The following is a 72,089-nucleotide window of genomic DNA, read 5'->3' on the forward strand; positions in this document are numbered from 1 at the left end:
AATGTACCACACACACACACACACACACACATATATATATATATATATATATATTTGTAATTAGTTATAATTAATTTTGAAAAAATAAAAAATGTTGAACATTTCTTAATGTAACTAACTATATAGAAATTTGACTAGTAAATTGTGTAAGCCAAGTCCATTACATTGCTTGGGCTTGTGTTGCCCTCATACTATTTGTGGATAACTTTTTGTAGGCCCATCCTTAAGGCTGGGCCAGTTCAGAGAAATTAGAAGAGACGAATTTTATCATCAAAATGTTTCATAAGATAACGCGAAGTTCCATAACAAACACCCCCAACATATTATAATTTCTTTTATCAAAATGATTTGTAATATTTATCATCACACCATTCATAATATATAACCACTATTGTTTATAATTTTCACTTGAAGTTGTACACTATAGATCTGTTAATTCATAACATTTATCACAAAAATTGACATGATTAAAACCACAAAATGACATAATATTTTTTACGGTGTGTCACACACACCATAGATTTTTTCCGTATAAAATTTAATTAGAATCATTTTCTACATTGGTTAATATGCAGCACTAAAACATCAGCTTTGTTGAAAAAGCATGATTAATATATCATAAATTATGCGTCCCAAGACATAATATATAATATTAATTAGCAATCAATAGTGAGATTTGGACCGTATTATTATTATTATTATTATATATTAAGTTCCATAAAAAGAGATTCGTGGGTAACAGAAGAACCACTTTGATTGATGAAAACTAGATTGTGTCCACGTAATGGGGCCGACATTGCTTCATGTAGCCTGCCTGCCTGCCTGCCTTGACACCACTTGGTTAGATTCAATGGAAAGTATATATTATTCCAACCAGAATATGTATATTAGAAAGCAAAGCTTGTTTTTTTTTGGGTGGGTAAAAAGCAAAGCTTGTTTGTGATTTTATTGGTGAAAAAACACATGAAATGTGAACCGCATTGGTGTTTGGTGGTGGTGTGCTTGTTTGGTGGTGAGGGGTTGTAGGTGGAGGAGGTGCGACGTGGTAGTGGTGGAGGAGGTGCATCACGGTGGTGGTTGTAACAAATTAAGATTTTTGAGATAAAATTACTTTTTCAAAATGAAATATTTTAGTTGTCAAAAATATCAGTATTCTATTTTTAGCGATGAACTTAACGTTTAATAATGAATTATTATCCTTTTGAGATAAAAAATTATCTAAAAAAGTAAATTTTTTGGCATCAATTTTTTTTTTTATTAGCGATATTTTTAAAAATTTATTCCTAAAAATCATTTTTGGACTTTTCAAAAAAACCTTATAACGACTAATCTCGTGATGACATGATTTGATTCTTAAATATTTGTTACAACAAAATTTTCACTTTTGAGTCAAACAAGAAAATTTAATATCTAAAATTCTTATATGTTATACTGTGATGATAGTGGTATGGGTGGCGGTGGAGGAGGTGCATGGTGGTGTGGTTGGCCTATGTTACATACAGTGGGGAAGGAGATGGAATGAAGGATAGAGGAATGCAATATCCACTTTATCCCTAAAAACTAGTCACGTCTGACACGAGGCTAATTTTTGTCAAAATTTATATTATCGATTAGATTCAAAATGAGATAAAATTAAAAATTAAAATTGAATAAATCAAAAGTTAGGAACTAAATTAATATAAGTGACACACAAAATTATTGGTGTAATTTGCCTTATATTTTATATTTCATGTATGTTTTGACATTATTCTTTTATGAATTCCAAAATAAGCATTACACAAATGTAAAATCATTTCTAGCTAGCTAGGAAGATCATCACTGTTTGAAGTGCTTGAAATGGAAAACCCTAGTCTGTGTTTTGAGTAATAAAACCGGATAAGATTAAACTGGAAAAAAAGAAGAAGAAAAAAAGATACTATATATTCAAGAGCTTTAAGAAAATATTTTGTTAATCTTATTGATTGATGAAGATTATTAGCTAGAAAATGAATCAACACATCTTTAGTGTGCAACAAACATCCTCCAAGATCTCATCAATTTCTTCAACTCTCCCTCTTTCTCTATCCTTCCTCTACTTCCCCAACAACAAAAACAAAAATACAAAAAAGCTTCAAAAACCAAAAACAAAACAAAACTCGATAAGTATTAGCCATGAAGAAGGCCACAAGATAGTGCCATTAGCAGGATCGCGGCTTCTTCTTCATCCTTAGGAAATGCTCTTCGAAAAGCTGAATTCTTACTCAAACTCATCGCAAAATCCTCAAAAGAAATCTTCTCTTTGCCTTGTGGACTTACATGGTGCTTGAATGCTTTTTTCTTATACTGTCCCGTGTAGCTCGTGCATCGCGATTTCTTTTCCTTGTTTTGCACTTTGATCCTTGTTGAATCGGCTGTAGCCCTAGCAAGGGCCATCCCATTTGCAGCTGCTAGCATGGCCCGTCTTGCTTTCCTCTGTCGAATTCCACATGCGTTGCATAGCGACTACTCAAAAAAAAATTGTACCATAAAAGTTAACCCTTTTTCTTCTCAAAATGAAAGCAAAAGAACAAAAACAAAAGGTTAGAAGTACTTTCTAGAGCAATATGGTCATATGGAGGAAACTTACTTTGGGACCTTGAGGACCACTCCTCCAAAGAGGGGTTTTGGTTGTGTTACAGTCGGAACATATTCTAATGACGTTGTTGTTACTATTATTGTCAATTGTTGGTTGAGCTGAAGAAGACGATGGTATTGCTTGATGATCGCTTGATCCACCGTACAAAATGTACTTGTCAGCCTGATGAGAGCAAGCAAGAGATTGAGAGATTGATCGGATTAGAGAATATAAAGTTAAAACATAATAGCGATCATGCAAAATTATGGATGTCCTACTAGTACACTACCAAAGATACAAGATCATGATACATATCAGTATTGAGATAAGTATAGAAATTGATGATATAATCATATATCAGTCAATACCCACATCGTATCACAACATAATTTGACGGGAACTTCATGTGGCATGCTATGTATTCTAAGATCAGGTAACAGATCAAGCTATCAGATGAGGATAAAAAAAAAAAGAAAAAAGGATTGAAAGGACAGAAGAAAAGCAAGAAGATTACTATTATTTAATCAAATTAAGCTATCTAGCTAGGTAGGAGTTTCTTGCCTCGCGTTGATTCTTTTGGGGCTCTCTAGGGTGATCTTGATCAGTTATGTTGAAGAAAATAGGGGATGAGATAGAAGATGAAGAAGCTTGATGTGGTGGAGTACTCAAGTATTGAAGTTGTTGATGATCTTCTTTTAGCTCTATCAAAGGAAAAGGTGAAGGTGACAAGTTCAGATGGGCAGGAGTACTCATGGAGAGAAAGTGTGTTATACTGTAGCTTTGTCCAGGAAAGAAGGACAGTGTGGGGATGAATAACAAGGGCTAAAAGGGGGAGTAATAAATAGAGGGTATAAAGGGTTTTATAAAGAAAAACTGAGATGTGAGAACCGGAGCAGCTTGGGCTTGAGGTGTACTTCTTTTATGGTGTTAGATTGAAAATCTCGAGTTTAAATAATTTCTCATGAGTAGTTCATATGGAATTTTGTCACAATTTTAATTAAACTCTTATTAATGAATAGTAAAATTGATCTTTCAATTAAGCAGTCCATTAATCTGGATACTGAGTTTTTTTTTTTTAAAAAAAAAAAAAAAAAAAAGAGTAAGGCAAAGGGAGGGAGAGGCACCAAAAGGCTTCACGTGACTTCATTTCACCCAAGCATATTTACATACCAAAGCTATAAAAGACAAACTTAAAGGAGGTGTAGAATGCTACTATTCAGACCTTACTTAGTATATGACAGAATTCTATCTGCAAATATTACACCTCTCATACATACCCTCCTCAGATATATTCAATATAAATATATAAACAAAATAAAGTCTCTTTAAATCTTTTTACAGCTTCCTCTCTCAGGTTGTGTGACTAAAAGTGCATTACAACGGAGACCCATGCTAAATATATCCACTAACGATGTGTTTGGTTGGAGAATTTGGGAAGGAATTTAAAAAGAGAAAAGGAAAATATATGTGAAATTATGTGAAATATAGGTATGTTTTATTTACATTTCACCTACCTTTTCTATTTTTCTTTCCAAATCTCTCCTCAAATCTCCCAACTAAACAGTATAAGAGTTGGGGTTGATGGCCAAGAATTTTTTGTTATCCAGTGCTAATAATATGCTCTTTTGTTATAAGATCATGTGAAAATTTCGCTACACAATAATCTTTTGACATGATCAAATAATAAAAATGCATTGAGCCAGAGTGAGAGCAAAAATTTAGAAATATAAAATTCTACATCGAGTTGATATACCATACCCTACACATCACATGCTTTCCCATTAGCCTCTCCAATCATTGATCAAGAATCATGAATATATATTTGGCATTGCCATTTTTTGAGGACCATGGGATTGGTCTAAAATATGTGGACTACCCAACCCTTCCAAAAATACCTTGAATACCTACCAATAAAAGTTGTCTTCTTCCTAGGTTGATAAGTAGTTGGAGGATGACTTGTGGTGGTGATGTTGAAAATGTGCATAGACTGAGTGAGGATCATAAAAATCAACGGTGTAGATTAATTGAGTATTGTAGTTATATGTATACCTATATAGCATCGTATGTGCGCGATACGATTTGAATGGTTTGAGAGAAAAATTACAAATCGAATGACGGGTTAACGGATTAGCGGATTGACAAATTATGGTTTAGACAGTTTTTGGCAGATTAGTGGATTAAAGAATATTCTAACTAATAATCATACATTTGCATAATATATAACACTAATTTGTATAATATTTTTTAGATATATAACACAAAGTAATTTTACATAATATGTTCTATATATATAACCACTAATTTGTAATAAATTTCATATATTAAATCTTTTTTACACTCATTTTTATATTGATATTTCATTGGAAGTTAAAAAATATATATGTATTAACTATAGCGCAGCGGAGCAGTTCGGTTGACGGATTATAAATTTTAAAGTTTAAACCGCGATTAGAGCGGTGCGAATTAATACAGATCGATACTGTTTTAACGGATTGGACTGTATTTTGCATAACCCTACCTAAGATGGTGTTTGGATTGGAGTATAATATGATGAGGAATTTTTGGGTACTGTGCAGAGAGATTAGGAGACAAGTTGTGTAGAGCGTGTAGGACTGTAGCGAGAGAGAGAGAGTTGTATGGGAGCATTGTCTCTATCTCCTCTCCTTAGTGTTGCCAAAATGCATCAAATGCTGGTGCAGGGTAGGGACAATGACATCTCTGTTAGTCCCCCACACCTTTCTTTTTTGTGTTCTGACCCTTTATTTTTATTTTATTTTTTTTACTACCCTTTCGTTAACCAAACAGACGTCTCACACAGTTGATGCTGGTTTGTTTCACTGAAATAAATGTTCTTCCAGAGCTTATTTATATCCTAGCTGGGTTAATTTTTTTGATTATGATATATGTGGATGAATTTCCAAAACAAGCTAATAGAATATCTTAAAACACCATTTTTTGGAATTATTTTTATTTTATTTTATTTTATTTCGGGGTAAGGGTTGTGGAGTGTGATAAGGCTAGAATAAGTTTTGGATTGGGTTGGCCTTCTGGTTATTGTAAGTCACGATTTGATAATTATATTAGTTTATTTTGTATAATCTTATGTAAAGATCATTAATAAAAAAAATTAAGTTGATTAAATAATAATATGCTTTCATTTTATTACATTTATCTTCAAAACATTGGATGATTTATTTTAAAAATATATATTTAAAATTAAGGGAGAAATTTTTATGATATTAGTAAATTTCACATGAAAGCGAAATGATTACTTAACCTGCAAGGTGAAAAAACTCTTGTATTTGTACACTCTTGTACTGTTCTTTGCTGGTATTTATCTTCCAGCTAAGGCAGTTTTTATTTTTACTTTTGAAGAGTAAACTTTCCAAACATACCAATAATTTGTCAGAGATAGAGTGTGTGTGTGTGTGTGTGAAATCAATCCTTTGTATGTATATAAGCTGTAATAGAAGGAAATATCTACAACCTTTGCACATCAAATTTGACGACTGCATTAGGTAAAAATATTTGATGGTCCCTCCAGTCTGAAATGGTAAGTATCACTATTTTATAAAATATCACCTTTAATTTCAACACAGGGTTTGGGATTGATTTTTTAATTTCAACAAAATTTCAACTCATTCTATCCCTTAACTCAGTAATTAATTACAAATTCCAACTCAGTCAACTTTTCTTTTTAGGTGAAAATTTCAACTTTAGAAGAAGAAATTAGTGTTCGAAATTCAATTAATAATAATAATATTATCCACAGACCAAAACTCTCATTGGATAGCTAGATTCACATATCTTATGCGATTTTTTTTTCCCCCCTCTATGCATTTTCTATGTGCCTAACATAGTTATTGTCAATTGATAAAAAATAATTTACTATAATATTATGAAAATTTAACAGAATATTTACCAATGTAAAAAATTTGACAACACATAGTTATAAGATATATTAAATGAAACAATCATGATAAATATAATGTTATCAAAATTTAAGAGAATTGATTCAAGATCTCGATAATTGAAATGATAATTAATACTGCCAATCATATATTACCGGATCAATAAAAAACAATATTGTGAGATGTTAAAACAACTTGGTTATAAGCCTTGGGATGAGCTTATAAAACATTTGATCATGCATACATTACTATTTATTAAGGTATAGTAACAAACAATATTGTGACCCACATGTTTGATGAGAAACCTATAAGCTATGAATGAATCACAAAACTCCTTGATTGTGCACCACCCAATAGATTTATAACATGTCATGTCATCACATATTGATAATATGGGTTGACAACACTATTTTTTTAATATAAATTTTTTTATGGGAGGTGATATATATAGTGAAATACAAGATAGTGAGGCATGCTACGTATACAATTTTTGAGTCACTGATATACTCTTTTGCATGAGGTTGGAACAAGGTTTGTGTCATGATGGGGACATCATGATAACATGTAACCCAGATTTATCCCAAGCCCAAGTGGACTTTTCATGAGTTGCTTTGATTAATATGGGAGGGCCATAGTCTTGCCCCAAAATGACACTACTGTCCTTGATGGGTAAAAGTAGTTTTTTAATCTAAAAGGAGGTTCATTTTTTTATTAACACTCACTCTAATTTGTTTAGGATTGGCCTTTTCAGTGTCTTTTGTTTTTAATAAAATTTTAAAAAATTATAACTTTAAAAGTTTTAGATTTTTAAAATCTACTCAACTAGACGATTCAAAAAGTAAAAATTGAAACAATTCCAATAAATAAATTTTAAAAAAAAGTATAAAATAGTTGAATTTTTTGATTTTTGAATTTTGTCTTTTAGTGATTTTTTTTTTATACTTTTTATACAAAATTCAAAAAAATTCAAAAAAAAATATGACTTTTGTAGTTGGATGCCAACTGAGTATGAATTTTATTTTATTTTATTATTATATATATATATTTTTCCAGTAAGTATCAATTCTTATGAGTAAACTAAACTTTAGTGGCCGACAAATGAAAACTCTACTAATCCAAATTAGGCTGGGACCTTTTACTAATGTAAATGCCCTCTGTGGGTTTAAAATCAACGGCCCAATAATTCCAAAAGAAAAATGTTGAGGTTTTAAAATTTTTATCAAATCTTTTATGTGAGAGGTGGATCTCATACTTATGTTGGACTCATTTAATGTGAGACATTTATGTGGGACTCACTCTATGTGAGATATTTAGTAAAAATTTTGATATTCTTAATATTATTCGTTTCAAATTTATACATGGGCAAATTACTTGGAAGCCCTATTTAAAAAACGATAAGTCTATTTAGTCTCACAATCTTTTGAATGCTCTCAAAAGTCCATTATGTATTTTTCTTCTTCATTCTGTTCTGTATTCGTTTTTCTCTACCTCTTTCTCTTCTTAATTTTTGGTAACCGGTGACCATGCCTTGTTTCTTCTTTTTTTCTTTCTAATATATAGTCATTGGTGACTGACGACTATCATTGCTTGGGGTTCACCGGCAACCACCGACCATCAACTTCTTACTTCACCCTTACCTACGGTGAAAGAGATGAGTTTCCGACAAATAAGATTAATAGATCTACTCAGATCTGAGTATATTTACATCAGATCTGAGTAAATCTACATGAGATTTGACTAGATTTAAACAAAAAATAGTTGGAATAGTACAATATTCTCTCTATATCTGTTTCTTTCCTTCGATTTCTCAATTTTTCTACCTCTTCTTTGCTACACACTTCTATTTTCCTATTTTAATTGAGAAAATTTTCAAACTCTGAACAAATTGTTTTTAAGTATTAGTTACATGCAGTGGAAACTATAAAATTTTATAGTTTCAGTTTTTTTAGTACTGAAATGAATCATGCTTTTAAAACTGTAAAATTTTACAGTTTCATAGATTTCTTTAAAATTGTAAAATTTTGCAGTTTCATAACATGTTTTTCAGTTTGATTAATAAGGATAAATGTTTAATAGAATCATATTTTGAAACTATAATATTTTACAGTTTCAAAACTTATTTTTCAATTTGATCAATATTGGAGATTATTTGTTTAAACCCTACAAAAATTGAAAAATAATATATACTTTTTACCATCATTGTTGTTGTTGTTGTTTTTTTTTTTTTTTTTCCTTTTCAATTTATCAATATTTAGCACATTTTGTTATATTTTTTCACTATAATTTTTTCATTTTTTTTGGGTAATATTCTGGACGTTCCGATGAGTCTCTCATGATGTTCTTGACATTCAACGAATATTCTGGATATTCCGATAACTTCCAGTAATGTTCAAAACGCTACGACGATACTCCGACAAACTTCCGGCGATACTTCGATGACTTCCCGATGATGTTAAATATTTCGGCAAGTCTCCAATGATCATTTGATAGAAGTCTGGCGGTGGTGGGATGTAGCTGCGTTTTTAAAGTTATTAAAAAAAAATTGATAAAAATTAAAAGTAGGATAAATTACAAATACACCCTATGAGATTTGATTAAAATACGAATTGCCCCTTGTGGTTATAGAAATTACATTTCACCTCCTGAGATTTCTAATTTCATAAAAAATTATCCATTTTATTAATAAATCATCAAGTCAATTAACAGTTTTTAATAATGTTAGAAATATGTTTCAATCAATAATTTAGGTAATTTTATTATTATATAGGAGAATAATTATGAATTTTATTTTTTTAGTTAATTCTGTTAAATAAATTTTTTTAATAAGAGAGTATTTATAATTTTTCAAAATACAGAGGATAATCTATACTTTAAGCAAATTTCAGGAGGTATATTTGTAATTTACCCTTAAAAATATATAGTAGTAATTGGTACAAATATTTTATTTTGAGATTAGGTGAATTTCAAATTTTATGTATGAGACTTATTGATAAGTGTCTCTTTATATATCACGACACGGCCCAACAATGCCACAGTTGGTTTTGGTGTTTCTATGGGCTTTCCAAGTATGAGAATATTCTACAATCCACTAATTATGGGCTACACAATGATGCGCCCATAATCTTCTTGGCCATATCCTCTGCAACCTAAGATAATGATTAGGATAAAAATTAAATTAAATGATCATTCAATTAGAATATTTTGATTTTTTTTATATATGTTTGGTTCATTAAAAAACGGATTAAAAATAAAGAAATTTAAAACGAAAATAAATAAATAAATTGCAAAGAAAAAAAAGTACTATAGTGATCAATTTAAGCTGTGAGTGGGCTTCACATGGGACAACAGTGGACTGCAGTGGTTAAGACTCTAATTAGAGAGAGTGCCTCAAATGGAAGTAGAGTGTCACCTATAACTAAGACCAAGCAGCTAATGAGCCCTCAAGTGTAATTTAATTATTTTTTTCTTTCTCAATTTTTAGGTGACTAAAAATTACACCCAGTTAAGTCCCTATTTGATGCACGTCTGGGAGGAGTAGATTGAATACATACTTCTAAAATTTATCATTATTTACATAAAATGGCAATCTTGAAGTTCGAAACTGCAATCTCAAAGAAATTATCTTCAATTGGTAGAAGAGAAATAAGAAGTGAAGCAACATTGCACAATGGTGAGACTCTAATCTGGGCATCGTCCTGATGAAGAAACACCTCATCCATCACATGCCAATCTCTCTCTTTTTTTCCTTTTTTGATTCAACAATGGATATACAGATAGGCTACTTTAACCTATCTGCCAGGGAGTATTGTCCCTTAGCACTTACAACATATCTGTAGGGAACTCCACTGCACCTATGTCGAGACCGAAACTTAGGCTCCCGTGTGGTCAAGGCACTAAAGAGTATGTTTAACCCCAATATAAGGAGTTATGGAGACTCGAACCAAGTCTTGATCGAAGAATTCAAAGGTCTTATCGACTGAATCAACCCCTGTTGGTATGACAATTTCTTAGTCTTTAGGTAGTCTATATAATGAGATAAAAAGTGCAAATATTCTCAAAAAAAAAAAAAAAAAGGAAAATTTCAGCATTGGTCTGATGATTTTCAAGGCAACTAAAACTACATGTCGTGTGAAATGGAGACCATTTCAAATTGGACCAGTAGAGGTTTGGCATCATTGGGGCCAAATGAGGCACATAATAGTAGGTGATTATATTGGCTGTAACACACTTGAGGACTCCTTGTTTAGGAAACCCTAAACCTGTATATGATGATGAGCATTGAGTATGGTCCTCAAAAATAAAGGCAAAAAATAGATATGGGCAATGGGACCCATTACTATCCAATAAAAGCAATATATTAATATTGCAATGACAAATGGCCATCCTTTTACCATTTTGGGGTACAAGGAGGGACAATTACTTTTGTGGTTTTGGCTGTCATGTTCTTTTCATGATTCCTGACTCTGGCATTAATTCAGCACCACCACTTAGCTATAGCTACAACATTGACTTTAGGCCCCGTTTGTTTGGGGTTATGGGAAGGGGATTGAGTTTGATAGTGAGGAGGGGATTGAGAATGGAGTGTTTGTTTTGAGAGATAGGGAGGGGACTAGTAATCCCTTGGTATTAGTAAGGAGGAGGAAGGGGGATTGGTAAGGAGGATGTGGAGATGGTATTAGAAAAATAGTGAGAGGATTAGAAATTTTTTTATTTTTTATATATTGGGAATTTTTTTTAAATATAATGTTTATTTGTTTATATTTTTTTATTTGTTTTATTATTTTATATAAAAATAATTTAACAATTCGTCACTATCAATCCCCTCACTATCAATCCCCTTACTAACAATCGCCTCACTATTAATCTCCTTACTATTAATCCCATCTATTTTATCTCTCAAAACAAACGGGGCCTTAGATGCTTCTAGTATCATAGAGCAATAGCTAGCTACCTTGGTTTATTAAGGTAGCGTTTGGTAGAATTTTGTAAATGTGATTTGAGAGTATGAGTTGTATTTTGAGTTTGTGTGTTGTGGAATTATGATTTGAGTGTAGAAAATTTGTTTGGTAAAGAGTTTTGAAAATAGTTTTGAAAAGAGTTCTAATTTGAGTAGGGAATTGTTGATGTGACATTTGATATGTGATACAAAAATTTACAACTCATAACTAAACATACAACTCAAAATTATTTTAAAGTACATAAAAAAATTTTAAAATTTCAGAAAATATTTTTTTCGATTATATAAATCAATTGCAAAAAAAAAAAAAAATCACTATTCCGGTCAATCGATCGGACGTCCCGTTAGGCAAAATTTTCAAAAAAAAGAAAAGAAAAACGCGTCTGTCAAAACAGAAAACCGCAGGTGTTCTGTGCAGAGTTTTGGAATCATCGTTTGAGAACACTAACCAAACACTATACTTGAATTAAGGTGTGGAATCATGATTTGAATTCACAACCAAACAGAGTCTAAGTGTTTCTTGTGTTTTTTGATGAGTAATTCTTCACTAGTTATAGGATTTGATACTTTTAAATCAATAGCAACAGTAATTACAAAATTGAATTGATCGAACTTACTTTTTTCCTTTCTTTTGTTTCTGTTTGTGTGATCTCTTTGGTAGCAAGTATTACACACACAGGTTGTAATGTGTCACGACTCTAGTCTCTATCTAGAAACCTCTTCAACAAGGGTTATTTTGGACCTAATCCTGCAAAATAAACTTTGAATAGGTACAATTATTCACCAGTCATGTGAATAAAGTAAGTTTGAGTGCATCATCAGGAATGAGTACTTAGAACGAATTTATGATTCATCTCAAAAACCTTTGATAATAGAATTATTTAGGTGACTTAAGAACGCATCTCAAATGCATTATTTTTTTCTTGTGCAAAAGAATGCATGGAAAAATTGAGACAACAAAAATTGATTTGCTCAAGAGCTAAACCCCAAGGTGTTGTTTTATGAAATGTAGAGAATATCACACTAATAAGGAAAAAAAAAAAAATACATTTGTATTGTTTCACTATTTTCTCTATGGTTAAGTAATTGCTAATTTTCGTACAATTCCTATTCAATTTTTGAAAGAAAAAAAATTTCAAAAATAAACACATAATAAAACCTACATGCCCTTGAAATTGGAATAAATTATATTACTTTGCTTGTTTTTGGTTTTCCAAAAACACTTTTCAAAAAATTCTACCTTTTTGTTTTTCGTATTTTTTCATTTTTAATTTTTTTTAATATTTTAAATAAAATTTTTAATTTTTAGACACACCTAACATAAATACACATAAAAAATATAATTTTTGTGAAAAAATCTTTTAAAAATTCACCAAATACCAAAAATATAAAATAAAAAAAAAACGAGAATTTAATATATTTTTCATATTTTTATGTATTTATTAATTTTTTAAAATATTTTTTCACAAATTTTTTACTTTTCAGATAGATCTAAGTAAAGTACATCTAAAAAAGTAAAAAAAAAATGCTTAAAATTTTAAAAATATTCACTTAAAAAAATACAAAAAATAAAAAACTCAATTTTTAAAAAATTTAATTCAAAAAACTCAAACCAAGCACACGCAATAGTATTGCTCAAATAGAAGTGCAAGAAGAACCATAAGTTCTTGAAATGGCTAAATAAATTTGTGCCTTTTATGTGAGATCCATTGGTCAAAACATGAAAGTCACAAGGAATGAAACCATCAAAGGGTATCAACAATTGTATGGTGCAATGTTGTTCTCTATGGCCCAAATTTATGAAAGATAGCCTCTGCACCAAAGAAAAGTAATCAATTTCTCATTCACCGCACATGATTAGTTTCCAATGTTTACCTTTAAAATTCCTTAAGGACGCCTACTTTATGATATAATAATAGAAAAATGATTCAAAAAATTATTTTTATGCGGAATATTTTTTAGTTTTAGAATGATGTGGCATCAGTTTTTTTTTTTTTAAAATAAAACTTTCAAATTTTTTACAAATTGATGTGTAGGCTAGATTACATTTATCACATCAATTTGTGTTTTATAAGACCATCTCTAATAATTTATCAATTCTATTATTAAATTTAAATTTAATAAAAAAACACTTTGTTTTTGCTTTAATGATTTTATTAAATAAGTATCAAATTGAAAATATCAAAAAATCGTTCACCAAATTGAGGACGCTAAGAGCTTTAATCGAATTATTGTTCATAGCCGTTGAATTTTCATCACCGAAAGTCTCTTAGGATGTCCTCGGATGACCACCTCTACGCAAAAAATTGTGAAAAAAATACACTACTTGGTCGATCGGTCAGACATCCGCCCGGTCGACCGTCGTTTTGATAAAACTCAAAATCCTTTATTGGAACACTTGATATCAAATAAAAAATTTTACTTAAATTTAATTTTTTTAAAAAAATGCACCATTAAAAATGCTCTAAAAAAATTTATTTATGTTTATTTGCAATCGAACTATACTCTTTTTAATCCGCCTGGTCATCCTTATTTATTTTGAATGGAAAAAGAAAAGATCACAAAAAACACATTTGAGAATCTGTTAAAAACTCTATTCATATAACATTACTCTATCACAAGTTAGTCAAAGGCATTTTCTAGAGACACATCTGAATGAATCATACTCTAAAATCATATCACGACAAGGTATGATTTGAAGTGCGTCCATAGCATTGTTACTTAAAAATATTTCTCCAATCAACAACAATATTGATGTCACTGTAAACATGGAGGATGGATGGGCCAGATTGATCCACACTTCAGATAGGTCTGTTGGGCTTATAGTTCGTAGAATACACCTGCAGAAACGGTCCAATGAGGAGAAGCAGACACTACAATCAAGTTAGTTCAAGGAAAGGAGGTTTTTCTAAAGAGATAATGTGCGAGAGGAGTGAGAGAAAACTTAACCTATGTCGTTCTTTTGAAATCTTTTATCTTTTTCATTCATCATTTCCTTGTCTCTTCCCAGCTGTGTCGTCGGCCATAAGTCTAAGGTTTAGCTAACCTTGTTCAGGGTGAGCCTGTTTTCTCCGACATGAAGGGACTACCGCATTTAATGCTACCAGGGTCTCATTAATGGCTAATGTATGGGTATAATAATTTTGCAGATCTTTGTCTATTTACGTTGCTGGTTCTTTACTTGACAAGTGTTTAGATGCTATTGGTCATTGGTTTAACATTGGGTTCTCAAGGATGGTGGGCTTTAGTACTTGGACAATGAATTAGGTTCTAATTCGTGGGTCAAAACCTTTTGTAGACCCACCGATGTCAAATATGAAAATGCTTCTCTCTTTATAAAGTGTATTAACACGAAAACTCACCAGATTTGTGCCTTCCAAAAAAGTATGATGCATTATTATTATAGTCTCTCTCCTTGAACAGGCTTTTAAGTCGAAGTTTTGGCTTCTATTATTATTTAAAAAAAAAATTGGAACTTGTATTTGTTTTTTTGTTGGTGTTATTTACATTTTTCTCAATTACCATTCATTTTTATATAAAAATAAATAAATAAAAACTTCTTTTAAGAACTTTTAGGGTGAATGAAAGACTTTTTTTTTTTTTGTTTTTTTGGGTCCGTTTGGGATATATATTGGCTTTTTGATTATTTTAACCTGAGTTAAAAAGTCTCATTTGGAATGAGTTTTTTGACTTTTATGACTTTTGTGAGAGAAAAAAAGAAATAATTATGGTTTGAATGTGACATTTTATCTTGTTGATTTTTTTAGTTTATTTTGTCATTTTGTGACCATTTTAACCCAAGATTGAAATGCCAAACGAAGGCTTTAAATCCGCCAAACGAAGGCTTTAAATCCGTGAAACTTGAAAATTAAAAGCTAATTGAAAAAATTGAAAAGGATGTTTCAAATGATTTATTTATCAAGAGTTTTATTTTATTATATATATATATTTGGTTTCCAAAATGCAAAAAAAAATTAGAATCCCAAAAATGTCAGTTTTTAATACTTTTTCGAAGGCATGTAATTTTAATACTTTTCAATTTTTCAAAAATGCACCAAAGTCACAATAAAATAAAATAAAAAACAGATAATTCCAAGCATCTGTTTACGCATACCAAACGCATAAAACAAATGATAAAAATTAGTTAAGAGTTCAAAAAAAAAAAAAAATGATAAAATAGTTACTTTTCACTACGAAACTTCAAACAGTGGCTTTTTACCAAAAATAAATAAATATATATATATATATATATATACACTTAAACCAACAACTAAGCACATGGATTTCAAAGCATCGTTGTATATATCACAACATAGAAAGGTGTAGGTGTTGAATTTTCACCTTATAATTAAATTGAATTTTGTTTGTCGAGATGTTGAGAATTAAAACGTAAAATACATGTAGTAATAAAGAAGTCCAATACCTGAACGTAGAAAAATAACAAAATTGGTGGCTCGTCCAGCCAAGATATTTCAACGATCAAATTAGTCAAATAATTTCACAAAGATTTTGGCTCAAAAACAAATAATTCTCAATTAAAAACATACTTTAGACTCACGAGTTGTCATCATCTAAGATTTTAGTCTCTCATTCAAACATCTCAGATTCAGATATGGTCTAACTACACATTAGCCAATCAGAATCACTCACGGGACATCTCGGTTGACCATCTAGGCCATGTGGACAACTCAAAATTATGTTCTCACAAAAGGTATTTTTAACTTTAGTCTAAGTCGTTGATTTGAGTCGTTTATTGTAAAGATAAACTGCACTAAATCCAAACCATAATGGATAAAGTAAAGTTTACCCTAAATTATATTTGTTTTAAAAAAAAAAAAATTTAAAAATAGAATTTTTTTAAATAAATAAATGTGAACCTATAATGTTGTTAGGATTGTCCAATAAATTGAATCTATTTAAAAAAATCTGATCAACGGTTGAAATAATTAAAGCCGAATAGCACCCTCCGGTTGGATGTCCAATTAGAAAGAAACTCTTACCCCATTTATTAATGTGAATTGTACTAACTAATAAAAAAAATTATTTATGTATGAGGTGATGAACCCTTAAGACCTTGAATATAAAATGTGAGATTTTTAGATTCCCTCCCCTGTTCCACACATACCCATTTAAAAAATATATATATATATATATACAAAATAAAATAAAATAAAAACTTGAGTTTGAAGATTGTCATCTAACCAATGAAAATCTACAACATTCAACATCTATAATTCTTCATTACAATCACAGATTGAGAGAGAACAAACTAAAATTGAACAAACCAAAAAAAGGCTCAGAAATAAAAATGTTCTTGTATCCTGTTTGGCTGTTCATTTCAAAGAAAGGAAGAAGAAGCAATAAAAACCACGAAGACACAAACACCTCTCTAAACCATCTACCCTCTTAGATTAGAACCCCTCTGATTCTGAACAAGTAATAAACCTTCTTCAAACCCTCAAAACCATCACAATCAAATCCACTCATCAAGTTCTTCTGGTCCCCAACTCAGGACTCTGGTCAGCCACTCATCATCAACCTCCTTTCCATCATAACCGTCCTTTTTACCACCCCCTCTTTTCTCCTCCTCCTCCACCACCACCACCCACTTCCCTTTTCCGGCCACAGTCGCCGGAAAACCCACGTGCCTGCCGGAAACCTCCATTGTGGGTCCCACCGACGAAGATGACCCTCCTCCGCATCCGCCGACCTCAATGCCGGCCATCACCGTCGACGCCGAGTCAGAAAATGAGGGCCCACAGCTCTCTTTGTTGACTCCGGCGGCGGCGAATGGGAGCGGCGAACTCTCCGGCGACGATGGTGGTGATGACTTGTTTCGATCACAGCCGTTAATCTCCTTCCAAAGCTGCTGCATTACCTCCTCTACCAACTCTTCCTTTATGGGAACATCGGGAAAGAACTCACCGGCAACTTCGTCGTCAGATAGAGCCAGAAATGCACGGAGTTCACCGGAAATGTAGTCAGATTCCGGCGACTTTCCAAAATCTTCCATGATTTCAGTGCTGAAGTTTAGAGAGAGACAGAGAGAGAGAGAGAGAGAGAGGAGAGAGGGAGGTCAGAAGGGAGGGGAGGTAAATATGTATATATATATAGGGAGGTGGGAAGGAGAGTGCCAGCATGGCATGCTGCATGCATGGATGCCACGTAGAGTTGAGATCCTCTACTTGCTTTTCTTCTTATCCCCCTTGTTACAACGATAGAGATAAATTTTAAGTTGATTTAACCATTCAGATTTAACTATTTAAAAATAAAATAATAATAAAACAAATTTAAATTTATTTTTTCCATCTAAATTTGGATCGTTAGATCAACTCAAAATATATCTCCACAATTACAAATAAAGAGAAGAAAAGTGTTGGTAGTAATTTTAGACTTTGATGACGTGGCGGGTCAAATACAGCCAAAACTTTTGTCAATAAAAACTACCATATAAATATTGTGCTAGAAGCGGTTAATAATGTTTTTTTTTATTCAATGATTTTATAATATTATGTAAAATTATTTATACAGTGTTCCCAATTAATAATGTATGGAAAAAGAATTAAAGATTAAATAATTTATTAGACAGTTGAGATATAATAAATAATTCATTACAGTCTGTTTTGTGATTTTTTATTTATCAAGAATACTATGTAGACAATATTTCATTGTAATAAATATTTTTGTGTTTCTAAAAATTTCTTGATAAGAAATTAAAGACTTGGCTAAGTCTATATTTGATTGAAAGATTTAGAGAGAAATTTCAAAAAAAATATGTGTAAAATTAAGTAAAATATAAATATATTTTATTTACATTTTATTTTATTTTTTCGTTTCTTTTTTCTTTTAAAAAAAATTATTCTTAAATATCTCAACTAAACACACTATAAGAATACCTAGAAATGACACAAAACATTGAGAGGGGAATGGATCACCTCGTGAGTTTTGTCATATATATGTGTCATAGAGTCCTTATGTCTTTGTTGCTGCTAACAAAATTCTTGGTTAGATAGAATGTAAAATTATATGGTGTCATTTGGGAAGAAAAGAAAAAAGTTGCGTTTCATAGCTTGGGCCAAAAAAGTTAAAATGATTTTTTTTTGCCATCAAATCATTTGAGAAGGTAACTAAGACCAAATTTGGTATAACCTAAATAATATAAAAAGTTAAAAAATCATTATCATATTTAAGTTATATCATCTTATTTAAATTATGTTATTTAAATTACATCACATTTCTAATACATCACATCAAATCTAACTCAAACCTAATCCATATAAGTCAATAAATCAAAAAATATACTTTTTTAGAATATCCCAAACCAACTCTAAAAGTTACCTACAGTCATACTTTTCATGTTGTTTAAATAAGCCACATGAGTGAAAGTGATTATTTTCTAAAATGAATGGATATATTTTGATCATTTGATTATAATGTAACAGCATAAACAAATATTGAGTAAAAAAGTCAAAAAATAATTTTTTACCAATTTCCCAAATGAAAAAAAATCAAAAAACTTAGTTAAAAACTAAAAGCCTACTTTTAATTATCTTTTCAAAACAACCCTATATATATCTCTATAGATTCAAATTCAAAAAAATTCACTTTAACGCTCCAAAATCCTCACTTGAATTACTTATCATCAAGTCACTTAGAGCCAATACCTAAATTCTACAGTCTCTTTAGTGCGAAAGTGTAAATTTTAACCACTGTGCGTACCGGATTCCGCACTAGATGAAAGTGGATCGGGGCTCCGCACTCAGTTGGACTATTCGGGGACCGGGACTCCTGCCACAAGAAGCACCGTTAGAACTACCTGGCCGGGGTTGGTTGGATAACCCCTCCGGCGTGGGAATCAGTGATCGGAGAAGGAATGTATGTTAAGTGTGATTAGGACAGTTCTCCTTAGTTCAGTTCAATTCAGTTACCTTCAATGTGAAGTTTATGAAATATATATAGAATTCCTTACTTGCTTCTCAGAGTGGTTTCATGGAATGTGGATGCTGCCAGTTGTCTTTTCAGCATTGCTCCAGGTGGGGGACCACCTGGTAGTTGTCATTGATTGCATATACTCATTGTAGGCATGCTGATAACAAATCACATTCCTTTGGTTCAACAACTTCCGTGATTCTAGGTATGGGGGACCAACTGAGGTGACAACCTACACATGCTTGTACTCACAGCTCCCACGTTTCCTTGTGAGGTTTCTCCAGCTCGGTACTCAAGTACTTCAGTTCGGTACTGATGTGCCTCGGCTCGGTCTTTTTCAGGATCATTCATGGAGATGGGCTGGCCCATTATCTGTTCAGCCCACAGATTCCGTTTTGCAGCTCGGTCCAGACCAGCACTACGGCTGGGCTAGCCTTTCCACTGTGGGTTGGGCCCAAGTGCTTGAGGACCTGGGTGGACTGTTGATCATGAAGTTAGGCTCAACTGGTTTGTCTATATACTCATCTGACCCACTTGGGTTCGGACTTTGTTGGATTGGGCCGGCCCAAGGCTTAGACCTGACCCATTTCACATTTAGCCTCTTCATTTGCCCCTGTAACAACCCTCATACTGTTTACTGATTAATGACTGATCGATTACCGATAATCACCGATTACTGTTAAACGAAACGGATAATGACTGATAACTGACTGATAATCGAAACTGAATTGACTGAGTATACGTTAGTTAATTGCATTCTATCTGTTTGATTGTCTGATTATCTGTTCATGTTCATATGTTTAAACTGCTAATTGAAGGCCTTATCGGCGGCCGAATTAGAAACCGATTGATGTTCCGTGACCCTCATAATTAATGTGATTTTATGGTATATTTATCTGAAAACTGATTAGGTATGATTAAATTAGATTAAAAATAAGCCAATTAAAGAGTTAAGCTTAATTACCATATTGCCACCCTTAGTGGCCCACTCAACATATATGTTTGAGCCTCATTACACCTTGTATCAAAACACATTTTGATCAGCCATTTTCCTTGCTTTAGCCGACCTTGAGAGGGAGAGAGTGAGTTTCATCTTGCATTGCTTGGAACTTGGTAGAATTGCTTGAAGATTGAAGTGTGGATTGTTAATTTGAACCTCTAGACTTGCATTCAAGGAACCTAGGTATGAATTTCATCCTTTTGACCTGTGTTTAAGTTGATTCATGCATGGTTCATGTCCAATTGTCATGAATTGGTTCATTAATGGTGAATTGAAGCCCAATCTTTGCATGCATGGTAGTATCGTTGGATTTTGAGTTGTTTTCATGGCAAAATGTTACATGCATGCTCATATTGTTGTTATAGACCATGTTTCCAACTGGTTTGAAAAGAAATGAGCTCATTTGATCAAGCTTTGGAGCTTTAATTTGGTTTAAAACTCATGCATGACATGTTTGAATGTTGTTCTTGAAAATGGGTTTGATTGTGGTTTTAATTGACTCACCTTTGGGGCTTGAATTCATAAATTGAGCTTTGAAACTTGTTATACATTGAATTTAATGATGTTTTCCAGAATTTGGGCCCAAGAGGTCGAGTTTGGAATGGTTGAATGCTTGGTTTGAGCTTGGGAGGCAGATCTGGAAATTCCAGATTTGGCTTCCTCGCTCGAGCGAAGGATTCCCCGCTCGAGCGAGCACCTTTGTCCAGGGCTCCGCTCGAGCGACCATCGAGCGACGATCGCGCGTAAAATTTCAGCATCCAGTACTTTTACTGTTTTGCAGACCGCTCGAGCGAAGGATTACTCGCTCGAGCGAAGCCTTTGATTTTGGACTTACGCTCGAGCGGAGAAAGCCTCGCTCGAGCGAAGCCCCTATTTTCAGCAAACTATGCAAAATGTTTTCTAAGTATATTTTTTTGCATCCTCATCCCATCCTAGGCATTCTTAGGCCTAGTTTAAGGCATCTTGATGAGGATATCATTGTAGAACACACCAAGGCAAATTAGGGATTAAGTTATGAGATTTCCCAACTGTGTAGCTTAGTGTGTTCAACCTGTGAACTGTGTAGGGTTGGCAACTGGGGAGACACGCTCTAGCATACTGTAGCCCAGAACTCTGTGAGTAACAATTGTGTAAAGATATGTTCAACTGATATTTTTTGAATACTGAACTGAACTGTTTACTAAACTGGTATTACTGAATGAATGTATGTCCTTTATTTCTGAACTGTACTGTGGCATCCTTAGTATCTACGGTTTACTGTTACTGTTACTGTTACAGAGATCTCTGTCGGTTCCCTCGTGGAGCCACTACTGTTTACTGACTGATGGCCATCATTACTGTTCGGTCTTTCAAGACCTACTGTTACTGTTATGCTAATGGATGTACCACATATGACTGTTTACTGTACTGAACGACTGAAATACTGATTGAATTGAACTGTTTTCATTACTGAAGGGATATTCATCCTAAACCTCTTTACGCTTTATGTTATTCACTGGGCTTTAGCTCACTGCTCATATATATATGTAGGTGTACAGGCACCAGACCGGAGCTAGGAGCGCGGGTTAGACTCCAGTTTTGTCAAGCTAGCCTTTGTGCCTCACTGCGAGGTTCCGAGTTGCCATGCTATGGCTTGGGGGGGGGGTGTTTTGTTTGTTTTCCCCCTTCTGTACTGTCTAACCGTTCTGTATAGACTAACTGTTTACTGTACTGTTATACAGGGATTAGGTCCCTGTACTGTGTGACTGTAAATTTTGTACAGACGGAATGTTTTCTGTACTGTTATGTAGGGTTGAGTCCCTAGTTTGAATGGATGTCAATATTGTACATACTGTTCTGTACTGCTTGTGTGTAAATGTATGAAAAGCCTTTTTGCATACAGACTGTCACAGCTCAATGGACATTATTTATTTACTGTATTGGCTTCCGCCAGGCCCTGTACTCTGTTTTACTGTATTTCTGTTAAGCAGGCCTTCGGTAATCTCGGATTACTGGCCGGTTACGGTGCTAAACCCATAGGGCCGGGTTTGGGTCGTGACAGCCCCCTAGCTCACGCTAAGGTTCCCCTTGGGGGGAGCTATTGTTTGGCTTTCCAAGTGTCGCGTCGTTTTGGTTCTCCCCTAGTTCGGCCTTGGTGGCGGTTCAATCCTGACACACAATTCCTACATGCGTCCTTTCATGTAACACGTGGCGACGTGTGATAGGTGTACAGAGATAATGCGTCGACTCCATACCGAAGGTCGTGATTCGTGTGCCTGCTCGCCGACTGGTGTAATAAATGCTCAGGCTATCAATTCAAATCCCTTGATTTACTTTTCTCATTCCTCTAGTGAGTTCCAAAGAGAGAGAAAGAGCTTCTTCCCATTCCTCTGGACCGATCTCGTTGGTGCTCCGCTTGGGCTTCTTCGCTGCTGATCCTGCTTCGCTACCACTGTTCTGATCTCCGTAAGTTGTCTCATGACTCTTCTTCTCTTTTTCTTTTCTATTTTAATCATCTTGTTTGGCCCACTTGCTATCCGTGTCCCATACTCTGTTATCTAAATCCTATTTCTGTCCCATTAGGTTGGTCGAATGGGGAAGTTTCGTTCCTTGGTTGATACCCCGGAGGCCATGGCTATGTTCCGTCTGGATTACAATATTCCCCATGACGTTACCTTTTCACTAGTGAAAGTAGACGCCAAACGTATGGGTACGAGGAACACCGTTGCCTTTCCCATCGCGGCAATAGTCAAGGGAGGGGTTCGGTTTCCTCTTGACCCGTTAGTGCGCCGTTTTCTGCATCAAGTCCAGTTAACCCCAATGCAAGTATCTGTGAACCTTTTCCGTGTTGTTTGCGGCGTATCTGCCCTCAATAGACGACTGGGCCTGAACCTTGACATATGGGATATCTTGGGATGTTACACCCTTTCTCATAACAAAGACCATAGTACATATTACCTGGGTGTTCGCTCGGCTGATTGTCACTTAGTTACTGGACTACCTGATTCGGATAAACATAATGACGATTTCCTACAAGTTGGTGGAAATTGGGAGTTCCCCGCCGGAACTGAGTTTCAGTCTGAACGGATGCCACAGAAAGACGGCAACCCAGGTCCGGGCCTCTCCTTCTAATGCCTTTGGTGTTTCTTACTCTATTTTGAATATTGCTCTGATGGGTTGCTTTCTTTTTGCAGAGTCCTCCCATTTCCAATGAAGGCCAAACCGAGAGAATGTTGAAGCCATCAAAGATGCCTTGAGGTATAAAAAGAGATCTGCACCTGAGTTATTGGACTACCAGTCAACTTACCGTTCCATTATTCCAAAGAAGGCAAGGCTCACTGTTGCCCTTCTGGACTCTGATACCGAGACTGACACGTCTCTCACCCCTCTAGTCTCGAGCCGTCGCAGCAGTCAAGATGCATTTTCTGAGAGAGCGCCCTCCCCTGCCCCCAGTTTCGCAGGGAGCGGGTTTGTGGCGAAGAGAAGGGTGTTGGTGGATTTAAAGGCCGAGGCCTTCGGAGCCTTCGGTGCTTTGCAAACCCCTCTGGAGAAGACCGAGGTGAAGAGCCTCATTGAGGTAAAGATGGAAGTTGGAGCTTCTGGGACCCTTGTGACTACTGCCGAGCCCTCAACTTCAGTCGCTGCACGAGCAAAAAAGAGAAGAAGGAAGGTTGGCAAAGCAGTGGTGGGGGAAGCTTCTCAGGATCCTGCTGAAGATGATGCTTTTGAGAAATAGAAGCCGCCAATATCGCATGAGGGCAGACTCATTTCCACCTCTGATTCAGTTGTCGCTTCACAAGATTTTGCCTTTGATTTGACCAAGTTTTTGTCGTTGCCAGTTGATATGGCCGACCATAATGGGCCTCGTGACATTCTTATCTTGAAGGGGACCCTTCAAATGATGACTGCTGTAAGTGTTTTCTTTGCTTTACTTAACTTCGCTGTTGGTGGCTGTTCAATCCTGACACACAATTCCTGCATGCGTCCTTTCATGTAACACGTGGCGACGTGTGATAGGTGTGCAGAGATAATGCGTCGACTCCATACCGAAGGTCGGGATTCGTGTGCCTGCTCGCCGACTGGTGTAATAAATGCTCAGGCTATCAATTCAAATCCCTTGATTTACTTTTCTCATTCCTCTAGTGAGTTCCAAAGAGAGAGAAAGAGCTTCTTCCCATTCCTCTGGACCGATCTCGTTAGTGCTCCGCTTGGGCTTCTTCGCTGCTGATCCTGCTTCGCTACCACTGTTCTGATCTCCGTAAGTTGTCTCATGACTCTTCTTCTCTTTTCCTTTTCTATTTTAATCATCTTGTTTGGCCCACTTGCTATCCGTGTCCCATACTCTGTTATCTGAATCCTACTTCTGTCCCATTAGGTTGGTCGAATAGGGAAGTTTCGTTCCTTGGTTGATACCCCGGAGGCCATGGCTATGTTCCGTTTGGATTACAATATTCCCCATGACGTTACCTTTTCACTAGTGAAAGTAGACACCAAACGTATGGGTACGAGGAACACCGTTGCCTTTCCCATCGCGGCAATAGTCGAGGGAGGGGTTCGGTTTCCTCTTGACCCGTTAGTGCGCCGTTTTCTGCATCAAGTCCAGTTAACCCCAATGCAAGTATCTGTGAACCTTTTCCGTGTTGTTTGCGGCGTATCTGCCCTCAATAGGCGACTGGGCCTGAACCTTGACATATGGGATATCTTGGGATGTTACACCCTTTCTCATAACAAAGACCATAGTACATATTACCTGCGTGTTCGCTCGACTGATTATCACTTAGTTACTGGACTACCTAATTCGGATAAACACAATGACGATTTCCTACAAGTTGGTGGAAATTGGGAGTTCCCCGTCGGAACCGAGTTTCAGTCTGAACGGATGCCACAGAAAGACGGCAACCCAGGTCCGGGCCTCTCTTTCTAATGCCTTTGGTGTTTCTTACTCTATTTTGAATATTGCTCTGATGGGTTGCTTTCTTTTTGCAGAGTCCTCCTGTTTCCAATGAAGGCCAAACCGAGAGAATGCTAAAGCCATCAAAGATGCCTTGAGGTATAAAAAGAGATCTGCACCTGAATTATTGGACTACCAGTCAACTTACCGTTCCATTATTCCAAAGAAGGCAAGGCTCGCTGTTGCCCTTCTAGACTCTGATACCGAGACTAACACGTCTCTCACCCCTCTGGTCTCGAGCCGTCGCAGGAGTCAAGATGCATTTTCTGAGAGAGCGCCCTCCCCTGCCCCCAGTTTCGCAGGGAGCGGGTTTGTGGCGAAGAGAAGGGTGTTGGTGGATTTAAAGGCCGAGGCCTTCGGAGCCTTCGGTGCTTGGCAAACCCCTCTGGAGAAGACCGAGGTGAAGAGCCTCATGGAGGTAAAGATGGAAGTTGGAGCTTCTGGGACCCTTGTGACTGCTGCCGAGCCCTCAACTTCAGTCGCTGCACGAGCAAAAAAGAGAAGAAGGAAGGTTGGCAAAGCAGTGGTGGAGGAAGCTTCTCAGGATCCTACTGAGGATGATGTTTTTGAGAAATGGAAGCCGCCAATATCGCATGAGGGCAGGCCCATTTCCACCTCTGATTCAGTTGTCGCTTCACAAGATTTTGCCTTTGATTTGACCAAGTTTTTGTTTTTGCCGGTTGATATGGCCGACCATAATGGGCCTCGTGACATTCCTATCTTGAAGGGGACCCTTCAAATGATGACTGTTGTAAGTGTTTTCTTTGCTTTACTTAACTTCGCTGTTGCGTTGCTGTCTTCCTTTTTTCTAAGTTCTTTGTCGTCCTTTGCAGTGTATCCAGAGAATGCACATGTCCATTACCCGTGCTGAAGAGCTGGAAAGAGCCGTGCTGGAGGCTGCAATGAACGTAGAGAGACTGACGGTAAACTTGGAGTTAGAGAAGGAAGGACGTCGAACCGCTGAGAGGGAAGCCTTTCGTTTGAACAAGATTGTCGCTTCTGCTGAACAATCGAAGGAGGCTGCCATTGGGACACAGGCTCAACTCGAGGGGAAGGTAGCTGAACTGGAGGCCGTTATTGCCGTGATGGCTGCCGAGCGTACTGTGCTAGAGGCCAAGCACTGGCAACAAGGCTGGGATGAAGCTAGGGCGGCGTACAAGGAGGAGGTTCTAGTGCTGCGAGACAAGCTCTTTGTAAAGGGTTGGACAAGTGCCTTAGCCGCTGCGATGGTTCCTGAAGGCTATTCCCTGTATCATGATGTCCCTGTTCTTTCAAGATCCTTGGGTTTGAAGACTATTTTTACCCCTGCTATTCTGCCAGACGATGTTTCCCCATAAGATGATTCTGCAAGCAAGACCCAGAGCATGAATGTTGCCGCTGAAACAGTGGACGTTGAAGGGGTTGAAACCCTAGAGACCTAAGCCACGGGAGATGTGGTTAAGGTGGCTCCTACTTCTCAGGAAGTTGGAGCTTCCTCTACTTTTCCTCCCGTAGATGGCCTGGACAAAATTGCTGATGCTGCTCCTGAGTTGCCCACTGTTGATGAAAATTGATGTTGGAAGGATTTGAACTTTTTGCTTTTCTGTTTTGGTGTATTGTGGCTCGGTTTCCATGACGGGCTTTCTTTCTTCACTTTATCAAGACAATTTTTCCATTTTTTTTTTTTTTGCTGCTGGTTGTGAGGCCTTTTGTGCCCTTTGCTGGATGATATAATTTTCTCTTTGAACTTACAATTTGATGCTGTTTGGCTTTTATGTCTGAATGTATTCTATACTGCTTGCCCCCGGCCGAGCTCTGTTGGGACCTTTGGGCCGAATAGGTGCTCGGTCTGATTCTATATTGTCTTTAAATAGATGCTCTGTCTGATTTCTGTACTGCTTGCCCCCGGCCGAGCGCTGTTGGGGCCTTGGGGCCGGACTGATGCTCGGTGTGGCATTGCACTATTTACCCCCGGCCGAGCACTGTTGGGACCTCGGGGCCGAACTAGTGATCAGCGTGGCTAATGGATATGTGGTATGGCTGTGCTTTGAGTTCGTAAGTGGGTCTTACTTAGGTCCAGGTTGGTTTCGAAAGAAAAGAATTGTTTGCCCCCACCTGGAGCTAAGCAAGATCGATACTGAAGAGTTGTCCCTTGTATAGAACTGCTTGAGTTTGTTTCAACTTTGATAGTACAAGTGCATTTGAATAAGAGAAATGCAAAGAGGGATGTCTTACTCAGGTCCAGGTAGGTTTTAAAAAAAAAACAATTGTTTGCCCCCAGCTGGAGCTGAGTAAGGCTGATGCTAGAAGTTTGCTCTTGACGTAGCTCAGTTGAGTTTGTTCCAACTCTGCTGGTTTGAATCAATACTGAAGTGTTGATGTGCTGATGCTTAAGAAGTTCCATAGGTGCAAAGATGTGTGCTTAAGATATGCCAGTGTAGTTTCCACCAAGCAGCTCCACTTGGCTGAATATAGATATTTTACTTAAGATACATTAGTGCAATTTTCACTAAGCAATTCCACTTGGCTAAATAGAGATGTTTACTTAAGATACATTAGTGCGGTTTCCACCAAGCAATTCCACTTGGCTAAATTCCAATGTAGTTGCCAAACATTTTTCCACCAAGCTATACCACTTAGCATGTTTGAGTGCTAACCAAATTTAAATTCCGTTCAGTCGTTCTGAAACTGAGCCATTTGGGTTAAAACCAAAGTTAATTCCGTTTGACAAACATCAAAGCTAATTCCGTTGGGCAAAGACCAAAGCTAATTCCGTTTGATACACATCAAAGCTGAATCCGTTTGGTAGAGACCAAAGCTAATTCCGTTTGGTAAGAACCAAAGCTAATTCCGTTTGGTAAGAACCAAAGCTGATTCCGTTTGGTAAGAACCAAAGCTTATTCCGTTTGGTGGGAGCCAAAGCTTATTCCATTTGATAAACATCAAAGCTAATTACAAGAATTGGATAAATCTGAGAGGAGTGGGAAAACATTTGCATTGGTCAACAAATAAGTGCCTTTACATCGTGATAGAGAAGTTAGGGGATGATTCTATTGATAGCATTTCTTAAGGTTTGCTACGTTTCAGGGCCGAGGTATTGCTTTGCCATTCAGATCCTCTAGGTAGTAAGCTCCATTTCCAACAACGGGTGTGATTTTATAGGGACCTTTCCAGTTCGGCCCAAGTTTGCCCTCACCAGGCACCCGTTTGTGATCCATGACTTTCCTCAAAACCAATTCTCCTGGTATAAATTGCCTTAGGAAAACTTTTTGGTTAAAACTTTCGATGAGCTGCTGCTGATATGCTTCAAGTCTGATCAGTACTGACTCTCTTCGGCCCTCTGCCATATCCAGTGCTTGCGCGATAGCTTCCTCATTACTGGAGCTTTCAAATAATTCAGACCGAAGGGTTGGGAGACCTACTTCGAGTGGGATGATGGCCTCCATTCCATAGGTTAAAGAGTAAGGTGTTTCTCCTGTGGGGCGTCGTGCTGTAGTTCGGTAGGCCCATAATACGTGAGGTAACTCTTCAACCCATTTGCCTTTGGCATGTTCAAGCCGCTTTTTCACTCCGTTGATGATGGTTTTGTTCGACGCTTCTGCCTGACCATTGCTCTGCGAGTACCCTGGAGAGGAGTTCCTATACTCAATTCTGAGGTCGGCACAAAATTTTCTGAAGATCTTACCATCGAACTGTGTTCCGTTGTCCGCAATCAGTACCCGCGGAATGCCGAAACACACTACCACATTTCTCAAAACAAATCGTTTTGTGTCGGTCTCTTTGATGCTTGCCAGTGCCTCAACTTCAACCCACTTGGTGAAATAATCGGTTGCAGCAATGAAGAATCGCCTGTTCCCAGTGTCTCGCGCCAATGATCCAACAATATTCAAGCCCCATTGCGTAAAGGGCCATGGGCTGGTGAGTGGAGTGAGAGTTTTGGCTGGCTGATGAATGAGTGGAGCAAACCTCTGACATTTGTCGCACCTCTGTACGTACTACTGTGCATCTTCTTACATCCGTGGCCACCAGTACCCGTGAGTGAGGGCTCGGTGCGCTAGTGACCTTCCGCCAACGTGGCATCCACAAATCCTATTGTGAATTTCGTAGAGAACATTCTCGACGAGATTTGCATGCACACATAAGAGGTAGGGGCCAAGGTAAGAACGTTTGTATAGCTTCCCAGACGGTGAGATCCAGAATCGAGCTGATTTATGCCTGATCTTGTTGGCTTCCCTTCTGTCTTCGGGGAGTTTACCAGATTTCAGAAAGACCAATATTGGATCCATCCAGCTCGGCTCTAAGTTGTTGTAGAGGACTGGAGATGCAATACTTGGTTCTGGTACAAACTCAACCCAAACTCTCCTGGCATCCTTTGTATCCACTGATGAGCCGAGGCATGCCAGAGCATCTGCGTGGCTATTTTTGTCCCGACCGATTCGTTCCACTCGTATGGATTGAAATTTTTTGAGTAGGTCTCTGGCCTTGCCTGCGTACATATCCATTCTTTCATCTCGAGTTTCATAGACCCCAGAAATCTGGTTTACCACTAGTTGTGAGTCGCTGAAAACAAGAAGTTGTTCTGCACTGAAGTGTTCGGCGCTACGCAAGCCAGCCAATAACGCTTCGTACTCGGCCTCGTTGGTTGAAGCCTTCTAGCCTAGCCTGAGAGCCTGTTCCCAGATAAATCCTTCTGGAGAAATAAGAACTACTCCTGCCCCCGAGCCTCGGTTATTGGATGAACCATCGATGTAGAGTTGCCAGATATTTCCAATAAAGAGTTTCCATGCTTCCAAAGCACTGGGTTTTCCTTGTTCGGTGGCGCATGGCACTTGTGCCGAACTCAGATTCCCCGGTTCGGTACTCTGAGTGGGAGTAAATTTTGCGACAAAATCTGCCAAGACCTGGGCCTTGATTGTTGTCCTGGGTTGATACTGAATGTCAAACTCACCAAGTTCTACCGCCCACTTTGCTGTTCGGTTAGAGAAATCGGCTCGACTGAATACAGATCTGAGGGGGAATTCAGTGAAGACGTCAATGGTATGCCCTTGGAAGTAATGTTGCAACTTTCTTGAGGCGATAAACAGCGCGTAAGCTAACTTTTCCAGTGGTAGATACCGTGTCTCGGCATCTAGTAAAGTCTTGCTAACATAATATACTGGTCTCTATTCTTTGTCAACTTCTCGAATTAATACTGCGCTCACGGCATGATCTGAGACTGCTAGATAGAGGTACAGCTCCTCTCCCGGTTCTGGAGTAGACAGTAGAGGAGGTGTACTGAGGTATCTTTTGCGGCTCTGCAGTGCTTCGGTACATTCACTACTCAATTCAAATGCTGCCTTTTTCCTCAAAAGTTGGAAGAAGGGCTTCATCCGATCTGAGGATTTGCTAATAAACCGATTCAGTGCAGCAGCCATTCCGGTTAGTTTCTGCAGTTCCTTAGACTTTGTTGACACTTCGAGATCCTGTATTGCCCTAATTTGATCCGAATTCACTTCAATTCCTCTGTGAGTGACCATATATCCTAAGAACTTCCCTGTTCCTACCTCGAAGGCGCATTTCGAGGCATTGAGGCGAAACTGGTGGTTTTTCAGCATGCTAAAAACTTCTCTTAAGTCTGTGAGGTGGTTTGTAGCGAACTTGCTTTTTACTACCATATCGTCTATATAGGCTTCCATGGTTTTCCCCAGTTGGTCTTTGAACATCTGAGTGATCATTCGCTAGTAGGTCACCCCGGCGTTCTTGAGGCCGAACAGCATTACTCTGTAGCAGTAAGTCCCTCTCGGAGTGATAAACGCTATCTTTTCTTGATCCGGACCAAACAGTGGTATTTGATGATAACGGCTATAAGCGTCCAGAAATCTCATGCGCTCATGCCCTGCTGTTGAGTCTACTAGTTGATCAATGCGAGGCAGCGGAAAACTATCTTTAGTGCAGGCTTTGTTCAAGCAATTGAAATCGACACAAACTCTCCATTTTCTGTTCTTCTTCTTGACTACAACTGTGTTAGATAGCCATTGCGAGTACTGAACTTCTCTGATTGCTCCCGAGGCTAGGAGTTTTTCGACTTCGGCAATTACTACTTCGGTGTGCTCAACTGAGGATCTTCGACTTTTCTGTACAATGGGCCGAGCTGAAGGATTGATGTTGAGCTTGTGGCAAGCAAATTCTGGGTCCAACCCTAGAGTATCATATGCTGACCACGTGAATACCTCTATATTTTCCCTCAGTAGTTCCAGCAGCTGAAATTTCTCATCAGCGCCTAGCGAGAGACCGATAAGGAAGTACTTTTCCGGGTCATCTTCTCTTACCAAGACTTTCTCCAAATCCTCTACCATCTTTTCCTCTGTAGTTCCCTCCACATCTTCCAAGACTGGCTGTCCGGCCACTTCTACCGTCTGTACCCGATTGCAGAGCTGCTTTGCCTTTAATGCTGCCATGAAACAATGTTTGGACGCAACTTGATCCCTTGAGATCTGCTCTACTCCGTGTTCTATTGGGAAACAGATGAGCTGGTGATAGGTTAAAGGGACTGCTTCCATTCGATGAATCCACGGACGGCCAAGTATGGCGTTATAAGGGGATGGTGTATTAATAACCAAGAACTCTATCTGGAGGGTTTTTGTCCCTGCTACGACTAGCAATACTATTCTGTTGAGCGGCCATTCCAGCTGTGAATTGAAACCAACCAACGGGGCTGCCGCTGGGGTGAGATGCTACTCGGAGAGGTCGAGCTTTCTGAACAAATCATAATACAGTATGTCTGCCGTACTGCCCTGATCTACTAGGACTCGTTTTACATCAAATCGTTTCCCAATCCCAACAGTTATAATCAATGCATCAGTATGTTGGTGCTGTATGCCTTCTAAATCTTTGCTAGTAAATGAAACAGTGCACAAGGGGGATTTAGGTACTGTACGCACCTTTTTCGATACCGGCTCCACTGACATGATTCGCTGAATTTGCGCAGCCTTAGCGATCTCTTCCTTCAGTGCCTCCTCAGATTCCTGAGCCGCTGTCCCATGGATCACATTTATTATCAGCCGGGGTGGATGCTCAATATTTGCGTCTGGAGGTGGGTTCCCCAACTCGGCCACTTCCTTATCCTGATCAATGTATTCTCTTAGGTGTCCAGCTGCCATCAGGTCTTCCAAGTGTTGCTTCAGTGCCCTGCAGTTCTGAGTCATGTATCCCCTGTCTTGGTGGTAGGTGCATCTGAGCTTCTAATTGCGCCGAGCTGGATCTCCCAACATTTTCGGCGGCCAAACAAAGAAGGGCTCTTTCTTGATCTTTTCCAAGATTCGATAGATTGGCTCTTTGAACACAGTCACAACGGCTTCGTGGGATTTGGACATATCCACCTCATTCACTGCAATCCCTCGGTGTTCTCCTCGATCTGTTCTCTTCTTCTGCCGGGCTGTTTGTTCTGCTGACACTACCTCGATGGGGATCTGATCGTCTTCGAGACGAGCATACTGCTCAATCCTGGCGCGCAAGTCTTTCAAAGCTGTGGTCGGGCGCTTGGTAAGTGATTGTCTCAACTTACTTTCTGGGCGCACACCATGTTTGAAGGACATAATGGCCATCTGCTTGCTGCACACATTTTCTTCTAGATCATTATACTCTTCCCAGTATCTCCTAGCATAATTGCGCAGCGTTTCCTCTTGCTTCTTCCTGAGGCCGAACAGTGTATCCGGCTCTTTTGGGATCTTAGTATTGGAGACGAACCTGGCTAGGAACTCTTCGGACAGCTGCTTCCAACCATGAATCGATCCAGCGGGGAGTCGATCGAACCATCGGAGTCCGATTTCTCCCAAGCTGGATGGGAAGACTTTGCACATCAGTGCCTGATCTCGGCTCTATAGGGACATCATCTGTCTAAAATGGCTGATATGTGTCAGAGGGTCCGATTTCCCATCGTACGAAGTGAACTTTGGTGGAGTGAACTTCTTGGGAGGTCTCATGGTCTCAATCTCCAGAGAGAATGGCAAAGAGACGAGCCTGTCCAGCGCTCAATGTTCTCTCTGGTGAACAGTATGGTCCAGATGATTTCGATGTTGCTTGTTTTGCCTATTGCCAATCAGCCAAGTGCGAAGGTCTTGAGAAGGGTATTCAGTTTGTTGACTAACCGTCTTCTGCCTCTTGGCCCTCCTCTGGCGTGACCCACGGGTGTGGCTACTCGCCGCTTCACTCTGTGCTGGGATGGGTAGGCTTCGTTGCCCGGAGTCATTCCTAGGGAATTTTTTCACTGGTAGTTCTCTAGACGAGCTCCTTTGTTGCAAACGAAAGGGCTCTACTTCCGTCCTCTTTTCCGTCGGATCACCCAACACCTTCTTAAGTTGAGCTTTCAATTCCTGTATCTCCATTCCCATGGAATCTATAATTCGATCTCTATAATCCTTTTCCAGAAGGAAATGATGAGAAGAACCTCCGGCGAAGGGCAGTCGATGCTTGACAAATTTGGGGGTTCGATTATTGTTTCCAGTTTGCTCCTCCAGAACTATTGGGAGTGCCAAACCTTTGTCCTTCGTTTTCTCCATCTGTGGAATATGTGCTGAAGGCGGAATGTCCTCAATCCCCATTGCCGGAACTGAATGCAGAGCTCAGAGATAAAGCGATCCACGCTCACCGCACCAATTGTGCGTACCGGATTCCGCACTAGATGAAAGTGGATCAGGGCTCCGCACTCAGTTGGACTATCCAGGGACCGGGACTCCTGCCATAAGAAGCACCGTTAGAGCTGCCCGGCCGGGGTTGGCCGGATGACCCCTCCGGCATGGAAATCAGTGATCGGAGAAGGAATGTATGTTAAGTGTGATTAGGACAGTTCTCCTTAGTTCAGTTCAATTCAGTTACCTTCAATGTGAAGTTTACGAAATATATATAGTATTCCTTACTTGCTTCTGAGGGTGGTTTCATGGAATGTGGATGCTGTCAGGTGTCCTTTTAGCATTGCTCCAGGTGGGGGACCACCTGGTAGTTGTCATTGATTGCATATACTCATTGTAGGCTGCTGATAACAAATCACATTCCTTTAGTTCAACAACTTCCGTGATTCTAGGTGTGGGGGACCAGCTGAAGTGGCAACCTGCACATGTTTGCACTCACAGCTCCCACGTTTTCTTGTGAGGTTTTTCCAGCTCGATACTCATGTACTTCAGTTCGGTACTGATGTGCCTCGGCTCGGTCTTTTTCAGGATCATTCATGGAGATGGGTTGGCCCATTATCTGTTTGGCCCACAGATTCCGTTTTGCAGCTCGGCCCAGACCAGCACTACGGCTGGGCTAGCCTTTCCACTGCGGGTTGGGCTCAAGTGCTTGAGGACTTGGGTGGACTGTTGATCATGAAGTTGGGCTCAACTGATTTGTCCATATACTCATCTGACCCACTTGGATTCGGACTTTGTCGGATTGGGCCGGCTCAAGGCTTGGACCTGACCAATTTCACATTTAGCCCCTTCAACCACTATGGGCTTGTCCGGGAATTAAAGGTTGTTTTGGAAATTGATCTTTTTAGTGATTTTATTTTATTTTTTTATAAAAAAATACGTAAAAAAAATAAAGAAACTAATTGACTTTTTTATAATGATTTTTTAGTTAAAACTTTATCTTTTAAAAATAGGATCAAGTTGTAGTAATTTTTTAATTTTTTAATTAAAAACTTTATTTCCCAAACAAAGTTTCACATGTAGACTTTAACACTACGTGGTGTTTTGAGAAATGAGTAAAAAGTTAGTTTTTTAGTTTTTTTGATTTTTTGGTGACTTTTTGTGTAAAAAACCTAAAAAATAAAAAAAATTAGCTTTTTTAGCAAGTTTCCAAATTGCCCCCAATGTCTGGATTGAGAAAAGAAAAGAAATGGAAAGATATGTATTTTTCTTACTTGTTTGGATAACTTAAGGGGAGAGAAATTGGGAGAAATGGAGAGAAATCCATTTATCTTATAACCCTCATTTTTAATCTTCTTAAAAGTGAAGAGATTGTGAGAGAAAAGAAATCAACAAATTCTTATATTTTTATAATACTAATTTTGTCCTTATAAAAATAAAAGAAATAAAATAATTGACACCCATGTCCTCAAGGGCTTTTATGTTATTTTGGTAATAAAATATAAATTTTTTTTTTTTCTTTTCTCTTATGAAATCTAACCAAACAAGAAGGAGGGAAATTACAATAATTTCTTTTCTTTTATTTCTTACTTATCTAAACAAGAATGAGAGAAATCACAATCATTTTTTTTTTCTCTCTTATAACTTAAGTAATTATTTTTTTTTCTCTTCTAGGTTCCCAAACATAGTGTGACATTTATGCTATAGTCCTCAAATTTATTTGTGTATTAAATTTTGGATATCTTGTGTGTATATATCTACATGAAAATGAAAGATAGAGACATTAATTCAATGCATTGGTAACATTAAATGATAATAAAAATTTGTTCTAAAAAAATTGATTATAAAAATTGAACAATGTCACATTCTTACAAATTTTCCTACAAAAGTATCCCATTAATAATTTAGGAAAATTAGTCTAAGGTCCCTTTCTCATTTTTAGTACTTAAAGAGATCCACAATATTATTTTATGATGTCTAAGATCCCTCAATTCTACACCCTATATCACAGAGAAATTTGAGTTTTCCAAATCAAATCTCATTTCTCTCTCACACCCTAAACTCTTTCTTTTCTCGCCGTCAAACACCTGCTTCATTAATTTTGTATTTTGTGTTTCATTAAGTATTTTCCCACATCGATCATATACAATCTTGATCACTGAATCACAATGAAAATTAGCCTCGGACTTTCAAGCAATCCAACATTAGGGCACAAATTATGTTAAAACCATAACAGTTTCACACAAAAGCATATATATATATGTACATACAAACACATATATGTATAGAAATATATATGGAGAGTGAATGAATGCGTATCAGAACTGAACCGAGCAAGTGGTTGGTGGGAAGGGTAGAGAAAGAATCATCCATGGATGGTTGTGTAAAAAGAGATCAAGAGAGAGAAATTGATATTCATTCGCATGTGATTGGATTAATCGAGATTGAGACTCTGAAGATTGTTGAGAACTAGTTCTGAGATCAGCCTCCTTACCTTGTTTTTTTTTTTTTTTCTTTCTTTGAATTAGACAATTTTATTTGGATTTGGTAATTTTCTCTAGATTATTCTTGAATTTTCTCTGGATTTTGGCAATTTTCTCTAAATTATCGTTGAATTTTCTTTGGATTACCCTTGAATTTTTTCTGGATTTGACAATTTTCTCTGGATTATCGTTGAATTTTCTTTGGATTTGGCAATTTTCTCTGGATTACCCTTGAATTTTCTTTGGATTTGACAATTTTCTTTAGATCGATGTTGAGGGACCTTAAACATTATGAAAATATTATCTATCATTTATACTATAAAATCTTAATACTAGGGACCTTAAAAAAAATCCCCCTAATAATTTCTTACCGGTAAGAATTCACCATTATAGAGGAAGTGAGTACGGCACCATGTGAGAGGAGATGTTTTTGTGGGAGAAATTTGTGGAAATGAATCATTTTTCATAAAAATTTGACCACTATAATATTATTCGCTCTATTCGGTTTCAATTTTCAGAATTTATTTTTCAAAAAAATTTATATTTTCATTTTCCGTTTTGTTTTTCACTGATTTTTTTGATATTTTAAGTAATTTTTAAATACACATAACATAAATACACTTAAAAAGTATAATATTTGTGAATTTTTAATATCAAAAATACAAAAAAAAATATGAAATTTCAATATATTTTTCATATTTTTGGGTATTTATGAATTTTTAAAAATATTTTTTTAAAAATATTTTACTATTTAGATACCTCTAAGTAAGATACATCTAAAAAAGTAAAAGATTTGCTTAAAATTTTAAAAATATTTACTAAAAACAAAAAATAAAAAACTCAATTTTTAAAAAACTAATTTCAGAAAACTGAAACCAAACACACTAATTAGTGCCTAAATAGTACAATATCAACATTAGAACCATCTGCTTTAAGTGAAGTTAGTTACCCCTATTAATGTTCCAACGATGAATGGTTGAGTTGTGCTTGTAAAAGAGGACCCAACAACGAAATTTTTTTTCATCAGTTAACATGACAAATAGATTTAGACCATCGATTTTGAGGAGTTCATATTAGATATAAGTAAATGATTTAGATTTATTTGTAGTATGGTCGCTTCACCACCCATGAGATGGTGAATAATCTCTTAACAATGTAATAGACATGAAATTTTATACCAATTTATGCACAAAATGTCACTAGTTTCATGTGTGAGATCTATTATGTGTGGAATTTAAATTCATTTTTTTATCTCAAATATGTATCTCACTTTATGAAAATTATTTATGCACTTAGATTTATGAAATTAGATTGATGTAAACAGAAGCATTGAGTACTAATCCACATATAAATGCTTATTTGACGAAAATGTCCCTACTTAAATCAATTGTCATTTTATATAATGTAGGGCCTTTAGGGCCTGTTTGGTGGGGATATAAGTGCTTATTGAGGCCCTATAATTAGTAGTAGAAGTTGGAGATTTTCGAGTATGAAGAAGGATCACGAGCTACTTTAATGGTATGTTTGCTTGGAGGATTTGGGGAGGGATTTGGAAAGGGAAAGGGAAAAGGTGTGTGAAACTATGTGAAATTTAGGCATGTTTTATTCATATTTCACCTACCTTTTCCATTTCCCTTTCCAAATCCCTCCTCAAATCCCTCAACCAAACACAACATAATTGTAAGCATGGAATTGGAATTGGCAATTCCATCTGAGAAAAGGACATTTCATTTGCTTCTTTTCCATTTTCCTGATAGAAAGGTGTAAGTGTGGAGGTTGTGAGTTGTAACTAGAAAACTCTGGTACACAAGACCATTAACCTTTTATCAAATTTTTTTTTTTTTCATTTAATTTGATTTTAAATTTGAATAAAATTTTTGATTTGATATAAGTTACTATAGTTCTTTCATCAAAATTTTATCTAAATCTTTTCAAAAATTTCTTTTTATCCCAAAAATTTCTTTAAAAATCATCTCTACTGTTTCATCCTTTTAAATTTTTATCAAATTTAAATTTGATAAAAAAATTGATAAATTCTTAATTTAATGAAAGAAATGACTTTTCCTTAATTTGATGAAAAGATTGGAGATAATTTTCGAATATTTTTTTGTCAAATTTAAATTTAATAAAAAAATATAAAAGATTGGAGATACTCAAAAATATGAGAATCACCACCACCCATATGTTACAATTGCACTATAATTTCACAATTTCACCCCTAAGAAACCAATTAGTACGAAAAAGCTCTATAATGAAAAAAAAATGAACAATGTAATAAAGAGAGATAGTGTTTTAACTAAGCTAAACCAATTAATTTCAAAGAGTCATGGTGGGACTCCAAAAACGAGCCACTTAATCACATGAGTGGGTGAGTGCGAATTGTTTTTATGAAGTGCATTTATTATTTATTTATTTATTTTGGTAAATATAATACCATCATTTCATTCCGTAAGTGGCTAATAATGTTAGGAAAAAATATCCCTCAGTGGTATTTTTTTTAAATTTATTACACAATCAAAAAAATATATTATAATTTTTATTATTAATATGTATAAAAAAAATTCATTTTTTTTTTTGTAATCATTTTTTAAAATTCATACTGATTTGAAATTTCACCATAATGTTACCATATAAAACTTTTATGCCATTTATTTTTACTTTTTTCATTTAAAACTTTAAGCGGATTGAATTTAAAAAGTAAAAAATACCCAAAAATTAGATTTTTTGCGGTCTTTAATTAAACTTTTAAAATTTGTCCATTTTTTTATTTTTAGAACTTTTTATTCTACAAAGACTTTTTTTTTAATTTAAAACAAAAAGATTGATAATTTTTTTAAAGTGAAAGCCAAAATAGCCCTAACGAAGGAAGTTTAAAAGAAATTTTTTTTGCCACGCCTCCCCCCTCCCCCAAAAAAAAAAAAACACAAAAAAGTATAAATCAAGTTATTTTTTTTTAATATAAATTTTGTACAAGAGTGTTTAGTACCAGAAATTATCCAACGGAAAGGTGTTTTAGTTTTTACTTTTAATTACGGTTAAGTACACCAAAATCCTACTCAATTATTAACAAATATCACTTTACCCTTCTTATTTATAAACTCATATATTTTGACCACCTTAATTATAAAAAATATATATCACTCAAGAGATATTTATAGGATTTTCATAATTGAGGAGGTTAATGTGTACGAGTTCATAGATAAATAAGGTAAAGTGATATTCGCCAATAATTGAGAAACTCTTAGTGCAATGAATCATTTTAATTATCAGTTTCAACTTGCAGGAACAAGCACCAAACACACCCAACATAACTCTGATCCCCAGACTATCTTAAGAGAACAAACTTAACCTAACAGGGCCACACACAATATGGAAGATCATAACCAAAAAAACAGATTATAACAATTGAAAACAACAAAACTCTTAAAACTCACTGTGCATATATTTACACCCAAAGTAGAGTAGGACATAACCTAGAAACCAAGACCTAAACACCAGAGCAAGCTCTCATGCCATTTATACCAAGAGCACTCATCTAATTCCATTGCTTGACAATGCAGTACAGTCCTAAAGATATTGGAAAACAAAACCAGAGGTATGTTGACAGCAACAGACGGTGCAAGCTCTATTATGGTAGGTTAACAGTTTCATATCCGCAAAAAACATTCACCTACACTAAGAACTAATTACTAGCATAATGGAGCAACTTATGGCCTGCTTCGATTCAGACTCAATGAGCAATTCGAGAATACAAATGGAAACGCTTTTCAATATCAGAATCCAGTCTGTTACATTACAGTACATGGGGTCTACAGTATTTTGTTTATGCTTTCATTATATTGTTATCATACTTACAACAAGGTTTGTATACTAAAAGAGTGTCGTTGGCGTAAAAGTAACTAATGCTCAAGTAGAATACTACACTTTACAACAGAAATCAGGATGGATGAACAAAAATGGAGACAATACCTCAACTAAAGGGAGCTTCTCTAAAAACTAATTGCACTTGCAAACAATCCATCCCCAGAAAGCCTGCTCTATATCTGCTAAGTTTTAGACCAAGCTGACACTACCTATCATCGGGTGGCAGTGTAGGACTCTTGGAACACATACTAATCTTGTGAAGCTCCTTCATCCTAGTTGCTGGGTTGCATAAACCTGGAAATTTTAAACAATCTCTAATTAGATACCATTCTAAATTATAAGCATGCGATTATCTCACATGCATAAAAATGCTGACGATATCTTAAGAGGTAGTAGAAACAAAAAGTTCTAGATTAAGTAAAAATTGATGGTATGCCATACAATTACTAGCAATAAATTTTTCCCATGAAGTATATTTTGCAGTTTTGAGGGTAGAATACACAACACTTGTTTAGACAAAAGACAAACTCATGTTCAGTGTATCCTGGTGAAATTAGTTTTCTTTAATTCTTTTTTTTTTTTTTTCCCAAAAAATAAAAATAAGAAGAAGAAGAAGAAAAGAATCACTCGGATTAGCCTCTTTAAACATTAAACTTAAATATTTTCAGCTTCAAGGACAGAGTGTTAGAATTCAATTGTTTTAAAAGATGCAGCATAATACTTCTGCAAAATTGGGGCAAAACTACTATCAGTGACAAATATACTCAGCTTAAAAATATGGGAACCCTAAAATTAATCAAGTTCCATAAGATTACATTTTGTTATTATACTAATTAAAGAAGCAAGGGGTTGAGAAGCCATGATCAGAAAATTCAGCCCTTCAAATCAAACGATAGAATTTAAAGGAACAAGTCAATGAAAAAAACACAAAGTAAAATGAGAATGAAATCCAATAACAACCACATTTGTTAATGGGATAAAATGGTTGGATTAGATTCCTAATCCGGGGGCATACAAATCCCAAGTTGGATGTGCAACATTTGACAGGATATGTTATCCCAACCTAACCAATTATATCCCACAATATCCAACAACCATAAATGAATGGCCCCACCATATCCCATCTCTTATCTATCCCCAAGCAAACACAGTACGGTCATGTTTGTTTGGGTGGACATGAGCTTGGGATTGGACTAATAGTCCAATAAAATTATTAATCTGATGTTTGGTTAAACAATTAAAGTAGGGATTAATTATTTTAAGCTTGACTATTAGTTAAGATCGGATACATAATCCAACGGATTCGTAGTCCTAGGACTATTAGTCATGGGAATGTTAATCCAGTCCGCCCAAACAAACATGGCCTACAAGAAATCTGTTACAGAAATTTAGTCACTGAAAATGTAGGCCAAAACTAATCCCAAGCTTTTGTTTTTTTATTTGTTAAAAAAATAAATAAATAACTTGTTTGTTTGTACACATATGTTATGAAAACACAATAAACATGTTAGGTGAGAAAGTAGAGGTGGTGGCCGGAGGTGGAGGGTGGACGGATGTGGTGGTTGGTGGTGGGGTGGCCAGGGTTGGCCACCAGAGTTGGTGGACAGAATATAGCTAGAGGTCACTGAAAACAAGTGAAAACACTTTTCTTTTCTTTTTTTATGTTGAAAATTTTAAAATCAATTCTACTTATTTTTTAACACAAACAATATACCAAACTAGTTTTCCCTTCCAATTTCCAAAAACAATGGTAACAAAAACGAAAAATAAAAACGTTGGCAAACAAGGGCACAGTTTCATTTCCTTTTTTTTGTTATTGTTGCCATTTTTTTGAAAACTGAAAACACAAGTGATCCGTAGTTGTGTCGGACACGGGCAGGGCACTTTCTTATAAGTATTCGTTCTTCTTAGATTGAAGTTTACTCGCAATTGATGGGCACATCATTTCCTAGTTGCATAATTGAATTACATGGAAGGGAACAACATGGGACCAAGCACAAGAACAACTATTTTCACTAAATATTGGGAAAGCCAATATGTGAAATGTGGCTTGCTAACATGGGATAGGCAATCTCAAATTATAAGGAATGAATGGCTTTTGGCAAATGGGTCTGCAACAAGTGTGAGTGTACCACATCAAATATATGGTAAACCAAATCTGGTAAGAAAAGATTATCATCCTAGCATTACTGAACAAGGAATCAAATTCTTACTAGAAACCACACATGTTATAAAACACTTAATTTCCATTTACAAGATATCACGACAGCAGGTTGCTTCAGTGGGTTGTTTTACCTGAACATTTTGGGATGTCCCAAACTGCAATAGAAGTCGGTGTGCATCGAGGATCACAGATTGCTCGGTTATCTTCATGATGTACATTCATAGCAAGCATCCATGATCCAATAGTGACGTCCTCATTGCTAAACATTCTCAAACTGAAAGGCAAGGGATACATCCATTCAATGAAAAAATAATCAAAGCAAAACAAGAAATAAACAGGGAGAATTCCATAGGAAAACTGTAAAGGACAAAGTAATGGAAACATGAAAATCTACTGAAGTCACGGGAGAATGTATAACACGGACCAAGCTAAATTTTAGTGAATGAATGAGACCAAAAACCTTTGCCCAGTTCAAAAGCTCACTATTAGATTAATAAAAAGGTTTCGTCATTTATGAATTCAAGCTGAGCGAATTATAATCATGAAAGGTAACAATACAGTAAGCATTAGGGGACTATATCCTGTACTAAGTTTTATTTGCTGCAAATAAAAAAGTTGTCCAACTTTAAAAAAATAATATGAAACCATAAAAGTTGGAAGGATCAAAAAGTGCACATAATTGGGAAGGCCAAGCTTTCCTGTAGCAAAAAATAAAAAATAAAAAGAAAGGGCTACAAATGTCCTACTAGTGGGTTTAAAAAGTACTTAAATGGACTCTGGTAAACAAGATTGTAATTTTCCACATCTTCTGGTTCACGTGTAATTCAAGTGCTATGCAATCTGTCATTTTGTTTTAAACCCTCAGTCCCTCACCAAATATATATGGTAGAAAAAGTCAGAATGGCCACATTAGGACGAGTTATTTCTTTTTCCAGAATATATATGCTTATAGATTTAGTGCCTTTGACTTAAAGAGGTAAGATCTTTTGCCCTCATGGAGAATTTGTGACACGCTCATGACCATAATGAATTGTAAGCCTCATCCTTGAATCCGTGTAGAAAGAGCACAATGCCTTGCTCAAAGCTTAGAATGTCAACTCTTCCATAGAATGTCATCTAGCATTCAATTAGACATCCTAAAATCCTAAATCAGAAGGTCAAAATGGAAAGCAAGGGGAACTTGGCAAGCAGTATACGTAGGATCACCCCAAACAAAACTTATCATGTATGAAAAAAGTTCAACTTGTGCCATAGAATAGAAGTAAAATATCCAAGAAACCAACCTACTTCACCAAATGAATGTCAATGTGATAGCATGACTAACTAGAACAAAACCAAACAAACATAAAATATAAATATATATATATATATAAACCACAATAAAGAGATCATCCAAAATAAACTACATATCATTATGGACAGACCTGTTATTTCTAGCAATTGCCAGTGATGCTACCACCTCTGCAGAAAGAACATAGATAGGACCATAAGCATGCAAGAAGTATTCACTACCAATCAGATGTCCTGATTTCTCATACCTGAAAATTTTTGCAATAGAAAAAAAAACTCAAAAATTATGTTGCAAATAGTTATACACACTTCATCAAATATATACATTATTGCATAAACAAAAAAAACTCAAAAATATATATTTAAAGGAGAGGGAGGGGTAAAAGTTTTCCTATCTACCACTTCAGTTTAGGGTCAGTTATCACAGGTCCTTTCTTCATGCATCCGATGTAAGTCAGTGAATGGCTTCTCTCTTTAGCCAAAAGAGTTGCAAGTCGATCTGTTGGAATTGAGAAAATGGTATTAATAGTAAAAGACCAGCGAGAGTGAAATTACTCACGATTCTAAATACCTGGACGCAGATAAATGTCATCATCAGCTTTAACATAATAATCTGCTTCAAAAAGTTCAAAGGCTGCTTTGAAAAATGCCAACCTACAAGCATTGTGAAGCATTACAGCATAAGTTGTTGACCACACAAACAACACACTAAAAGTTAATGCAGAAGATCAATTCTTACGTTTTGTATGGAAGCTTTAGATATTGTTCATCAACATCTATAAGCATAAAATCTTTGTATTGCTCAACCTCTTTCTCAAGCTCTGCCATCTTTTTTGCATCTTTCGATCGCCCAATTACAAATCTAAAGGCTAAACCAGTAGCTTGCTCCAACCTACAGAGGCAATGATGCTGAATGAATATGTAATAACTTTCATGGATACATTGGAAGTGCCAATTGATGATTCCCCAGTAAGAAAAATAACAAAGAGTAAAGAAGCTACTTCATCAACAATGGGGCTGTTTGGTGCAGTATAAGAGCTTCTTTTTTATTTTTTTTTATAGCATCTTATACTTGCAGCAGTTTATTAGGCATAAACAGCTTAAATAAATTGAAAATTTTGGATTATCCCATGCTTTTGGCTTATGCTTTCTGATGGTCAGTTTTCAACTTATAAAAAACTACACCAAAGAGGCTCAATATCTGGCGATGTTGAGGCATAATTACAGTATACGCAAAAGTTCACCTTACATATTCAATTAGCGATTGTTGAAACTTGAAAATGAGACAAATTTTAGCAACCAATGGTGATGGGCAACAAAACGGTGATGGAGGAGGTTTAACCAAAGGCCTCTGGTACCACCAACATCAACTAAGTTAGCTGGCATATTCACTTAATTGGGTTCTTCCAAACCTCATTTCAATAACCAGATATCGCAAATTCTGGAAGATTCACATAAACTGAATTAACTGATTTACAAACCTCTGATTTACACAACCCAATTAAAACCATACACAAATGAATTAACTGCAATAGAGTATTATTGTCAATGAAACACATTTTAACAACCAATTTATCTAAATGTAACTAACTAGCTAAATCTCATTTGGGTTTAACATCCAAGTAGTCTTAATTCATCAATCCATTGATTGAAAACATTGATTTAAAGAATCATGTAATTAAATTACGAAACAGACGAATGAAAAGAAGAGCTAAATCGGGATTTTTATATACCTAAGCAGGGCATCGGGATCAGAGGGAAACCAAGTGCTCCTCAGAGCCGCACGGCGATCAGAAGAAGAGAAGGCGGTCTGAATGCCAACGAAGCCAAGGAGCTTGGGGCGTCGGGCGGTGGGGAGAGGGTAGAAGGAGCGGAAAGTGTCCTGGGTGCGGCCGCAGCGGAAGACGGGGAGGGGCTTGGGGCGGAGGACGGCGAAGAGAGAGAAGGCGATTCCGGCAACGCCGATGAAGAGGCAGAATGCGGAAAGGACGACAATGGGTAAGGGACGGCGGGGTTGTTGGTGAGAGAGGGGGAGAGGGAGGAAGGGTTTTTTGGTCTTTTCGAATTTGGAGTAATGATCGGCAGAGGAGGAGGAGGAGGAGAGAGAGGTGGTCCGTGGCATTTTTTGGGGGGGGGGGGAAATTGTCACCGGCGGTGGTAGGTGGTGGTGGTGGTGGTGGTCATGGACGAGATCTGAGTGAGACACTTCACTTCCTTCACTTGCTGAGAAGTCCAGAAGTGTCTGAGTTGGAAGATTTAAGGGCAAATTACAAACACCCCCTCGAGGTTTGGTGAAAATACAAATTCCCCCTGAGGTTTGAGAAATTACAAATTGCCCCTTGAGAGTCAAATTTTCATAACAAATTAGAAAAAATTAGGGGGAATCTGTATGAAAATAAAAACCTCAGGGGGCAATTTGTTATGAAAATATAAACCTCAGGGGGTGGGATGTAATTTCTCAAACGTTAGGGGGGAATCTGTATTTTTACAAAACCTCGAGGGAGGTGTTTGTAATTTGCCCAAGATTTAAAAACTCCATTGATTCCTATATTTTTGTTTTTTTTTTTTTTTGTGGACTCTTTTTTTTAACTGTTTTATTCTATAAAATTTAAACTATTTTTGAATATCTCATTAGGTTCATTAATTGTAAAAGGACGAAATAACCCTCTTCCACGCTCTCACGCGTGTAATTGATTCTGCAAAGCCCATTCTCATTCCAACTGTTCAAACTACAAAATTTCCAAAACAAAAACTGATCGTCGACTCCAGATTCACATCGCCTCACCGTAACCCTAGATTCACATCGCCTCACCATCGTCGTCGTCGTCGTCGTCCACCGTCGACCCCAGATTCCTCTTCATCTCACCGTTGCGAAGGTTCACATCGGAAGGAGGGTGCTTCATCGTTCGAAAATTCCTGTCGTTGGATTGAGTTTATTTCATCCACTGAGTGTGGTCTATACCCACCCACCATGAGGAATAAAAGTAAGCAATGCCATTCCACCTTTTGCTTTTCAATCATAATGTGATCACCAATGTATACATTTACATTGCCCTATAACTATTATTGTTTTTCTGAATTGAATTTGTAAACATAGATGACGTGAACATTTACATTATTGTTATTACTGGATAAACTTACATTAGTAGACACTGATGTGAACATTCACATCAGTGTATAATGATGTGAATGTTCACATTACTGTCACTGTTGATATTGTTGATTATTGATGTCCATAGAACCCCCAATCTTCACTCAACAATGTGATGGAATATGATGTAAATATTCACATTGTGACATCAATGTCAAACTTGTTGGTGTTGTTGGGTGTTGTTTGGTGTTGTTGGTTCCACCCTTTGATTTTCAGCAAATTATAACATAATGTGATCACCCATATAAACATTTACATTGCCCTGTAACAGTTGTTGTTTTCGGAATTGATTTTGCAAATATAGATGATGTGAACATTCACATTACAATACTGGATAAATTGACATTAGTAGACACTGATGTGAACATTCACATCAGTGTATAATGATGTGAATGTTCACTTTATTGTCACTGTTGATTGTTGATTATTGTTTGGTGTTGTTGGTTCCATCATTTGTTTTTCAACCAATTATATGTTATTATTTGAACAAACAGGTCTTTCCCGTAGATTTGATGGTAAACGAAAAAGAGGGGAATCCCGTGTTAAAGCCAAACCTGATCAAACAGCTGGTCCTGAAGAAGTGAATATGAAAAAGGTTAACTACCGATCAAATATAACTTGATTGGTGAAACTGTTAAAGGATACAAAATTTACAAGTGGTCAATTGAAGTGCCTTAGAAAAACACCGTTTTGGCCCTTATTTGATTGCTTGATCAGTAATGAAGTCGACCTCAACCACTGCATGAAATACGATGATGTCATTGTACGTATAGTGCAGACATTCAAGCCATCTAGTGGGAGGTTTTACATCGGGGATAAGAGCATTCAGATTTGTAGAAGCGATGCAGCACTTATTTTTGGGGTGGACTGTGGCACCAAGTCGATGGACCTCTCTTATGATGCAAAACCAACAACCGGCATCATACACCGAATGTGCAAGGATGTTGGTCGGTTAAGTGCTGCCAAAATACAACAAATTCTGAGCGAAGCATTAAAGGGCACAAAGAAACAAGACAATGAAGAGGTCGCAAGATTAGTTTGCATGTATGCATGCGTCAAGCTGTTTTTTTCTACGTTCGGAGAAATAATTGGATGGGCTTTCTACTCGTACATGGACCCATTAGACAACATGATCGAGTATGACTGGGCTAAGAGCATCTGGGCAACCCTAATGGGTTCAATGGGCCAAAACTGTGGAAAACCAGGACGAGTCACCGGATGTGTGACGTTGTTAATAGTAAATCTCATAAAACTTATTCTATGTTTAATATGAACATTTACGGGGTTTACCCACTCTGATATGAATGTTCACATTACTGGGCAATGGTGTGGAAGTTGACATCAGTGATGTAAACATTCACATTACTATTCAGTAATGTACAAACACACATTAGTAGACACTGGTGTAAACATTCACATCAGTGTAAATTGATGTAATCTTAGCACCAAAACAATTGTGGAACATTCACATTACTGATGTGAATGTTTACATTACTGGACAATGGTGTGGAAGTTGACATCAGTGATGTAAACATTCACATTATTGTTCAATAATGGATACACACACATTATTAGCCACTGGTGTAAACAACCACATCAGTGTTAATTGATGTAAACATTCACATTACTGGCCACTAATGTAAACATTCACATCAGTGTTAATTGATATGAACATTCACATTAAAGGCCACTGGTGTAAACATTCACATCTGTGTTATTTGATGTGAACATCCACATTACTGATGTTTGTTATTTGTTTCAGTACTGGTTGTGTGAGCATACAACAATCTTATAACCCTGCAACCCCAATGCCATTCCGCGATGTGTGAAGTGGGACCTCACAGCCTTACATGCCAACATGAAGTCCATATCTTTGGCTAAGCTTGGTTTAAATGAGGTAGAAGTACAACCAAAAATATTGTGCCCATTAACATAGTGAGACAAGGAACTATCTAACTAACATAATGTCTCCAACTGGAGGTATATGGCGGCGAGCTGATGGCATCCCCAACTGAAGCAAAGATGTACCATCATACAAAATTGAATGTGGAGCCCAAACCTGAGGTTTTGTTGAGTGCACTAGCAAAGCAAGATAAAAACAATGATGATGAAAACAAAGACTGTCAACGCAGTGACGACAATGATGGATTTTCTGGCGATGTAATGGACCTAAATGATGTTAGACATGACATCAACACCAGCTTTAACACCCCCAATACTGAGAGAGGTATCATCATAGCACAACCAAGTGAGCCGAACATTGTGAATGTACTTATAAAAGAAAACCAAAAAGCTTGGGGTCTCGTACAACAATGGGAAGCGAAATACAAACAGTTGGAAGAATCATGGGAGTTAAGGGCAAGGGTGATTGCTGCCCTTGAAGCCAAACTATTTGACCAATCGGGCCCATCCAATATGGACATGGACATCAAGAATTGCATGGAGTGGAAAGATACAGAAATTCAGCGGTTGACAAAGTTGGTCATCAACTTGGAATGTGAAAAAACAATTCTTCAAGACCTTTTTGACGATCAGTCCATCCACATTATCACTCAAGTTGAAACACAAAAGGCCCATGACAGCCTTAAGAAGCATCCCATTGCAGCATTGGAACACATTATCAGCCCACCATCGAGGGTAAAGCACATCAAGCGGAAGGTAAAGAAAGAGCACCGGTTGGATGAGTTTGAATACCCCAACTTGCCTGGTCAAAAGAAAGGGAAAGAGGGAGCTAAAGAGCAATCCCATGCAGTCCAAATTCCATAAGATTTAGACAAGCATCCACAAAAAAAGCACCCAACAAAGTACAAGAAGTTAACCTTGAACAACAAACTGAAGGTTTGGGCCAACATGAGCAAACTCAACAAGCAGAAGGTTCAAAATTTGCACAAGAACGGCAGTGATGAGTAAATGATCTTACATATCCCCAACTGAATTTTTTTTTTTGCTCATGTTAAGTTCACATACATACTTAATAGATTAGATCATTTCATAAATGTGCAATGTTGACATTAACGTTTTCTGTAATGACAATGCACAAGTTGTTAGTGTGGCGAGGGGACTCAAAGACTAAAGACGTGTATTTTGATGACATCATACACATCATCAAAGAAAAATCAATAACCAACAATGTATGGCAATCATAAATGTGTACAAAACACACACACACACACACACACACACTGTAAAGACACTGCAAATAATGTACTGTCACCCCTATGTTTCTGCAGGTGATAGATGCATATGGTGAAATTCTACATAAACTACAAGGGCTAGTCAACCCAAGTTTGGAGGATTTAATATTCATCTTTACAAGCACATGTTTGGTAACCACTAGACTTTTGGTTTGTTTATGTTTGATGTTGATGAGAATGTTCACATGAACAGTATTTGAGTTGCATGTTCAATAGATGTCAATGTTCATCTCAGCATTATATGCTTGTATTGTTAACTTAAATGATAGGCAGATGTGAATGTTAACAACAACACAAAATGACAGGTCTGAACATTCACATTGACAGATGTGAATATTAACATCATTCGCAGTGAACATTATATGCTTATTATGTTGTTAACTTAAATGATACACAGATGTGAATGTTAACAACAACATAATATGACAGGTGTGAACATTCACATTTGCAATACGTTGCATGACTGTTTCACAAATTAATAGATGTAAACATTCACATCATTCACATCACTCATCATTAACAAATGTGAACATTTACATCATTCACATCACTCATCATTAACATATGTGAACATTCACATCACTCACATCACTCATATTAACAGATGTGAACATTCACATCATTCACATCACTCATCATTAGCAGCTGTGAACATTCACATCATTCACATCGAACATTGATATAAATACTTGGTGCATCATTGTATGCCCTTTGTGTGCAGAAAATCATGCAAGAGTACCCCCCCACAAGAGAAATAAACTGATTGATGCACATATCTCAAGGCCAGAGATTCTTAATCTTCCCAATACACGACAACTTCCACTGGACGATTGTTGTGTACGACGTGAAAGACAATGTATGGAGGCATTATAACTCGCTACGCCCAAGACCCAGCATACATGACCCATAAATTGACAAAGCACAAATAGTGGTAAGTGGCTGACACATATAATACTTGTCATGATGTGTAATATTTGAACTTGGGCGTATGCACTATGTTGGTTGGTGCCTAATATGAAATTTCATTGTTGGCAGAGGGACTACATCGAGGCTTTGGTGCGCAACATCGGACCATCATCACCATTATGGACCAAATTATCAAGCCAAAATACTTCGCAACCAATCATATCAGTAAACATCTGTCCTGAGCAAGCATCAGATTCGTAAGCCTAAAATCGATTTGTACACATGTTCCACAATCATTACCCACCTAAATTTCAAAATCTAACAAGAAGTTTGCATATTTAGGGTAGATTGGGGGCCTGCAATTTGTTACATCATGAGGGCGCATGTATACCATGAAGAAATTGTTGCCAGCCTAGATCGCTTTGAATGGTGTCAAATAAGAGACTCATTAGTACACCTTTTTCTGAATCACAGAAAGACAGTGCAATGTGAAAACTTATAGGTAGGGGGTGTCCACCTATCACTGTTACCCAAATCTGTTATCCACATTTAAGACAATTTAGTGTCAATAGATTTTACATATTGGAGCAGACTAGCTTAATTGTAAATCAAGTCTATATCACTGCTTGTACAGATATTTTTCAGTCAATATATGTATATGCATTTTGAGGCCTATTTTGTGTTGGTCATGCACATTGAGATTGTATTTTTCTTTTTTTTGACACATGACATGATGTGAATTTTCACATCACAGAATGATCATACACTTTCTTATGTTTTAAAGCCATACTACATGAATGTGAATATTGTTTAAAGTGTTATTGTAATACAATATGACAGGTGTGAATATGATATTTCTTAACATATAAGTCAATATTCACATCTAATAATTTAATGATGTGAATATTCACATAATAATTTCTGATTATTTGAATGGCAGCAACGATGTCATGAATATTCACATCTTATGAGTTGATGATGTGAATGGTTACATTGATGTAAACATTCATGTCATCTACTTTGATGCTGTCAACGGTAACAAGAATGTGAATATTCACACCACAGAAATGTTTAAAAGTTCAACCCATGCGCAATTATTCACATAATGTGATTATATTACACAAGTGTGAATGTTAACATCATCTATTCATCCAAAACACAACAACATAAATGTCAGATTGGTACCTTAAAAAATTAAAAATAGAACATAAATCAAATACTATTGCATTATTATGTTTACCAACGCAATGTAATTTTATTGCAACACAATGTTTGCCAACACAACACAATCTTATTTCAAAAATGACTATAAGAATCCAATGTAAAACACAATGTTGAAATGGAAAATGTACATCCTATATCGACTCCTTGCATGATTTCCGATTATGGCTCCCCAACTTATCACATCTCTCGCGCCTTATTTGCTTCAGTTTCTCACCCCTTGATGGGATCCTATTCTTTTTCGACCTTTCAGGTGGTTTTTTCACAGTTGGCGAGTATATAGTGAAGTCCGTGGGATCAAAAGGCGGCTTCTCCACTGTAGACGCGCCCGCGGAGGGGGGCCTCGCTACTACAGTTCGGACTCGCGATTTTTTGTCGCGGTTCTTAATCTGAACCAAAGAGTCCAAATCTGGCAAATCGTTTTGAGAAACAGATTTTTGAAAAAGTAGTGCCAAACATGGACTGCTTTGCCAGATACAGAGTCGCCACCTAAATATTTTTTAATGGGGGAAATTTAGGAAACCCTGACTCGGTGCCGAAGGCCACATGTCCGTCATCACCGGAGTTGTCTCGGCTCGGGAGCTTGGGTACGATCGGGGAAGGTCAGCTATGAGCACCCCCTTTCGCCCGGTTCGAAGACCGGCCTCTACTAACCATGATATCCGATTTTGAAAACATTACGTGTTCTTATTCCATTTATTAGCCTAGAATTACTATGTTATGCGCGCAGCAAACAAGTATAGACTAGATTGCCTAATTTGGAAATAAACATTGCATATCCGTTCGGTTTTGAAAAGCGCTTTGGAATTTGCTACTCGTAAGTAGGCTAAAACACGGATTTCAACGAGTTTTTCCAACTCGAGCAGTCCAACCTTCACCCACAGGCATTAAAACATTTTAACACATAAGCACTTAGCCGGATGGCAGGCATACTGTCATGGCAACACTCACACACATGCGGGATGCTAAAGCATAATACTTACATCGTATTCCGTGCCAAAACAGTAAACTAGTCAGCAAACATGCATGTCCTAGTTCATGTTAAAAATGGCTAATGCATCACATGCAAAAATGCAATCTAGGCAGGCTCGGCTAACCCTAAACATGGCATATGAGATGCGATCAACTACCACATATTCAATTTGTGAATTGAAGTACAGATGCAGTTAGCGTGATGTACCGAGCCTAATGTATGTAATACAAATGTATGGATGCACGCATGCATAGCATAAGGTATGCTAATTTTAAAGATGCCCTAATCTACTATCATAAGCAGGTAAATAAAAGGGAAGAAAGAAATGAGGATTGGAAGACATATACACCACCCACACACACTTATTACAGATTTGCCCTCACTCGGAGGGAACCGAATAAATATTACAAATTAACTACGCAAGCTAATTAATATTACAAATTGCCTAATTAATTAACAAATTAAATAAGCTAAGAAAAGCAGTAAAACCGCCTCGGGAAATGCACCGCCATGCATAGGCTGCCTCTGTTTTCCTTCTTTCACTCCCCTGGAGGCTGTCAAAACCTCAGGACTGCTTCCTTGGATGCTGGGAGACATCACCGGCTGCATGGAATTGCCACCGGCAGTGGGATGTGGCCACCGGCACAAAACAAAGCTGTCGGCAGAGAAATGATTGCCGGTCGGCACTTTGCACTGCCGGTCGGCAGAGTGTTCCTGCAGAATCTACAAATGACAGCAACAGAGGGCAAGGCAAAGCATGGCAGCACAATTCAAGGCATATATGCACCAACCATGTCCCTTATCATGGTAATGACTCAAAGGGGCATGTGCCTCGATTCTCAGACCACCAATCACGCATTTCCATGCATGATGGCCCAAAGAATCGAGTATGCAACTTTCATGTCAAATGAAATGCAAACCAATCAAACAAACTAAGGCCCAATTCCTATCATCAAGCCAAGGAACAAGGCATGCATGCAAGATGCAATGCAACCTAGGCATGCAAGCTAAGGATGCAACATGGCATGGCAACAAACTTATGCAAGCATACAAGCAAACATGGGACCATGCAAATGGATGTAAAGATGGACTTATACATGAATTAGGCAGCTCTAATAAGGCCCAAAACAGTAGCCAAAATGCCCAAAAATGGAGGCTAAACACACATGCACACATACACATGTTATGGTCCAAACCTCAAGCATTAAGCAAGCAACATTCAAGCACACTCGCAAAGGGATTTCATGGACAATTAGCATGCAACATGAGCTCTAAAATCATGCTAAAACATGGTGCCAAACCAAGCAATAAATCAAGCCAAGCATGCAACAAATGGCCTAAGTGCTCAAAACAAACCAATGGAGTATTGAACTACACTTAACAAGACCAAACATGGCATGAACTCGTTGACCAAAACCAGAGTTTTGGGACATTAATACAAGGCCTAAGAATCACTTAGATGGCATCCAAATGACTCAAAAAATAAAGGCATGCATGATCACCAAAACATGGAGCATTGCTACACAAGCTTATGAGGCATTAAAGATGCATCCAAGGTAAACATATAGGCATGCAAATAGGACTGAAATGACATGGTGGATGGTCCCAAATCACCCAATCAATGCAAAGATGTCATGCTATACATGCACATACTTAAGGCCAACAAGCCGGAATGCAGAGTGGCTATACTAAGCATGCTAAAATCAACCCAAACACTTATGGACAGACCTAAAACATGTCAAGATAAGCACAAAATCTTCACAAATGTAAGCCTAAAACATGTTAGAAACAAAGGCACACAACCTAAGACATGTTAAGGAATCACAAGGCATTACATGGCAACTATGCTAAGCATGCATGGAGTACCAAAACCAATTTAAAATCATGTTATATTATGGAAAAATAAGCATGAAAAATAGTCTATACATGCTCAACACACACTCAAACATAGGCTCCCTTTAGAGACCAAAACATGCCCTTTTCAAGGACAACAAGGAGAGGGGGTGGCCCTCTCCTTCTAGAGACTTCAAGGCACCATCTCCACCATTGAAATCCCTCAAGATTTCAGTGGTGAAGAGGCCCAAACACCAAAGTCCCGAAACTAGCACAAAATAGCACAAAATAAGGCCTTTCAAGGCCTAAGAGGGGTCAAACACCCTCAAATCACAAAACACCCTTAATAAACAATCAAGAGGGTCTAAAAACAGAACTTTTTTGTATTATACACCAAGCTCAAAAACGAATTTAAGATAGGTAGAAATAAGGTGCAAAAATGGGGAATAAATGGGTGAGATTCTTACCCTTGAAGCCTTCTTCAACAATGATGCTCCAATGGCCTTCCTTGGCTTGAATCTAACACCAAAACTTCAAAATCAGTTCTTTAGAACCTCAGTAGCTAGACAAAGGTGAAACACTAGGTGTTTATGTGCAATAGTAAGACACAAAACACCTAGAGCACAAAAGGGAGGGAAAGAGAGGTAGGATGTGTATCTAACCCTAACCCTAAAACCAGAGCTTAACAATGGCTGTCTAAGCTCTCAAAATATCTCAAGTGTCTAACCTTAAGGCCAAGAGACAAGGCTCTCTCTTATAGAGGCTTATTGTCTTGTAAAGCTTACAAGACAAGCTTCCAAGAGAAAGATCCCTCCATACACGTGTATGGAGGGGAGCCAAAAGCAAGACAGCTGTCTTAAAATATCTGCAAAAGCAGATGCACAGTAGTCGGCCGGCCAAAAATGCCATCTTGGCCAAAAGTAGTGCCGACCGACACTAAATAGTGCTGACCGGCAACAAAAAGTGCCGGCCGGCAATAAAAAGTGCCGATGGAAGCAAAAACCAGCCGGTGGCTTCTAGCCACTGCCGGTGGTGGGTGGGGATGGTCTACAAGCCCTACCCTGCCTCTCCAAGGCAAAACACAAGTGTTTAGTGTAAAACCAGACACTAAACAGTCAAGTTCGGAGATCCTGAGGCAAGGCGCGCGAGCCGAGACCTCCGGGAACTCCAAACAAACACAAACACGAGTAATCACCGAGTGTTCAAACGGTGACGTCCAAGTCTTGAGGACGGTAAAAAATGGGGTGTCTACATCCACCGATGGTATAGGGAATATAGCACGCGAATAGGCTGCACGATATGTCTTTATATAAAAGTAATGTTCCACACAATTATTGAGATTGCAGCGGCTCTTCTGAATAGCAATAACAACATGGTCACATGGGGATCCGTTGATTTGCCATTTGAAGTAAGAACATGTACGCCTCGCAACATCAACTGTAATCGATGGTATCGAATGAACTTCAAATATATCTTCATTGGCTTTGCTAACTTGCCAAGACCTGCTGTCATTAAACGAATCCATAAGTATTGTTTCGAATGTAGGACAAATAAGCTCATTCCATTTGTTTGCTTGGTCACGCCGTGCAGACATTTGCCACATCAACTGAGTACGAATTGTGTCCACCATTTGAGTGATAAGAAGATTACGTGCTTCTTTAATCTAGTTATTAAATGACTCCGCCGCATTGGATGTCATCTCCCCATAACGCATGCCCCTGCACAATATCACAAACATTGCACAATACGGAATTTAACAGGTCTGAACATTCACATTGACAGATGTGAACATTAACATCATTCACAGTGAACATTATATGCTTATTATGTTGTCAACTTAAATGATAGACAGATGCGAATGTTAACAACAACATAATATGATAGGTGTCAACATTCAAATCTGTAATACATTACATGACTGTTTGACAAATTAACAGATGTGAACATTCGCATCATTCACATCATTCATCATTAGCAGATGTGAACATTCACATCATTTACATTGAACAGGAAACACAATTGGACGATTGTTACCATTCTAAACTGAAAACTCACATCGCTACCATTCTAAACTTGACAAATGAAACACTTTAGGAAACTGTTATTACCTGAAGTATGAATTTACCCAGTGCTCAGGTGCCAAGTCCTTGAAAAAATTATGTGCTCGTTGTTTACCCTCCTCTTTTAATTTTGCAAGCTTTTCATGGAACCCTACCACAGTTGGCTCGTAAGCACAGTCACCCAAACTACTTAGTAGGTGATCCCTAAATCCATTATCAATTCCTTTCATCTGGTCTCTTAAATTGCTCTTCAAGTGTTGTAAACAATAACCGTGATGAGTCGATGGGAACACCTTTGGCATAGCTTCTAACAGACTAAGATTACGATCCGAAATAAAAGTAATTTGGCGCTTACCATCAACAACCTTCCCAAGTTCGTGCAAGAACCACGACTAATTGGCTATGGTCTCTGAATCAACAATCTCAAATGCAATAGGAAACATATCTACAACACAACACCAATACACAACTGTTCACAATATTCCAAAGTGAATAGAAAACAATATAAACGAAACAGGTCATGTGAATGTTTATATCTACATTGCCCTATTACTATTGTTATTTTTGGATTCAGGTTGTAAACATCAATGATGTGAACATTCACGTTAACGACCATTAATAAGTTATTGTTGATTGTTGAGTCATTGGTAATGTGAACATTCACAGTACTGTTCATTAATAGATCAACTGACATTAGTATACACTGATGTGAACATTCACATCAGTGTATAATAATGTGAATGTTCACATTACTGTCATTAGCAGACACAGATGTGAACATTCGCATCAGTACATACTAATGTCAATGTTCACATTACTTGTAATTTTTCAATCACTCATATTTTGTTGTTGTTCACATCAATGTGTATTGATGTAAACATTGACACAAGCTGCTCAATGTGAATATTGACATGAACAGACAGCTAAAAAAAATACTAATCATTGTTTCTATCTTTCGACGTTGCCGCAAGTAGCTGACCTTTATACTTTCCTTTGAGGAATGTTCCATCCAGGAATAATAAAGGCCGACAAGAATTGAACCCATAAATACACGCAGCGAATGATGCAAAGAAACGACAAAACTGTTGACTACTCGCATCATAGTCAATATTGACATAACTCCCCAGATTGTACCGCATCACAGCATCCGAATACCACCACAGCTAGTTAAACGATAATGAGTGATCTCCATGAATACCAGCCTTTGCTTTCTCCACACCCAACCATATGACATGGTAACTCACATCTAGCCCATAATCCCTCTTCAAAATAGTCACCACCTCACACAGCCGAGTCAATGACTTGCCCCTCACAATTTCAGATATGGTACACAACACCAAATCCGAACTAACTCACGGATTCTTCGATGTTTGGACATCCGTACCACAACTATGCACATCACTAAACCTCTTGATGTAGAAAAAATCATTTGCTCGTTATGCTCTACAATGTATAGCCCATAAGCAGCATCTCTCCTCACGCATCGCACACACATCAGTAACTCTTATTGTCTCGCTCTTGATATACATAAATTGAAACCCACATTGGATGACATACTTACAGAAAACATCACGAAATTCTTGTGCACCTCCAACAAACTGTTGTCCCACATGCGTAATACCATTTGCCCAAGTGGCTGACAACAACACCTTCTCCTTATGGTGGCAAAATCTCCGTAGTGCATCAATTTCTTCCTCAACCCCCACGCGTAGCGATCCTGAGCTACTTGACTGACCAATATCACTTTTCAACTCAACAACAACTTCTACATGTTGTACCCTCATTGATTTAGCAAGCAGTAACAAGTTCTGAAATTCTTCCTCATTATCCAAATCACACCTATTAATCCCAGGTAACCGACAGAACAATGAATTAGAACCAGCAGACAACTCCTTCCATTTTTTACACAAACAGTCCACCAAACGCGGATAACACAATGCGCGGGCAACATTTTATTACAGTTGTACTGCAACCATATGTACACACCAACATTATAAAGGTATCTATCTCCTGTAAAAACACAACAATACAACAATCAACAATAATCCAAACCGATATGAAAATTCACATTGTGCAAAAATTAGATAACTACGTGTACAGTTCAAGTGTTAAATCCATAATTCACATTAACAAGATGTGAATATTCACATTAAGACATATACTCTGAATTATATCACCCACACAAAGCCTCATTAAGCAAACATCAAAGTAAAGTGAGAACATCCACATTTTTCACATAATATTTACACGATGTAAATATTTACATTGATACATATACTCTGAATTATTTCACCCACACAGAGCCTCATTAAGCAAACATTAAAGTAAAATGAGAACATCCACATTCTTCACATAATATTAACACGATGTAAACATTCACATTGTTCCATATACTCTGAATTATAAAGGATCCATATTCATCACTAATCTGATGACCTCCCCCTACACAAGACCACGATGTAAACATTCACATTGATCCATATACTCAGAATTATATCACGCACACAGAGCCTCATTAAGCAAACATCAAAGTAAAATAAGAACATCCACATTCTTCACATAATATTAACAAGATGTAAACATTCACATTGATACATATACTCTGAATTATATCACCCACATAGAGCCTCATTATGGATACATCAAAGTAAAATGAGAACTACACATTCTTCACATAATCTGAATGACCTCCCCTCCACAGGACCACGTATGATGCATATAATTGAAAAACAGAGCATCCGATCCATATCAATCAAAAAACAGAACATCTGATCCATTATACAAATCAAAACATAAAGTGAACATGTATTCAGAACCAAAATGATAGTAACCTTAATTATGCAATCCTATAACCGTCCAGAAACTCGAAAACAACTGCTTTAAAGTAGTTATACTCCAAAAAATGTGAGAACCGAACACCTTCAAATTCGTTGTCTTCACTTGAAAATCACGAACCAGACTACAAGAGCAACAATGAAACTCTAGCACATCAAAGCCTCAGAACAAGCATGCAAGATAGAAATGTATCCATTTTAATTAAAATGATGATGAAAAGCGTAAAGATAAAAACTACCAAAACTGAATCAACGAAATCACAGGGAACGTGTTATGTATTAACACAGTATATATATATATATATATATAAGGGCATAATAGTCCAGGATAAAATATAAAATTAGTAAAATAGATTTTATGGAATAAAAAGAAAAGTATATGAGACTAATCAGGTTATAATATTCCTTTGTGGACGTTACGGGTTATAACAACTCTAAGATGAATTTATCAATAAAAATCCCTTTTTTTGTTTTTATTGAATTTTTTAATATTTCAAATAATTTTTTTAAATATTTTAATATTTTAAGTAGGCTTAAGGTCTCGTTTGCGAATAGATTTTTTTAGTAACTTTTTTACTTTTAAACTAAAATGTGATGTAAAAAAATTAGTATGTTTGGAAAGATATTTTGATTTTTTACGAAAAGATGTGCAAAAAGTAGCGTAGCAACCCTAATTTTTCGTAAGTCATTATTTATTATTATTATTATTTTATTTTATTTTTTCTTTATTAATTGTGTGGTTACATGAGAATTTAATTTGATATTTAATTAATTTAATGTGTTAGTTAATTATATATAATTAATATGAATATTTATATTTATATATTTTGATATATATATATATAAATTATTTATATAGATTTTATATAAGATATTTGTCACGACCCAAACCCGCCCCTATGGGTTTAGCAACGTAACCGACCAGTAATCCAAGATTATCGAAGTCCTGCTTAACAGTAATACAGTAAAACAGAGTACAGAGGCCTGGCAGAAGCCAATACAGTAAATAAACAATGTCTAATGAGCTGTGAGTCTGTATGCAAAAAGATTTCTCATACACATATACATGAACAGTACAGAACAGTAGGTACATATGTACAATCATTCAGTTCAGGGACATAATCCCTATTAAACAGTACAATAACAGTCTATACAGTTGACAAAACAGTTTGTACAAAACAGATATAGAGACAGACGGGGAAATTAAAACACCCCTAAGCCATAACTTGACAGGCTCGGAACCTCGCAGTGAGGCACAGTGGTTGGCTTGACAAAACTGGAGCTTACCTCGATGCTTCTAGCCGCGGTCTGGTGCCTGTACACCTACATATATATATGAGCAGTGAGCTAAAGCCCAGTGAATAACGTAATGCGTAAAGAGGTTAAGAATGAATGTCCTTACAGTAATGAAAACAGTTCGTTAATTCAGTATATCAGTCATTCAGTCATATATGGTACATCAATTAGCATAACAGTACAGTAAACAGTAAGTCTTAAAAGACCGAACAGTAAATGATGGCCATCGATCAGTAAACAGTAGTGGTTCCAACAAGGGAACCGACAGAGATCTCTGTAACAGTAACAGTAAACAGTAGTTGCTAAGGATGCCACAGTACAGTTCAGAATATAGGACATACATTCATTTAATTAACAGTATCAGTTCAGAAAGCAGTACAGTTCATTTGTTCAGAAGATAATCATTTTGAACATATCTTTACACAGTTGTTACTCACAGAGTTCTAGGCTACAGTAAAGCTAGAGCGCATCCCCAGTCGCCAACCCTACACAGTTTACAGATTGAACACACACTAAGCTACACAGTTGGAAAAATAATAACTTAATCCTTAATTTGCCTCGTTGTGGTTCTACATCTATATCCTCATTAAGATGCCTTAAACTAGGCCTAATAATGCCTAGGATGAGATGAGGATGCAAAGATGCACTTTAAAAGCATTTTCAGAATTTTCAGAAAACAGGGGTCACGCTTGAGCGTAGGTTACTCTGCTCGAGCGGACATGCAGACAAAGGTTTCCGCTCGAGCGTAGACTTACCCGCTCGAGCGTTCTGCAAAACAGTCAAAAGTGCTGGATAGGTGAAAATCACGCTCGATTGGGCGCTCGACACCCACTCGAGCATGAGACACAATGTCCCGCTCGAGCGTCAATTATTTCCCTCGAGCGGACATCAAAACAGTGCAAAGTACTGGGAGCACGAATTTCACGCTCGAACGCCAGTCACCTCGCTCGAGCGTGAGTTCAAAATCTGGAATTTCCAGATTTGAACTTCCAAGCTCAAACCAAGTTCAAATGCATTAAAACCAATTCCTTTGGGCCATTTTCCTGGAAAACATTTGTAAATACATAGAATAACATGATTCAAAGCTCAATTTGTAAAATCAAGGCCCAAAAGGAAGATCAATTCAACTCAATTCGAAACCTATTTTCATGAACATAATTCAAACATATCATGCATGAATTTAAACCATTTCAAAGCTTCAATTCATGTTCTAATGAGCCAATATTTCAAAGACAAGGTGAAAACATGGTTTATGATCAAAACTTGGACATGCATGTGGCAAATTTATGACGAACAAGCTCTAAAATGCAAGAGTATACCATGCATGCAATAATTAAGCTCCAATTCAACAATTTGAGCCATAAGTTGGCTCTAGACTTCAACTTTGCTCAAAACCATGCAAGAACAAGCTTAAACACAACAATGAGAGGTTGAATTCCCTTACCCAGGTCTCCAATACAAGGTAAGGAAACTTAATTTGCTAATTCTCTCTTCAATTCTACCAAGTTTCCAAGCAATTGGTTGAAATCAAGTCTTTCTCCTAACTCTCTCGCTCTAGTCGGCTAAGTCTAAGAAAAATGGGCTGATGAAGTGTTGTAATGTTAGCATTAGAGATCAACTAAAAGGCTCATGAAAGTCCACTAAGTGGCAAAATGGCAATTAAGTCCAACTCTTGTAATTTAACTCATTTTAATCCAATTTAATCATACCAAATCAATTTTAGATAAATACACCATAAAATCATATAAATTCCAAAGAACACAAATCGTCGATCAATTTCAGATTCGGCCGCCGATAAGGCCTTCAATTTGCAATTTAAACACAAAGGCATGAACAGATAATCAAACAGTCAACAGATAGACATACAATTAAACAGATATACTTAATCAATTCAGTTCCAGATTTCAGTCAGTCAGTTCAGTACTTCAATTAATTCAGTCACCAATCATAATCAGTCTCAATTTAGCAGTAATCAGTGGTTAATCGGTAAACAGTGACGAGGGTTGTTACAGTCTCCCCTCCTTAAAAAGAGTTTAGTCCTCTAAACTCGAGTTACCTTCATTTTGAAAGAAAACAGGATTCAGTGGAAACAATTCAGGATATCTTTTAGCCATGTCATCTTCCCTCTCCCAAGTGACATATACGCCACCATGGTTTTGCCAGTCAACTTTCACTAACGGGATCTCTTTGTTTCTCAACTTCTTGATCCGTCTGTTTACAATCTGAATAGGCCGTTCCTCGTAAGTGTAGTTATCACTCAGCACTACACGAGTAGGCTTTATCACGTGGAAAGGATCCCGGAGGTAGTCCCTCAACATAGAAATGTGGAAGACGTTGTGCATATGCTCTATTTCAGGAGGAAGCGCAACTTGATACGCCACCGGATTGATTTTCTCGATAATCTCATATGGTCCGACGTATCCCGGCGCTAATTTGCCTTTGACTCCAAAACGAGTCTGGCCTTTCATCAATGTCACTTTCACAAATACGTGATCACCCACTTCGTATTCTCTATCCCGTCTTCTGACATCAGCATAACTTTTCTGTCTGCTCTGTGCGGTTTTCAGTCTCTGTTGTATCAATTTCACTTTCTCAGTCGTTTCGTATACAATCTCGGGCCCAAGTAAAGGCCCATCTCTAACTTCTGCCCAGCAAATTGGAGATCTACATTTTCTGCCATACAATGCCTCGAAAGGTGCCATACCAATACTTGAATGAAAACTGTTATTGTAGGCGAATTCAGTTATAGGCAAATGGCTTTCCCAGTTTCCCTGAAAATCAAGGACACACATTCTTAGTAAATCCTCCAAAGTTTGGATGGTCCTTTCTGACTGGCCATCTGTCTGAGGATGATAAGCACTACTCAGTCTCAATTCAGTACCCAATGCAGTCTGTAAGCTTTGCCAAAATCTCGATGTAAACTTCGAATCCCTATCAGAAACAACGGACACAGGCACTCCATGCAGTCTAACAATTTCATCAATGTAGAGTATAGCCAATTTGTCCGCATTATAAATTGTCTTAACAGGTAAGAAGTGAGCAGATTTAGTCAGTCTATCAACAATAACCCAAATTGAGTCCATACCTTTACTGGAGCGAGGCAATCCCACAATAAAATCCATAGTGATATGTTCCTATTTCCACTCCGGTATGGGTAAGGGCTGCAATAAGCCTGCGGGTCGTTGATGTTCGGCTTTAACTTGTTGGCAATGAAGACATTTCGATACAAAATCAGTAATTTCTTTCTTCATTCCCGGCCACCCGAAATTCAGTTTCAGATCTTGATACATTTTCGTATTCCCTGGATGGATAGAAAATTTTGAATTGTGCACCTCTTGCAGAACCCTTCTTTTCAATTCAGAATCATTCGGTACACACAGTCTTTCTTGAAATTTTAGTACATTATTTTCAAATTTGAAACCCGGTCTTTGTTTAGTTTCCCTTTCTTCGATGATCCTCTTCAAGAAGTCATCCAGTTGCTGTTTCTCTTTAATCTCTTCAATCAGTGCTGGTTGAGCAGAAATAGCAGCTAAGGTTCCACCTTGTTCTCGCAAAACGATTTCAATTTCAGATTTTTCAAGGTCACAAAGCAATTCCTTCTACCCAGTAAGCAAACAGGCTAAATTTCCAATCGATTTCCGGCTCAGTGCATCGGCAACAGTATTGGCTTTTCCCGGATGGTACAAAATCTGTAGGTCATAGTCTTTAATCAGTTCTAGCCATCTCCGCTGTCTCATGTTTAGTTCTTTCTGTGTGAAGAAATATTTCAAACTCTTGTGGTCAGTATACACTTCACATGTCGCCCCATACAGATAGCGACGCTAGATTTTTAGCGTAAATACTACTGCAGCAAGTTCCAGATCATGGGTTGGGTAATTCTTTTCGTGCGGTTTCAGTTGTCGGGAAGCATAAGCAATAACTCTCATATTCTGCATTAAAACACATCCCAAACCCTTGTGAGAAGCATCACTAAATACAGTAAAACCATCCATACCTGAAGGTAGGGTAAGAATCGGTGCAGTTACAAGTCAAGTTTTCAACTCTTGGAATGTTGATTCCCTTTGGTCAGTCCAGTCAAATGATATCCCTTTCTGAGTTAACTGAGTCAACGGTAAGGCAATTTTGGAGAAATCTTTGACAAATCTTCTGTAATATCCAGCCAAACCCAAAAAGCTTCGAACTTCTGTCATATTTGTTGGTCTATGCCAGTTTACTACAGCTTCAATTTTCTGCGGATCAACAGAAATTCCATCTTTGCTAACAACATGCCCCAAAAACATAACATGATCAAGCCAAAATTCGCATTTAGACAGTTTAGCATAAAGTTTCTGTTCTCTTAGGGTCTGTAGGGCAAGTCTCAGATGATGTTCATGTTCTTCTATACTTTTGGAGTAAATCAGTATGTCATCAATGAATACTACAATAAAGTCATCAAGGTATGGTTTAAAGATTCTGTTCATGAGGTCCATAAATGCAGCAGGTGCATTGGTAACTCCGAAAGGCATAACTAAAACTTCGTAATGTCCATACCTCGTTCGAAAAGCAGTTATAGCGATCCCGGTTGTCCCTTTACTGTTCTGTTGTATTCCGGACTTGGTTCCGTGGAGTTAGTAGTTGTATCTATCGTGTTGTCATCCTTTAATTCCATTTGTTTGAGTTTTAGGATGTGTTGGGCATGTTTCGAATAGGTGGGTTGAACCTTGGTCTAAAATCTTGTTGCCAGGTTTTTGGTCGTTCCGCTCGAGCGGGCCTTGTTGCGCTCGAGCGGAGATTGCACACTCCCAGTATTTCGTGTCCCTGCAAAACTTCTGCAGGTGTGATTTTTACGCTCGAGCGGGTTTCTTTATGCTCGAACAGTCGCGCTCGAGCGGGTACTATGACACTCGAGCGGGTAGTACTTTTTGGTGTAAGTTCTGGGTGGGAGAAATCTACGCTCGAGCGGACTGGTTTTCGCGCTCGAGCGGATGTACTTTATTCTTGTGTCTTGGCACTCGAGCGGGCCTTCTTGCGCTCGAGCGTACCTAGTTTTTTTTGTTCTTGACGCTCGAGCGTTGTGTTCTCCGCTCGAGCGGGAATGTCGTATATCAGTTGGCAGCTGGGCATTTTAAAATCACTTTTTACATTCTCTCTCTCTCTCTCACTTTCTAAAAAGTTATTTTGAGAGCTCATCTCTCTAGAAATTCCATTCTTTCTAGGGTTTGATTTAGTTAGAGTGTCTCACTATCCTCCGGCCTTTGTAAAGAGTTGGGTTGATCGTCGAGGGCTACGTTTTGATCCGAGAATATTGAGTTTTGGAGCACGTTGAGTTTCTTTATCTTCTTTCCTTGAGCTCCGAATTTGAGGTAGGGATTTCTACTCACTCTTATGGTCTTTGACATAGATTTTTGGTTGTTTTGATAAAGTGTTGAAGTTGGGTAATTTTGGGACTTAGGGTTTCAAAATGCTAAAAGAGGGTTTTGTTATTTTGATTCTAAAAATGTGTATTATGAGTTTCAAAATAATGATATTGTTGTTGGTTGTTGATATATAGACCATTGGGTCAATGTTGGGAAATGGAGTAGAAAACCCTAATTGGTTGTATAAATTAATTGGTATGATTAATTTGGAAAAATTATGGTTATATGGAATTGCGTTGGACATAATGAAATTTGCTCATTATATAGTAGAATTGTGGAGTTGGATTAGTTAATCGCTCACTTTTGAAAACATTGATATTTTATCTGTTGGAGCTCTTATTATCTGTTTAGAAATAATTGCTTGGACTACCGGTGGAGGGTAGTTTTGATTGTTGTAGACAATGCATGATGATTAGGCAAACTAAATCTAATCAATTGGGCATGTCATAGAGTATGACGGTTGATAGAATACTTTAATGTTATGTATTGATTGATTGTGTATATGATCTATGTGTATATACGTTGTATGTGTGGGAGGAGATAGGGGATGTACTCCACAGTTTAGGGGAAGATATGGGATGGACCTCTAAACCGGATGTTGTTTGGGAGGAGATAGGGGATGGACTCCACTGATACAGCTCATATGCTTGTCAGTTAATGTGTTGATACAGCTCATATGTTTATCTTTGGAAGTGTTGATATAGCTAATATGCATATCTGTTGAAATGTGGATACAGCTTGTATGCTTATCTGTTGAAATGTTGATACAACTAGTATGTTTATCTATTGTAAAATGGAAAATGTCTAATATGAGTCACTGTCTCATATAAGTGGTTGGCCAGGTTCTGAGCCGTTGATGTAAATTGTGAAATTGATAAGAAATGGAAACTGTAATGAAACATGAACATAGTGGTCATGAAATGGAAATGGGTTATGAATTGATTTATGGAAATTAAACATTTATCAATTGCTAATGTCTTAGTTATTACTCATACTGTGTTTAGCATATTTCGACCCGGCGTTGGCTCACCCTATATGGGACATTATTTTCAGGTACAGGTAGTATGCCACCTCCAAGGACATAGCTTGGATGATGATGAGAGTTGAAGACTCTTTTTATTTATTTTGTTTGTATTACATGTATATCAAGCCAAGGGCTTATTTTGTATAGAGTTAGTACTCTTCGTTTGTGTAACCAGGTGTTGACTTGGAAAGCTGTAAGCCCATAGGGAATTTGCTTTTGTTGTTAACATGTAATACAGTTGTAAGAATTACTCTGATGAATAGAAATGGTTGGTTTCTTCTATATCAATGCATGTCTAAAGTGATGGGTTTTATGTATTTTTTGAGGGCGTTACAACTTGGTATCAGAGCGTACCGGGTTCGAATACTTTGGGTACGTGGGAAGTGATTAGTATCACAATGGGTTTGTCTCGCTTGTTAGAGTTATATGTGACATTATGTGTTTATTTGATAACATGTTTATGTGACTACTTGGGTATGGGATTTAGTTTCTAGGATGTTGATTGGATCCTTGGGTTTCTGTGAGTCTTGTTGGAAAAGCACTTGATCAATGCTGTTTCTAACCGGAACTCTAGTAACGCCTCGGGATTATCATTATCCAGATATGAAAGTTGTAAGTGCTTATGTGTTTATGTGCTTACGTGGAGTGAATTACAGTTGTCCATGTATTAGGACGCGAGTGTTTAGTTTTGGCACATTTATGAATGTGCTAACGCTCTTCGTTACCTTTATTAGGATGTCAGGACGAGGACGTGGTAGACGTGGCAGACGTGGTAGGCAGGAGATGCCTTTACCGGATGATATTCCGACACAGCAGGAAGGGGTTGGTCAAGCCAATGTGGCCGAGCTAGCAGGTCAGGAGGCTATGGGCGCGTTAGCCTGAGGGATAGCCGATGCTTTGAGGGAGTCTGTGGGTATTTTCCGAGCTGAGAATCCAGTTCAGGCTCCAGTTCAGGCCCAGGTTGTTGAGGCAGGGCCTTCCTTCTTGAAGAGGGAATTCTTCCGGTCCAATCCGGACGAGTTTGTTGGGGATCCGAATGAGCCACTTAAGGCTGATGAGTGGTTGGAACAGATGGAGAAGACGTTCGAGATGCTTGGCATCGAGGACGGGGCTTTGAAGGTGACCTTGGCATCCTTCCAATTGAAGGGAGATGCGGGTCAATGGTGGAAGTACGAGAAGAGCAGTGTTGGTGGTGCATGGGAGGCTTTTGTGAATACCTTCCAAGAGAAGTTTTTATCTTCAGTTGCTAGGGAGAAGCTGAGGGAGCAGTTTTGTCACCTTAAACAGCAGGGCCTGTCAGTGGCCGAGTTTGAGGCTACTTTTACTAGTCTGTCTAGGTTTGCACCTGAACTGGTGGCGTCCGAGGAACGCCGTTGTTTAGAGTTTGAGGGGAAGTTGAGGCGTGGACTCAAGTTGAGGGTTGGAGGGTCCTTTATCCGAGAGTACAGACGTTTAGTTGATGCTGCAGCTCATATGGAGATTATGATGCAGGAGGAAGATGAGGGGCAGAAAGGCTCCAAGAGGAGCCAAGATGGTCAGGGTGACGGCAGGAGACAGAGGGGTTCTAACCCTCAACAATCTCAAGGTGGTTTGGCTAGATCGACCTTTCTAGTGCCGAGTGCGGGCTCTGGGAAAGGTAGTCAGGGAGGCTTGACTTGTTTTGCGTGTGGCCAGCTGGGTCACAAGTCTTCGGTTTGCCCGCAGAAGGGAGGGAGTCAGCGAGCTGCTTCTTCTTCAGCTAGACCTCAGGGCCAGAGTCAGGGTAGGGGCCAGCCTTTGTCTTGCTATCAGTGTGGTCAGCCTGGGCACCTGAAGAGGTATTGCCCACAGTTGAGTGCTACTTCAGGAGCGTCTGGTTCTAGGCAGACGCAGAGTTATCAGCCAGCTCAGTCTGTGCAGGCCTCGAGGACCAATCCGGGAGCTTTGTCATCCCAGTCAGTGCAGCAGTCTTTTGCTCCTAGAGGTGAGCAGGTGGATCAGGGGTCTACAGGGCGCGTGTATGCTGTTACCGCGCAGGACCTAGTACCGGCTCCATCAGTAGTGAGAGGTACCTTTCTGTTTTGCAACTCGGTTGCTAGTGTATTGATTGATACGGGGGCATCTCATTCTTTTGTGTCTGCTGCATTTGCATCTGTTTTGGAATTATAGTTAGCACAGTTAGCATCTCCTATCAGTGTAGTATCGCCTGTTGGTGGTGAGTTGATCTTGAAACAAGGTGTTAGAGGTTGTGATATAGAGGTCGCCGATCATTGGCTTCCTTGTCCTTTTGTTGTCATGCCCATGAAGGGTTTTGATGTTATTTTGGGTATGGACTGGCTATCATCATACCGGACTGTTATTGATTGCTACCGCCAGAGGGTCACAGCTTGTACCTTGAGCGGGGAGTGTTTCCATTTCTTGGGGGATCGGGTTGGTAGTGTGTTGCCGATGTATGATCCGCGAGGGCAGAATAAGCTTAGTGGGCTACTTGCTAGCTTTATGAGTGGTGAGTGTGATGAGACCCAGATTGTATTGCCGAGGGTAGTTTGTGAGTATTCGGATGTTTTTCCCGAGGATCTCGTTAGTTTGCCACCTCACCGAGAGATAGAGTTCTCTATTAATTTAGTGCTCAGCACAGCGCCGATTTCTATGGCACCTTATCGTTTTGCCCCAGCCGAGTTGAGTGAGTTGAAGATTCAGCTCCAGGAATTGCTAGATAAGGGTTTTGTTCGCCCTAGTGTTTCGCTGTGGGAAGCACCGGCCCTCTTTGCTAAAAAGAAAGATGGTGCCTTGAGATTGTGTATCGACTACCGAAAGTTAAATCGGGCTACGATCAAGAATAAGTACCCTATGCCCCGTATAGATGATCTGTTTGACCAGTTGAAGGGTTCCCGTTGTTTCTCTAAGATAGACTTGAGATCGGATTACCACCAGTTGAGGGTCAAGGAGGAGGATATTCCTAAGACGCCATTCCGTACGCGGTATGGCCATTATGAGTTTCTGGTGATGCCGTTTGGGCTCACCAATGCACCGGCAGTCTTTATGGACTTGATGAACCAGATCTTCCGAGAATTCTTAGATCGATTTGTGGTCATTTTCGTGGACGACATTCTTATCTATTCGCCTTCTGAGGAGGAGCACGAGGAACACTTGAGAGTGGTGCTTGAGTTGCTTAGAGCCCATAGGCTGTATGCCAAGTTTGGGAAGTGTGAGTTCTGGCTAGGAGAGGTCAAATTCTTAGGTCATGTGGTATCCGGAGAAGGGGTGTCTGTTGATACATCCAAGGTAAAAACAGTGCAAGATTGGGCACAGCCTAAGAGTGTGTTTGAGATCCGCAGTTTTCTGGGATTAGCTGGGTATTACCGTCGGTTTGTGAAAGATTTCTCCAGGCTAGCTTCGCCGTTGACGAGATTGACGCGGAAAGGGGTCAAGTTTGTGTGGAGTGAGACTTGCAAAAATTCGTTCCAAGAGTTGAAAGTTAGGTTGACCACCGCTCCGGTTTTGATTATTCCGGAGAGAGGGTTGGGTTATGCGGTCTATTGTGATGTCTCACGAGAAGGTTTGGGTTGTGTGTTGATGCAAGAGGGGAAAGTGGTAGCTTATGGCTCACGTCAGTTAAAAATACACGAGAAGAATTACCCTACACACGACCTAGAGTTAGCAGCAGTGATCTTTGCCTTGAAGATTTGGAGGCACTATCTTTATGGTAAGAGGTTCGAGGTGTTCTCGGACCACAAGAGTTTGAAGTATCTGTTTACATAGAGAGACTTGAATTTGAGGGAGAGAAGGTGGATGGAGTTCATTGAGGACTATGATTTTGAGTTGCACTACCACCCGGGAAAGGCCAATGTTGTGGCCGATGCCCTTAGTAGGAAATCCATTAGTGATGTAGCTTGTATAGCCATTCGGGAATGGGAGATGTTGGGTACACTTGGCGAGTTTGATTTGCTTCTAGGCGAATCTGTTGAGGCTGCGGCCTTATTTTCTGTTGTTGCACAGCCTACACTTGTCACACGAGTGTTAGAGGCACAGAGAGGTGACCTTGAGGTAGAGTCCCTCCGAGAGAAGATCTCCAGTGGGAAAGTTGAGAAGGGTTTGACGGCATATCTCGACCAAAGTGTGAGATACCGAGACCGTTTGTTTGTGCCGGAGTCTTGTCGAGAGAAAGTACTCCGAGAGTTCCATCATTCATGCCTTGCAGTGCATTCGGGAGGCACTAAGATGTATCGGGATTTGGGTCGCCAGTTTTGGTGGCGGGGTATGAAGAGAGATGTGGCTGTTTTCGTATCAAGGTGCCTTACTTGTCAACAAGTGAAGGCCGAGCATCAGAGGCCAGCGGGTTTGTTGCAACCCTTGCCTATTGCCGAGTGGAAGTGGGAGCATGTCATTATGGACTTCGTTGTAGGTTTTCCGAGGACTCAGCGGGGTAGTGATGCCATTTGGGTGGTTGTAGACCGGTTGACTAAGTCGGCACACTTCATTCCTATGCGCGTGAGAGATTCGGTAGATCATCTCG

General features: G+C 37.7%; 4 protein-coding genes across 4 annotated transcripts; all 4 read right to left on the minus strand.

The window, feature by feature from the left end:
• Positions 1–1,931: 1,931 nt before the first annotated feature.
• On the minus strand, positions 1,932–3,509 carry LOC114319216 (putative GATA transcription factor 22). Its single transcript, XM_028266224.2, has 3 exons — positions 3,155–3,509; positions 2,606–2,776; positions 1,932–2,481 (listed from the first exon to the last, which is right to left on the minus strand). Exons 1-3 carry the CDS (start codon positions 3,344–3,346, stop codon positions 2,146–2,148), a joined length of 699 nt encoding a protein of 232 aa, XP_028122025.2. The 5' UTR covers positions 3,347–3,509; the 3' UTR covers positions 1,932–2,145.
• A 28,503-nt stretch (positions 3,510–32,012) lies between these two features.
• Positions 32,013–32,483, minus strand: LOC145805253 (uncharacterized). Its single transcript, XM_082900357.1, has one exon. The coding sequence runs from the start codon at positions 32,481–32,483 to the stop codon at positions 32,013–32,015; it is 471 nt and encodes a 156-aa protein (XP_082756483.1).
• A 36-nt stretch (positions 32,484–32,519) lies between these two features.
• Positions 32,520–33,137, minus strand: LOC145805254 (uncharacterized). The gene has a single exon (XM_082900358.1). The coding sequence runs from the start codon at positions 33,135–33,137 to the stop codon at positions 32,520–32,522; it is 618 nt and encodes a 205-aa protein (XP_082756484.1).
• A 6,992-nt stretch (positions 33,138–40,129) lies between these two features.
• LOC114319215 (putative beta-1,3-galactosyltransferase 12) lies at positions 40,130–46,609 on the minus strand. The gene is made up of 8 exons (XM_028266223.2): positions 46,519–46,609; positions 45,440–46,016; positions 44,446–44,598; positions 44,278–44,360; positions 44,106–44,205; positions 43,841–43,954; positions 42,548–42,690; positions 40,130–40,546 (listed from the first exon to the last, which is right to left on the minus strand). The coding sequence occupies exons 1-8, from the start codon at positions 46,607–46,609 to the stop codon at positions 40,458–40,460; spliced, it is 1,350 nt and encodes a 449-aa protein (XP_028122024.2). The 3' UTR covers positions 40,130–40,457.
• Between the last annotated feature and the right edge of the window lie 25,480 nt (positions 46,610–72,089).

This window comes from Camellia sinensis, chromosome 13, assembly GCF_055761805.1.
Source record: "Camellia sinensis isolate YWXY chromosome 13, ASM5576180v1, whole genome shotgun sequence".
Classification (NCBI taxonomy): domain Eukaryota; kingdom Viridiplantae; phylum Streptophyta; class Magnoliopsida; order Ericales; family Theaceae; genus Camellia; species Camellia sinensis.

Coding starts and splice junctions, on each gene's coding strand:
- LOC114319216 (XM_028266224.2), bottom strand. CDS start 3,346: ATGAGTACTCCTGCCCATCTGAACTTGTCACCTTCACCTTTTCCTTTG. Junction 2,777..3,154: donor CCCAAAAGAATCAACGCGAG/GCAAGAAACTCC, acceptor TGCTCTCATCAG/GCTGACAAGTACATTTTGTA. Junction 2,482..2,605: donor GTGGTCCTCAAGGTCCCAAA/GTAAGTTTCCTC, acceptor TTTTTTGAGTAG/TCGCTATGCAACGCATGTGG.
- LOC145805254 (XM_082900358.1), bottom strand. CDS start 33,137: ATGTGCAAAGTCTTCCCATCCAGCTTGGGAGAAATCGGACTCCGATGG.
- LOC145805253 (XM_082900357.1), bottom strand. CDS start 32,483: ATGACTCAGAACTGCAGGGCACTGAAGCAACACTTGGAAGACCTGATG.
- LOC114319215 (XM_028266223.2), bottom strand. CDS start 46,609: ATGAAGCACCCTCCTTCCGATGTGAACCTTCGCAACGGTGAGATGAAG. Junction 46,017..46,518: donor CGACGACGACGACGACGATG/GTGAGGCGATGT, acceptor CTCAAACCTCAG/GGGGAATTTGTATTTTCACC. Junction 44,206..44,277: donor TGACATTTATCTGCGTCCAG/GTATTTAGAATC, acceptor CAATTCCAACAG/ATCGACTTGCAACTCTTTTG.